At 37.6% G+C, this 72,089-nt stretch overlaps 3 protein-coding genes across 4 annotated transcripts; 2 read left to right on the top strand and 1 right to left on the bottom strand.

Moving 5' to 3' along the window:
• The first annotated feature begins 9,654 nt into the window (after window positions 1–9,654).
• Window positions 9,655–10,008, top strand: LOC149018846 (uncharacterized). The gene has a single exon (XM_089153989.1). It carries the CDS (start codon window positions 9,655–9,657, stop codon window positions 10,006–10,008), a length of 354 nt encoding a protein of 117 aa, XP_089010115.1.
• A 4,854-nt stretch (window positions 10,009–14,862) lies between these two features.
• On the top strand, window positions 14,863–17,107 carry LOC149018845 (uncharacterized). The gene has a single exon (XM_089154438.1). It carries the CDS (start codon window positions 14,917–14,919, stop codon window positions 16,930–16,932), a length of 2,016 nt encoding a protein of 671 aa, XP_089010564.1. The 5' UTR covers window positions 14,863–14,916; the 3' UTR covers window positions 16,933–17,107.
• Window positions 17,108–28,761: 11,654 nt separating this feature from the next.
• On the bottom strand, window positions 28,762–43,681 carry LOC149018844 (uncharacterized). Of its 2 annotated transcripts, none has more exons than XM_089152973.1 (4): window positions 43,477–43,681; window positions 42,156–43,141; window positions 31,645–32,971; window positions 28,762–31,316 (listed from the first exon to the last, which is right to left on the bottom strand). In XM_089152973.1, exons 2-4 carry the CDS (start codon window positions 42,231–42,233, stop codon window positions 30,835–30,837), a joined length of 1,887 nt encoding a protein of 628 aa, XP_089009099.1. In that variant the 5' UTR covers window positions 42,234–43,141; window positions 43,477–43,681; the 3' UTR covers window positions 28,762–30,834. The 2 variants fall into 2 exon arrangements, with proteins under 2 accessions (XP_089009099.1, XP_089009100.1); XM_089152974.1 differs by having other exon boundaries at window positions 42,156–43,095.
• Window positions 43,682–72,089: the final 28,408 nt, after the last annotated feature.

Raw genomic sequence — 72,089 nt, 5'->3', positions numbered from 1 at the left:
CACAAATATTGTTAAATGCACCTGGTTGCAAGATTTGAAAGCGTAAATGAATACGGTTCTCTGAGTGCACATGAAGTTGCAAGATTTGAACTGTAACAAGTCGGTTAATGCACTTGAAGTTGCAAGATTTGAATCGTAAATAAATCAGATTTGAGATGTGTTGTTTGTTTATGATTAAGTTGTTTATAAATAAATACGATTCTGAGATGCACATGAAGTTGCAAGATTTGAAATGTTTGTTGTTGCAAGATTTGAAGCTTTGTAAATAAATACTATTAGTTTTTGAAATTAATTCTTTTTTGAAATTTTAAGGAGAAATTTATTCATGAAAATATCTCGCAAATTTTCAAGTTTCAGTTTGTTGTTATAATAGTAATATTGTAAAAGGAGTTTTAAGAAATACTCTGAATGATATCATGCCTATTTGTGGTGAATAAAATAATGGACTATTAATGAAAAGTCATGAAGTCGTCTTATTGGTTTTGTTCCATTCATGAGTGATGCAACAATTCATGATATGTCTGAAAGAAGGAAAATTAAAATTATGGTCATGATGTGGAGAGATGAGGAAAAGACGGAATAATTACCGTCATTATTATGTAAATAAATAAGAGAATAATAAGGATTCTCAATATAACAATTCAAGGAGTGAAGATAATATTTGTTACCAATGTGGTATGAAAGCCATTAGACATGTATCTGTCATACTCACAATATTTAATTAAGCTTTGTCAAGCCTTAATTAAAGAAATAAAAATAATGTGGAGATAAATTAGATTTTCCAAAATCATGATACTTGAGCAATTTTTGCCTATAAAGGAATGATTTTGATGGCCTCAGGATACTACACATCTAGATGCTGAAACTTCTTTGAGTAATAGTTGAAGATTTGATTATGTAATTCTTTTCTCTTCAAATCTCATCTCATAAGTTAGTTTATCATAAATTTAATCTTTTTCCTCTATTATTTTTTTTATTGACTTTCTATATATCTTTTAATATATTTTGTTTCATTTTTTATGAAGAATGTGAATATTCTCTTATATCTTTGTGCGATATTATCTGGAGAAAAATATATATATTTCTTTTATTTAATGATGTGGAAGCCAATGTTCATATAAAATCGGTAGTACAATATTGATTGGAAGCTCTGGAAGAGCTAATCTATTATTATTTGGGAGATAAAATTGGCTATGAAAAAATTGGCTATGAATAATTCATTATTTTGTAGTAAATTTGAAACTTATTAAGTTTCAAAGCTATTTGTCAAAATGATTATCAAATTGAGACTACAAATAATGGTATAAGTAAATATCTATACAAAGGTATTAGATATTTCTCCCAATTTGTACTACACGAATATCGCATGGTTGAAACACATGCTTGGGTAAATCAAATGAACATTGATTCCAATAATTTTATTATTTGGCATGACCGGTTGGACCGGTTGGACCATCCCGGATCAAATATGATGCGAAAAATTATTGAAAATTCAATTGTCATCCATTGAAGAACCAGAAGATTCTTCAAATAAGTGAATTTTCTTGTATTGCTTGTTCTCAATAAAAAATTATTATTAAATATTCATCAGCTAAAGTTGAGATTGAACATTCTACGTTTTTGAAACGTATAGAGGGTGAAATATATGGGCCCATTCACCCATCATGTGGACCATTCAGATAATATATGATTTTAATAGATGCATCTATAAAGTGGTTACATGTATGTTCATTATGAACTCGCAATTTGGTGTTTGCGAGATTGTTTGCTCAAATAATGAGATTAAGAGCATAATTTATGAATTATAAGATAAAGACCGTTTGTCTTGATAATGTTGGTGAATTTACATCTCAGGCTTTATGATTATTGTATAACAACTGAGATCACAGTTGAATAGCCTGTTGTTTATGTTTATATCCAAAATGGTTTAGCAAAATCATTTATTAAATGTCTCTAATTAATAGCTAAACCATTGGTTATGAGAACAAAGCATCATTTGTACGCATCAGGCCAAAAGGTTGTCATAAATTCTCCCTATTACAATTGGCTTATGGTCAGAAGCCAAATATTTATCATCTTAAAATTTTTGGATGTGTGGCTTACGTTCCAATTGCTCCACCACATGACAAAGATGAGTCCCAAAATAAAGTTGGGAATATATGTTGGATATAAATCTCCTTATATAATTCAATATATTGCTAAGGATAGGAGATTTATTTAATACAATACTTGCTGAGTATTATTTTGATAAATTAGTTTTTCCAACATGAGGGGGAGAGAATAAACAGTTGGAAAAAGAGATTGATTGTATGCATTATCATTATCTCATTAGATCCTGCATTGAGACCTGTGAACTTGAAGTTCAAAGGATAATGCAATAAATATTATAAATCAACTGCCAGATTTGCTGACCTGCTAAGAGTTACTAAATCTCATATTCCCGCTGTAAATGCTCCAATTAGAATTGATGTCCCAGCAGGACAATCTATCAGTGCAAATGAAACTAAATCACGTTTAAAACGTGGAAGATCAATCAGTTCCAAGGATAGAATCCTAGAAAAGGAAAGGAGCAAATGATCAAGATGGTCATAATATGGAGACAATTGATTATGAAGATCCTGAAGACATAACTTTCTATAAAACCCCAGAAGAGGTTCAGGTACCTGAAAAATAATGAAAAGATCTCGATTAATTATGTCATTGCAGGAAAAAGATGGAACCGAAAAGATAAAGTTGTCGACAACATTTTTGCATATTATGTTATTGTTGAAATAATACATCAAGACGAGGATCTTGAACATAAATTTGTTGATGAATATAAATCAAGAAATGATTGGCCAAAATGTAGAGACGCAATTCAAGCAGAATTGAATTCGCTTGAAAATTAAAGTTTTTGGACCTGTAGTCCAATATCTGAAGGTATAAAGCCAGTGGGGTACAATTGAGTTTTCTGCGAAAAATGAAATGAGAAAAATAATGAAATCGTGATATATAAAGCATGAATTAAGGCACAAGAATTTTCGCAGATGCCGGCATTGATTACATGGAAACATGTTCTCTTGTGGTGGGTGCGATCACCTTCGATATCTTATTAATCGCGGTATATGAAAATTTGACATGCGTCTAATGGATATTATTACAGCCTATTTATATGGCTCACTCGAGTGTGAAATATATATGAAAATCCCTGAAGGATTCAAAATGCCTGAAACACATAAAAATTCCTAGGAAGTTTGTTCAATAATGCTTCAAAGATTATCAAGGCATATATGGTAATCTCTTTAGTGGATATTTACTAAATGAAAAGCATAAAAATGATCCAATTTATTATTGTGCCTTTATTAAAGGATATGGATCTAATTTTAGTAAGTATATATGATGATGATTTAAATATCATCGAAACTCTGAAGAGTTTCCAAAAGCAGAGGGATTATTTTAAGAAAGTTGAAATGAAAATCTTGAAAAGACAATGTTTTGTCTTGATTTGTAAATTGAGCATTTGACGAATGAAATATTCGTTCATCAATCAACTTATATAAAGAATATTTTAAAGAGATTTTATCTGGATAAAATACATCCATTGAGTACCCCAATGGTTGTGAGATCGCTTAATATAAAGAAATATTCATTTCGACCCCAAGAAAACAGTGGAGAATTTATTGGTCCTGAAGTACCATATCTTAGTGCAATTGGGGCATTAATGTATCTTGCTGATAATACACAATCGGATGTAGCATTTTCTATAAGTGTATTAACAAGATTTATTTATTCTCCAATACAAAGACACTGAAATGTTACAAAACATATATTTCAGTATATTCGAGAAATTATTGACATGATATTATTTTATGAATGTGGATATCAACTCACTAGTTTTGCAGATGCAGGATATTTATCTGATCTACATAAAACTATATCTTAAACATGCTATTTATTTTCAAGTGAATGTTTGCTATTTTATATTTGGTTAAGATCAATGATACAACACATTCATGAAGCATGCAGTCTTCTACTAGAATAAGGAATTTCAACAATATTATATGAAAATTATGCTGCATGCAAAGCTCAATTGAAGGGATGATACATCAAAGAAGATAGAACGAAGCATATTTCACCGAAATTCTTCTTCACTCTTGATCTTCAATGAAATGGTGAAATATATGTTCATTGAATTCGTTCAAGTGATAACTTGACGGGGTTTATTTATTGAGGCGTTGCCTACTTCAAATGTTGAGAAGTTGGTATATGATAATGGAATGTACGTATTCAAAGATACTCAATGATGTTATCATCGGGGGAGTAAAATACGTGCTTGCACTCTTTTTCCCTTAACCAAGGTTTTGTCCCACTGGTTTTCCCGGTAAGGTTTTTAATGAGGCAGCTACCAATACGTATTATTTAGATATGTATACTCTTTTTCCTTCACTAAGATTTTTTTCCCACAGGGTTTTTCTTAGTAAGGTTTTAACGAGGTACATTATCTATTGATGGACATCCAAGGGGGAGTGTTATAAATAATATTTATTATGGATGTCCATTACCCCAAAGAGATTGTACTTCCAATTGAAGATCTCAATTACCTCATGATGCAATATTGGTGAAGATCACAACCATCTCATTACACAATATTGGCAGTCAATATTTCCATTCTATGCACCTTCTATCTTGGGCGGCAATCTATGTTTCCATATCAAGAATATCTTATTGTGTGCAAGAATCATATATTGTATTTCCATATCAGAGTAGATGCTCCTTCTACTATAAATATGTAATGCACTCAACTGAATGAATTAGTTATGATTGAACTCATCTTGTCTTTCTTCTTTATATCTAATATATTTTCTCTTTATTTTATAACAAAAATAAATTTGTTGGATAAGAAAATTGGAATGTGATCAGAAAGTCCTAGGAAACTAAGGACCCGCTTGTTAATCCACCGAAAAAGAGTTCTTAGTGTTTCTTGCTTTCAGAAGTAGACAAATGGACTCAAAATTATTGGATAAAATCGTTTAGTTTTGCATGCTTTTTGCAACATAAATTAAAATTTTTAAAAATATTTACTTCTAAAAATACTTTCCCTTTTGTTTTGTTTTTGAAGCAAAAGTTGGGTGCAGGCTAAATTTAATAGAAAGAATTTAGAGAAGGGTTTCATCATTTCTTGGAATTTGATATTCTAAGAACTCTGCTAAAAGCCTATTGATAATGTTTTTGCTTTCAAAAGTAAGTTTTGTTAAATGCCTATTAAGGTATTTCTACTTCTAGAAACAATCATGAATTGTATTTGGTGTTTTGCGAAGCAAAAATACTTTGTGGGTTATCAAAGGGGTCCTCAAGGTGTGGTTGGTAACCTTTTTGGAATACTATTTTTTAGTGTTCTGTTCTCAAAGAACAAAAGAATGTGTTACAACTTACAAGTGTTTATTGAAATGGTTTATTTATTTTTATTTTTTTATTTTTTATATATTCTCGAAAAATGAACTAATGAGAAAAGTGGTATGAAGAATGGCTTCTATAGAACATGTAAGATTTGTTCTTTAGGGGGAATAGGAATTTGACAAAATGATCTTGATAGTGAATATCTCTGGAGACCATCCCACCCCCACTTCTGCTCATAAAACCCCTCCAACTTACTCTCTTGACCCACTCATTTGCTCGAAAATAGGATTATCCATAGTGTGGGCTCAATTAAGAAATATTTCTAGAATAAATTTATCACTCGTACATTTCCAAATATAGAATGATATTTAGTAGAGAAATATGTAAAAATGGTTTTATACAAGAGTTGGTCTCCTAGAATAAAATGTTTTTTTTTTTTTTTGTAAGAAGTTGAAACTCTTCATTCATGAACTCAAAAGGAAATACAGACACACCAAAGAAGAAAAAGAAATACAAAAGATAGATGCATGAAAACTCAAGGTTTCGATCCAAACCAAGGAGTGAAAATTGACAAAATGTTGTATATGCAATAGACAAGGTCATCCAAGCTACGGAATGGGTCAAGCCTAGACCTGTAAATAGATAGCCGAAATCCGCCTCCAAATTCGCATTCATATTCTTTTAAGGATATTCTTATCTTGAATTTCTCTTACCGAAAAATATCCGTATCCATCCGCTAAGCAACCGGATTAGGATTCGGATAATTGCTTATTGGATCGGATAATATCCGGATAGAGCAAAGTATTTAACATTTTTTCTTTAAAAGTGGATGATAATCGGGTTCGGATACCAGTAATCAAATTCGAATAGTGGTAATCGAAAATTATAAATTTATAATAAAAAAAAATAAAAAAGTGACAATTATCAATCAATAATCGGATAGTTTATCGGATCGGATTATTATCGGATATCCGATAAAGTTTTGGACTCGAATTCGGATGCCTTCTCTAAATTTTTGCCGGATTCGGATAGCGGATTTGTTAATCGGATTCGGATTCGGATATTGGTGTATCCGAGCCGAATCCGATCCTTTTACAGGTCTAGTCTAGCCCAATAAATCCTTAGAATAAAGGTTGAAACAACCACAATCACAAATAAGCACAAGGATACGACATACGTATCCTCCATCATAAACGCCCAAAGAAGCGACATGCCACAAAGGCGGAGATAGACACTTCACAAGGACGGAAATACATGCCACAAGGGCAGAAACAAAAGCCACAACGGTGGAGAAACATCGACACTGACCAGCAATAAGAGACATCCGCAACAACCATGGTTACAGATCAGCGGGAGGTGCTTCCATATCTACGGGAGGCACTTCCAGCTCTGGCATAAACCATTCAGACTTGCAAGATGCATGACTGGATCTCACATCTACCTGAGTCTTTTTTTTTTTTTTTTTCCTTCCGGATAACTGGAGACTTCCACGATTAAGGACAAACATAAACAGAGAGCAGAGACAAAAATAACTTGCGAAAAGAGGAATGGAGAGAAATGTGAAGAAATGGAGAGAAAAACAAAGAGGGGAAAGAACCAAAGAGGGGAATAAGAGAGAGAGACGATGTGAAACGGAACAGCAAAGAATAGAGGTGGAGGAAGAGAAAACCGAAAAGAAAACTAGAAGAGAAAAGAAGGTGAGGAAGAAGAAGCAGAGGTGAAGTTCCACCTCAAAGTACGGCAGCGGTAGGTTTTTTCAAAGCGTGAGAACAAATTGGAAATCTTGTGTCGTAATAGAGATCAATCCAACAACCAAAGAAGCTGAATCCCAACGCATAAGAAATCCATGAGAAAAATTGAGGTGGAGGTGGAGAGACAGAGGCTCTCCACTTCAAAGCACGGCGGCGATTAGGGTTTCCTCAGAGCGGCGTTAGTTCTTACGAGACCCTCTCTCCTATATTACTAGATAATGGTAATAGGGTGGGTCACCCACACAAAACCCTTATTGACGCACATATCGTGTATATCATCACAACAAAGATAACACACACATACTCACATCTATTAGTTGAAGCATTTTTAGATAGAAGGTTATATGTATGTACGAGTGAACACAAACATTGCTCTTTTGAATCACTTCTTTGCTTCTTTGCTTCTTTGAGGCAAAATTAATTTTACATTTTAGTTGCTCTGTTCTCAAACCGGTCTTCATACTAGATTGAATCAAACCACTTTTAAATTTGAGAACATGTGAAAGTTGAATGATATTACTATATCATGGTACTAGTGTGGGTCGCCTAGACAAAATCCTTATTGAGCTATGTATCGTGTATATCATCACGATAAAAATAACACGTATGCTTACATCGATTAGTCTAAGCATTTTTAGATAGAATATATTATATGCATATACGGACCTAGTTACAAGGTTTAAAAATAGGAGTGATTCAACCATGAACTTCACAATGTAGCTCTAGGTTTCCCATGAAGAAAGAGAATACTAGACCACAATGAAAGAATAGGATTTAAATTTGGTATTCAACTTTCATTTTACAAATAGGGTGACTCTCTAATTATATCAATTCTACATATCAGAATAGTGTCAAGGGAGCACAATCCTCTATCATGTAGAAAATTTTGAAGAAGGGGAGCCAGCGAGAAAAAAGTTTTATGAAACACTCCCCTAAATGGGGTGTCTTGTCCTCTCTCCTTGACAAGCCAGCGGGAAGCAAGACCTAGAGGGACTTTAGTAGGTTGGCTTATCTTATCTTCTAATAAGTGCCTATGTACAGATAAGGTGCATTAAATGCTTAGCGTGTGTATAGCTGTGTAATGATAACATCTTATCTGAATGCGGTCTTGCCGACAAGTGGTGGCAGGGAGATTCTCAAGTGATGTGTTCGGAAAATATCTATCGCCAAATAGCTGGGCCATAAACCCTTTGCCGAGGAGTGTTGAAAGGTTAGTTCAAAACCAAGTGGCTAGCCCGAATACTGGTTTTCGAGGAAAACTTGGGGGCTAGTCCGAGACTGAATTCCAAGGAGAGCCAATTGGCCGATCAGAGGACTATGATGAACCCGGTTGACCCTAGTGGTTCGCTCCAATTTGGAAGTCCCAAAGATGGTTTGACATAACAAGTTTTGACTCCACAACTCCTCTTTCTCGCAGGTTCCAAATTTCCAATAATCAACTTCAGACTACCCATTATCGGTCAAAAAGAAGCTCTAAAAAAGTAGAGAAGAGTTAAAGAGAAGAAGCGAGTATATGAGAAACATGAGCAGATGCCTATGAAGCATAAGAGTAGGGTTTCGAGCCTAAACGAATCCACAAGTTCTAATCAAGTATTCCACCATGACTTCCTCCATCTTCACTCTAATAATGGGAAAAGAAGATCCATGAGTTTTAGGAAACTACATCAATTTTAACAAACCCTTCCTTGGCGAAACAAAAAACCTAAAACTTAAAAACCAATGGAGAATATCCATAACTGCTTAGATTCATGAATCTCCGGTTGATTTCTTATAAAAGGCCACCACCGTATTTCAATTCAAGTTTCTTTGTTTCTTCCTCACAATCAAACCACACTAAAAATAGATAGAGACGAGGAAAAGAGCAAGAAGGTGAGTTTGGTTTCTAACTTGTGAAATGGAAAGCAAAAAAGGAAAAAAATTTCTGGTGTCGGGAATAAATTGATGATTACAGCTATGGGTTTTATGATTTATATTTCAAAACAAGTTCTTGATTTTTTTTTTCTTCCAATTTATCCAAAACAATATTGTTGCTTCAATGAATCTATCCTCAAGTGCCTCTATGTCACTTTGAGTCTATTTCAAACCTGCTTCCAGCGGTGGTCTTGCACTATTTTTCTCCTCTTCCTCATGTCTTCCTTTCTGCTTTTGGTTCATCTAACATCGTAATTTGATTTTACTAAAACCCACTTGAGAGTTTCCAGATTAGATTATTGACAAGTTTCCCAGCAACTTGCATTCCAGAAGCTGGGCACCAATGGCTTCGAAGGTCTCATTTTTTTCTCCAAACAACCCCTTCCTCGGCAAAAGAAAAAACCTAAAAACCAATGGAGAATGTCCGTAACTACAATTAGAACTCTTAAGATGAACTTGGAGATGATTCAAAGTCAACCCTCTTCGGACGTGAACCATCAGCTAGAAGAAGAAATCATTCAAGTTTCTTTCACAGCACACAATCCAACATAGACACTATAACAAAATTACTGAGGTGAAAAATGAGGAAGGCGAGTGGGTGAAGGAGGAGGAGGAAATGGAAAAAATTTTGTTGAATCATTTCAGTCAAGTGGTGCAAACTCAAGGGTTTGATGACAATGCCTTCATGCAGGCCATGCAGTGTGTAAAAAATAGCATAACTGATGATATCAACAAAGATCTTTGTGAAATACCATCTATGGAAAAAGTGCACAAGGCTGTAAATAGTTTGGGCCCACTTAAGGCCCCCGGGCCTGAAGGTTTTCCTCCTATTTTCTTTCAGAAGTGTTGGGAGACTACTAAAGTGGAAGTGTTTGCAGCTGTTAGGGAGTTTTTTGTGAATGGGAAGATGGATACCAACCTCAACCGAACCTACATCTGTTTGATCCCCAAGGGTGCAGCTCCGAGTTAGCCAGAACAATACAGGCCTATTAGCTTATGCGGCATGGTGGCGAAAGTCATTAGCAAAATCTTAGCAGAGAGGATGAAAGCTCTTCTTGGAGGTATCATTTCACAATCCCAATATGCTTTTGTTCCAGATAGAACTATTTCGGATAATGTTTTTATAGCACATGAAATGTTTCATTTTATCAAAGGCCAGAAAAAAGGAAAAAAAAAACTTGTGGCGATCAAACTAGACATGAAAAAAGCTTATGACCGAATGGAGTGGCAATTCATTAAGGCCACCTTGGAAAAAATGGGGTTCTGTAACAAATGGGTGCAAATGATAATGGAATCAGTTTCCTCAGTATCGTACACTATGCTCCTTAATGGCGTGGAGAAGGGGTCTTTCTCCCCTTCAAGGGGCATCCGCCAGGGTGACCCTCTTTTCCCTTTTCTATTTATAATGTGCTCACAAGTGATAAGTGCAGCTATTGAAGAAGCAGAGAACAATAGCCTTATTAGAGGCATCAATGTCAGAAGTAGAACGCCGAGGATATCTCACCTTCTCTTTGCAAATGATTGCCTTTTGTTCTCTGAGTTAAAGCTAGAGGAGGTGACCAGTTTAAAGCATTGTCTTGACATTTATTGTAAGGCAAGTGGACAGGAAATAAATCTGAAGAAATCCACCCTCAGCTTTAGCCCTAACACACATCAGAGATTTAAAAGGTGGTTCTCGAAGCTCTTAAAAATCCCTTGTAGCTCCTGCCCTTCCAAGTATCTTGGTCTTCCTACTGAGATCGGTGTTTCCAAGACTGAAGTCTTCAGAGAAGTAGGGGAAAGAGTTGGGAAGAAGCTTAGTGGCTGGAAGAGTAAAATGATATCTCATGCAGGCAAGGAGGTGCTAATTAAGTCTGTTGCTTCTTCAATGGCAAATTATACGGCTTCACATTTTATCCTTCCAAAGGCAACACATGATGATATCAAGAAAGGAATCACTAAATTTTATTGGGGGCAATCAGAGAATGAGAGCAAAATGCACTAGGTTTCATGGTCAAGACTATGTAGATCCAAAGAGAATGGAGGACTCTGTTTTCGTGATCCAATCCTTCAAAATAGGGCATTGCTTGCTAAGGTGGCGTGGAGGTTGTTTGAGAACCCAAATTCACTGTGGGCTAGGTTCATTAAGGCTATTTATTTTCCAAAAACTGATTTTCTTCATGCTCTAGTGGGAAATAGGTCATCATGGGCTTGGAGGAGTGCTATTGTGGGCCGAGATGTTCTTAAAGAGGGGTTGATATGGGATATTGGCTCTGGTGAGAATGTGGAGGTGTGGAATAGCAGGTGGGTGAATTCAAAGGAGAACTTCAAAGTGACAACAGAGAAACCTAGCAATTGCCCAATACAAAAGTGGGGTGATCTCATTGACCCCATCACTAGAACTTGGAGAGGTGAGTTGTTAGAGCAATGGTTCAATATGGAGGACAGGAAAGCTATCAAGGCTGTGAAAATCAGTGCTTTCTCTCGACCTGATAAATTGGTATCGGGTGCAAATAGAATTGGAAGGTTTTCAACTAAGTCTACTTATCATCTTCTCATCAACCACAGGGATAGAGAGTACAGGTCAGCTGCTTCGTCCTCTAGAATCCATAAATGGGACAACGTTCAGCCGAAGGTGTGGAAACTTATTTGGAACTACAAGACAATGACTAAAATCAAAACATTTATGTGGAGGTGCTGTGCACAAGCTCTGGCCACTGGAGAAAATTTGAAGTCTAGGCAGATCAAAACAGACTATAGTTGTGGACGGTGTGGTTGTATGACGGAGTCCATTGACCATATTTTGTTGGGATGCGGGTTTGCAAAGTTGGTGTGGTTTGGTAGTCAACTTAACTTCATTGCACCAATTGAATAAACCCCTGGCTTTCATGTGTGGTTGGAGAAGTGGGATGCAATTGACTTTATGAATAAGCTGCAAAGCAAAGAGGTCCTGAGTAGATGTGCATTTATATGTTGGTATCTTTGGATTGCCAGAAACGAGTTAGCTTTCAAAAAAATTGTCTGGAACCCGGAAGAAGTGATAAGAAGAGCCTAGGCTGCTTTTGAGGAGTTCTGGTTGATACAAGGAGCTAAAGGGGGTGATGGAGGTACAGCGGGACCTTCTAACTTAGATCTTCTGCACGTGCAGGAACCTTAGTGTGGATGCATAATCCAGTGTGATGCAGCTTTTTAGGAGGAGACTCTTGCAGGAGGGTTGGGAATTGCCTATAGGAACGAACATAATGAGGTTACTAATCTGTTCTCTATCCCATCTTTCTTATCCTCTGCACTTCAAGGGGAAACCGAAGCTGTAAGAGAAGCATTGTTAGTGGCAAAGGACCTAGGATGGTCAAAGATACGGATTGAGTCGGACTGTGAAGGCCTGGTTTTGTTGCTCAATAGTCAGGAGCCAGGAGGAGGTCCTCAGATTGCAGCCATAGTGGAGGATATCTTGTGGCTTAAGAACGACCTTTTTTCGTGTCAGTTTGCCTGTATTTCTAGGTAGTTTAATGGGCTCGCCCACTCCTTAGCTCGGAGGGCCCTCACTGTGTCGAGTAAAGTGGAGTGGCCCATTTCCAGTCCATGGGTCCAGGAGGTGTTGTCTTTTGAGCCCGTGTGTTCTTCTCGTCCTTCCTCTTAGTGTTGTTTCCTACCAAAAAAAAATATGTTCGTAACTGCTGAGAGTTTTCAATGCCTTCACCCACTTAAGGGTATTTGGTAATTTTGCATTTAAATAATTAAAATTTTAAATTTTAAATGACTTAAATAAATATAAAGATATTTAGATAAATTTTTATTTACCATTTAACAACAAAACTTAATTGTAGTTGATTTGTAATTATCCATATAGATGCCATGTAATTTTGAAGATAATAATAAATTGTCACTAGTTTTACCCTTACAATAGTGGGTGTCATATAAAAAACTCTAAATTTTTTATAGAAAAAAATACCATCATTTTAAGTGGTCAACTCCAATAGGATGACCAGTAGGAGGAAAAATATAAGAAACTACAAGCTTTGTAGAGAATTTGATGCCCTAAACAAGGAAGCATTGCCACTTGCCATCATCACCAATGACCTTAGAGGACACAATCACATAAAAAATGAGCAAGTAGTAAAAAAATTAATTGTTGAGTTTCCCAATTTCCTTCTAAGATATGATTTTAGTTTTTTGCTAGACCTTCTGGAATAAGTTTTTTATTTCTTTTTTATTTTTGATTTGTGGTAAATTGAAGAAAATATTTCATTCCTCAAAGCATAGCAAATATTGGAAACTTGAGTACACAAATCAAGGATCCAAAAAGTGGATGAAGGCCACACTGTTCAGCTACCGACGGACAAGACTACCTTTTGAGATAAGTTGAGATACCCACTTATAGGAAGATGGGCGGTATGGTCTTATTGGAATGCTACTATTGGTTATGGTTTGAAGCCAAAGATCGTTCCAGAAGCATGCTATCTTTCCGGTCTCTATTTGATAATAATGTTCTAAGATAGAGTTGAAAAAGAGGGGGGAGGGGTAGAAAATATGCATGTCATATCAGTGGACATGAATTAAGCGTGCATTTGGTAACCGATCAAGGAATAGTTTTTAACGTTCTTTTGTTCTTAGAACACCAAAAAATGCTTGGTAAAATGGGTCGTTTTTTCGTTATTAAGAAATGAATCGGCCCATGTCCATCTTGTCAAAGAAGGCTTTTTACAAAACAATTTTTTATTTGTTTCGTCATTCTCAAGAACAAAAAGCACGTCAAAATTATGCTAAAGAGGGACACTAAACCCAAACTTCATTCACATGTACATTATAACTCATTTCCACCTTCGTAAGAATTTATATTTATTTTTTTCAGATCTCCATTGCCTCAAGTGTTTTGAGCAAAAATTTTATTAAACGGTCAAAATTATGCTCAGACCACCGGTTTTTGATAAAAACACTAGAAAATTATTCTTGCAAAGAATGTCATTCTAAAAAAAAAAACCGTTACCAAAGGTGCACTAAGTGAAAGTTTTCTTTCAAAGGCAATCAAACAGCTTTCTATTTAGAGATTTTTTAGTTTTCCTCATCACCGGATTGGATTGGGGTGAATATTTAAGAGTATAATAACCCTCTCACATTAGGGCGGTCAAACACTTTTTTTTTTAGTAGAAAACTTTATTAAGTTTGGGCAAAAGCCAAGGTTCAGGAATACAACCAGGAGGGAAGAGGCCATGTCGGCCCTTATGCTGCCTCGGCGGGTCATGAGCATGATAGCCCCCTGGAATTACAACAAACTTATAATCCAAAATATAGGACTTTAAAGTGTTGATATCCTTGATGATAGGGACCAACTCCAAATGAGCCGGATGGACTGGTTGTTGAAGAAGTTTGATCAACTCAGCACAATCAGAGGTAAAGAGGACTTTATCAAAGCATTCTCCTAGTGTATCTCTGGTGTTCGTGGCCGGGCGGTCAAACACTCTTATAGAAAACATCCATAATCTATTACCATTCTACTCTCGTTTCTGAACCAGCATTTCCAGTCAAACAGACACAAAAATCAAAGATCCCTTTCACATTGCAATCTAACAAGATTGGTAGCGTGCGAAGGAACATAATGATAAGGTTTTTCTAGTTTTCTATATGAAAGATAAGATTATACCTATTTGATATCCCAGCAAATTGGACTTTACGTACCTCTATTGTAAATGTTATCACAAACCAAGCCTTCGTAAGCATCTTTACCTAAAAAACGAAATGCCTTAGTAACGGTAAGCATGGACGTCACCTGTACAGTTCAGTTTCAACTGCTCCAACCGGGTTGAGCCGATCGAGTTGGTTCAAATTCATGGTATAGATATCACCGCTTCACTATGCTCTACTCCCACTCAAAACCATCAACTTCACTCTCACACGTTTCATGCCAATTTCAGTCGACTTCAAACAACACTGCAAGTGCGACACAATGATGCCCGGAGGAACCATTGTCTTCTCCACCGTCGGCAGACCATTCTACGGCTTCGATGTCTTCTCCACCGCTTTACCTTCTAAACTAGACATGGTCACTCATTCGATAGAGAATCGTCTCACAGATGGTACCTCCATCAACTTCAATGGTCAGTTTGTCGACGAAGATCAAACCCTTGTTTACGTCTCTGAAAGAACTGGATCACCTAGAATATACCTCAACCGTCGAGAGAATCCCAAAGCAGAGCAACTATCTACTGTTTCTGAAAGCCTATTTCATGACCGGCCGGTATTACGAGACGGTCGATTGTACTATGCGTCTGCTCATGATCCTGTTGATAAACCACTCAATAGCTGGTCTGCGGTTTACATGACTCAGCTTGCTGACAGGAAAGTCGTTCGGTTAACTCCTAAAGGAGCAGTTGATTATAGCCCAGCAGTTTCTCCATCAGGGAAGTTCATCGCTGTAGCTTCTTACGGTTTCCGTCCATGGAAAGGAGAATTTCAGGAACTCGACACTGATATCGTCGTGTTCTCACCCTCCGATCCTGAAAAACGTACGGTGGTCTGTAAGCGCGGTGGATGGCCAGCATGGTTCGGCGATTCCACCATTTTCTTCCATCGAGTAGCAGATGATGGATGGTGGAGCATTTTCCGAGTCGATCTCCCTGAAAATTTCCAGCATTTGGACGCCTGCGACAGCAATCCTCGCCGGATAACCCCACCAGGACTCCACGCGTTTACTCCTTCAGCCTCAGAAGATCGCAATTGCGTCGCTTTCGCAACTCGACGGCGAGAATGTAACTACCGGCACATCGAGATTTTCGATCTAGAATCAGAATCATTTCTCAGAGTCACCGAGCCTCTGAACCCTACTTTCCACCATTACAATCCTTTCTTCTCCCCTAAAGGTGGTTTCCTCGGATACCACCGGTTCCGAGGTGAATCAGGACCAGGAGAGACGACGATTCCACAGCTGCAACCAGTAGCTTCGCCATTAAAGGAACTGAAGATGCATCGGCTGAATGGATTTTTCGCTTCGTTTTCTCTTAAAGGTGATTTTATAGCTTTCAACCATGACTTCGATGCGAATTCAGGTTTGAAGATAGTGAGAAGGGACGGCTCGAAGAGATGGGTCGTTCTGAAAGATAGAATCTCCTTCTCTACATCGTGGGACCCATCCCAGGATAACGTCATTTACACCTCCATCGGACCTCTTTTCGAGTCAGCAAAAGGAACGGTTCAGATTGCACGAATCAGTTTTGATCCAACGGATCTTACTGATGATAGAGAAGAGATTCCGGCGACGGTGAAGATCCTTTCAAGAGAAGGCACAGGCAATAATGCCTTCCCATCGTGTTCTCCTGATGGTAAGTTCGTAGTTTTCAGGTCTGGTAGATCTGGTCATAAGAACCTCTATATAATGGACGCCGTTGACGGAGAATTTAACGGTGGGATCCGTCAATTAACGGATGGGCGATGGATAGACACAATGCCCAGCTGGTCTCCTGACGGAAAACTCATAGCTTTCTCATCCAACCGTCATAACCCCGATAACGATGCTGCCTTCAGCATATACCTGGTCCGGCCGGATGGTTCAGACCTCAGGAGAGTATACATAGCTGGACCGGAAGGTTCGGCTGAGGCCGATAGAGAGAGGACCAATCACGTGTGCTTCAATTCAGATTCGTCGTGGCTGTTATTTACGGCAAATTTGGGCGGTGTGACGGCCGAGCCGGTTTCATGGCCGAACCAGTTTCAACCTTATGGAGACCTGCACATGGCGAGATTGGATGGGAGTGGATTGCAGAGGCTGACGTGGAATGGGTATGAGAATGGAACACCTACGTGGAATCCATCATCAACGGAATTGGGTTCGGTGTGTTTGGAGGGTAATAATGTGGTTGGTGACAAGCTAAAGTGTCAATTTGAGGAGCCTTTATGGATATCTTGCAACATATCAACTTAGATACTTTACGGAGGATGGCTGAGTTTCCTTTATAATTTGTAATAGTTTTTACTTTTCTTCATCTTTTCTAAAAGGAAAAAAAATCTAAAGTCTATCTAGCCTTTCTTATCCAATAAAAATAAATAATACTCTAATTTAAGTTTCAATATTTTTACATTAATAAAGTTAGTTTTCATGTCAATGATGGGTTAGTCAAACGGTTGAAGACCCTCCCACAGGAGGTCCTAGGTTTGCACCCACTTGACGGCATATATAGATATAACTAATTTAGTTCCCACTCTATAGTAAAAATGGTTTTTGTTACTCAATTATTCCACTAAAATTAATTAAGGTAAATTTACCTTCTCCTCTTAGTTGGCAAATAAGCACTTTGAACCCCTCTTAATTAGATAAAATTCCTCCCATCTATTAACATTTTTTAGTTAAATTAAAATTTACAGTTAAATAATTTTCCAAACCCCAAATTATCTTCAACTAAAAACATGTCGTTTAAATCCTAAATTACCCTTAATTAAACCCAAATCACCTTCAATTAATTTTATTATTAAAACTCCAACATACCCCTAAATTATTTGATTTAAACATTTTTTTGAAAAAAAAATAATAGAGAAACGACTCCTCCTTTTGTTCAACCTTCATTCTTCCTCAACATCTATGTCTGCAACTATTTTGCTTGCAAGTAATTGGATAGCACCAAGAGGCTTCCGTTCCATCTGAGCTTTCCCAAGTTCGTTTCTCACTGAAAAGCTCGTGAATTCATCGTGGAAGATCTAACTCTCTTGTCTCTTAGAATGCAACGGATTTCTTATTTTCTTGAGCCTTTTATGTCCCTCAATCGTTGATTTATTTTTATTGTAACTTTTGCGGGATCTTGGTCTATGATCTCTTTTGTAAGGTTTCCTAGTCGAGTAAAAATGTCCTGGATTCGATAATATACCTGACTTTTATAAACTGTTTTTTAGATAAATAATTAAAATTTCATTATGTGTTTTACTATAATTATTATGCCAAACCATATTTGAGACTTCTGAACCCATGTGAACCGTATGGACAAGAACCAACTGGAGTCAACTTAGTCACTCTTTGGACTTTGATTTCTAGAAGAATGGTATTCAGAATTAAGTACTAGGCAAATAGTCACATTCTGAGCCTGTCATAAAAAAATTTGGTTTCAATTCCTAACCAAAGAACAAAGATGAAAGACCCACAAGATTCATAGATGATACAACGTCTTAAATTAAAGGCCTCTTATTTTTCTAAGGGAAGTCCCATCTTAAGATACATAAAAGTTATCTTCCTCGCAATAAGGTTTTATGTGTTCTTGATGGATATCAAAATCACTCTCATTTGTTTTTTCAATACATCATAGCAATAAAAATGATATATATACTCATAAAAAGTCAAAATCAAAATCTACAAATAAACTTAAGTCCCCCCCCCAAGTTAATTAATGCATGCATGAAAAAAATGATAAGACAAGGCAAAGCAAGGCATACTTTTGACTATCTCAATCATTAGTGTAAAAAGGCTCATAGAGATCAATGACCTCGACACTATCAACATTTGGCATTTCAAGGAAAGGCCTTAAACATTCACCATTCACTTTGAAAACTTGGTTAGAATGAGGATCAATTATTTCCACATCACCATAATCAAAAAACACGGTGAACAATAAACTGACCTTCCCATCTAGTATACAATTTTCCTGGGAATAAATGCAACCGAGTATTGTACAACAAAACCTTGGCACCAACAAAAAATGATTTTCTAACAATATTCTTATCATGAAATGTTTTAGTTTTAGCCTTATAAATCTTTGAGTTTTCATAGGCTTCATTTCTAAGTTCCTCCAAGTCATATAGTTGGAGGTGATGGTGGATACATGTATCGGCAAGATCAAAATTCAACTTCTTGATTGCCCAAAAAACCCGATGTTTTAATTCCACCGGTAGGTGACAAGCCTTACCATACACTAAACGGTATCGAGATTGACCCAAATCCGTCTTATATGTAGTTCTATGGGCCCATAAAGCATCAGTCAAATAGTTTGACCAATCCTTATTAGTTGGGTTAACTGTTTTTTCTAAATTTTGTTTAATCTGCCTATTGTAAACCTCTAACCTGACCACTCATTTGCGGGTGATATGTAGTAGCAAGCTTATGGGTGATTCCATATTTTTTCATCAAGTCCAATTACAAAAATGTTTGCCCCTATCACTAATCAATGCAAGAGTGGTGTCAAAACGTGAGAAGATATTTTTTCTCAAGAACTTGACCACCACTTTGTGGTCATTTGATTTACAAGCTATGGCCTATATCCATTTGCTCACATAATCTACAGCCAATAGAATGTATAGATTTCTGCAGGAATTAGGGAATGATCTTATAAAATCAATACTCCAAACTTCAAAATTTTCAATAATTAAAATTGGATTCAAGGGCATCATATTCCTTTTGATCACTCAATCAAGGGATTGACAAGCCTTGCAAGCTTAACAAAAATAGAAGGAATCCTTATATAGGGTAGGCCAATAGAACCCACATAGGAGCACTTTTTCTACAATTTCCCAAAATGACCCCCACAAACATGATCATGGAAAAATAAAAGAACTAAGATTTGTTCATGCTCAAGTATGCAATGCCTAATGATTTGATCGGCACCCATTTTGAACAACTATGGATCATCCTAGAAAAAATATTTCACTTGTGAATGGAACCAATATTTATCTTGGGTAGACTAATGGGAGGGTGTTTCACCAGTCACAAGATAATTGACAATATTTGAATACCAAGGTTCTATGTTCGTTGACATCAATTGTTCATCTAAGAATGTCTTTAGAATTGGACTCTCTTCCTTTCTAAAATTAGGAAGGCGAGACAGATGGTCTGCAACCAAGTTCTTAGTTCTCTTTTTGTCCCTAGTTTCTAAGTCAAACTCTTGTAGTAGCAAGACTCAATGAATCAGTCGGGATTTCACATCCTTCTTATCTAACAAATATTTGATAGTTGAATGATCAGTGTAAACAATGATATGACTACCTATCAAATATGAGTGGAACTTCTCTAATGCAAACACAACAGCCAAAAGTTCTTTTTTAGTTGTCGTATAGTTAATTGTGCATCATTGAGGGTTTAATTTGCATAAGAAATCACATTAGGCATCTTATTTAACCTTTGACCTAAAATTACCCCTAAAGCATAGTCATAAGTATCATACATTAATTCAAAGAGTTCTAACTAATTTGGTGCTTGTATTATAGGAGCAATGGATAGCTTTTCTTTCAACTGTTCAAAACTTAATAAGCACTCAGACGTGAAATTAAAGGGGACATCTTAGCAAGCAGTGAAGTTAATGGTCTAGCTATCTTACTAAAGTCTTTAATAAAATGACGATAAAAACCCATATGGCCTAGAAATTATCTAATATCCTTGACACTTTTAGGTGGAGATAAAATAGAAATATGATCAACGTTAGTTTTATCAACCATAATTCCCTCCTTAAAAACAACATGACCTAAGACTATTCCACTTTTCACAATGAAGTGACATTTTTCCCCATTAAGAACCAAATTTTTGTTCTACTACATTCAAGAACTAAGTGGAGATGGTGAAAGCAATAAAAAAATGTAGACCCATGACCAGAGAAATCATCCATAAATACTTCCAAATACTCATCTACAACATCTGAGAATATACTCATCATGCATCGTTGGAATCTAGCAGGAAGCATTACATAACCCAAGGGCATGCGTCGATAGGCATATGTTCCATACGGGCATGTGAATGTGATTTTCTCTTAATTTTTTTGTGCTATAGGTGTGAAATCCCTTATGATCCTAACCCTAGAATCCATATTGTAAGTCTGAGAACCTGGAGCACAAGTAGAAGGCAATTGTGGGCCATCCAGGTAGAGACCATTAGGTTAGAACCTAAACCAATAGAAGTGGATGGTGAAGGTGATGAAGCTGGAGAGTTGTTGATGTTCAGAAGAAGATCTCACTTTAACACTAACGGATATAAAAGGTGGATCAAGAGTTCAATAGCAACACGTTTGGAAGGTCCCAAAGATCAGGTAAGAGCTTCCTTAAGTGTAGATTAAGTGTTGGAGTAGAACTAAGGGAAGAACCACCCTCAAAACTGCTCCTGGAGCAATTCCGAGGGTCAGGGTCTCCCAAGGTGACCCTACCCAGGCGACCCATATTATGACGTTCACAGTGAGGAATGTTAGTGTCTCGATTGCGCGTACTTGAATTAGCTCGACTCCTGACCTAATCTATTTTCTTTTGTGATACGAAGATTTTTAAATTTAAGAACTACATTTTACTTAAAGAAACATACCTAATGTAACACTTAGGATAGTTTTGATATTTCTTTATTCCTTTTTAGTTGTATACATTAGGTTTGATATTTCTTCCGCACGCTGATTGTTTGACATCACTTCTGCACTCTGATTTTGGTTTTGAGATCCTTGTGAGATCCTTAACACTTGATTTTATTCTTTATTAATATTAATACATTGATTTGTTCTTGCTCATGATTGGACTATTGTGTGGAATGGTTGGATAATTGTCTGAGACTTGATCTTGGCTATGGGTCACACCTCTGGGTATTGGGTACCGACTAGAGGGATGTGACACTAAGGTTATCCAACTTGGGGGGCTTCCCCCACCACATCTCCTCAGGAGTCTTGGAACCAATGGTCCCAGAAGGGCATTTATTTATTAGGTAGACAACTATAACCATAGCCTCACTTCAAAACCCCTTGGGAACCCTAGAACAAATAAGCATGCATCTTGTTTTATTTAGGATATTCATATACATTCATTCAGCAATGCCATTTTGTTGAGGGGTGCCTTTAACTGTTCTATGCCTTTGAATACATTTGTCTTTACAATACCCACTGAATATTTTATTTACAAATTTCAACTCATTATCAATTCTTAATGTTTTGACTTTCTTCCCACTCAGTTTTCAACCAAAGCAACCTATTCCTTAAACTTAGCAAAAGTCTCATTCTTGAACTTTAATAAGAGAATCCAAGTCTTTTTAGAGTAGTCATCAACTAGGGATAAGAAGTAGGAGTTACCTCCATAAGACATGACTGATTCTAGTCCCCACAAATCAACATGTAAATATTCTAATATGGCACTAGATAAGTGGGACCCGCTCCAAAACCCAACCTGTGTTGCTTGCCTAGAACACAAAACTCCAAATTTTGAACTTTGTCATTGCCAAAGAGGCCCTATTTCTTTGGAGTTTGCATTCCCCTATTACTAATGTGCCCCAACCTAGAGTGCCACACACTAGTGTAGGTAGACTCACTAGACAAGCAACAAGTACTAGAGACATCATCAAAGTAAGTACTATCATCTAACACATATAAACTAGACTGAGATTTACCTTTCAAACATGCATGTGAACCTTTAGAAATTGTAAGAATGCCCCTAAATATACTTGTATCAAAACCAGCATTATCAAAGCTACTTATGGAAATCAAATTCCTCTTTAAATCATGAAGGTATCTAACATCATGCAATGTGAAAACAGAATTAGTGAGTGAGCAACTTAACTATACCAATGCCAACCATGACACACACATCATTATTACCCATCATAACTTTAACATTATCTATCTCAGTCAAGTATGTAAACCAATGTAAATGAGGGCACATATAGTAAGTACAGCCAAAATCAATGATCCAATCATCATGCCTATCACTATCATAAATGGTCAACACCTCATAGATTATCTCCGTACACATTTGCTTAGCCATTATTAGTAATAGGGCATACCGGAATTTGATGTCTCATTTTCTTTCAATTTCCTTTTATATGTATAGCAATTTCTTTTAAAATGATCCACTTTCTTGCAAAATAAACATCTCTTGGTGCTAGAGTCAGATTTATTATTCTCATAGTTATTCTTGTTGTTATTGGTGTGATTGTCATTCCCCTTACCTTTCCCTTTGGGATTACCTTGTTTGTTAGGGCCATTGCCCTTAGCAAATAGGTTCTCCCCACTTCTCTTGGCCTTCCTAAAAGCCAACAACTCTCACTGCCTATTCTTGAGAGCCTATACATTGGTCAAGGGTCATATTTTGACAAACATATTTTATAGAATTCTTAACAACAAGATAATTATTGTGAAGGAAATTCATTAATACAATAGACAAGTCTTAGTCATTTAATTTACTTTCTCCCCAGTGTTGGCCAAATCTTGAACCAACTTCTTAAACATGTCTAGATTTTGGTTTAGGTTGATAGCAAGGTCCATTTTGAAGCCATATAATATTTCCTTTCAAATAGATCTTGTTACCTAAATTCTTTTTCTGTTAAAATTTGTTCAATTTTTGTCCATACTTTTAATAGGGGTATTATTTTCCTCATCAATGCACCTAATAACACTATCAGTGATGTTCCAAAGCATGCAACCAATTGTATTCTCCATCACCTTAGTCCTTAATGGAGGGATTATGCTTTCAAAGAAAGCATCAGGATCATCTATAGCCCTCAACAATCTATGTTGGGCCATTAGGGCTCTTATCTTTCTCTTCCATCTCCCAAAATCCCCCGGTGCCATCAAATTTCTCAATGTCTACCTTTGAGTTCCTCATTGGAACTCTCAAATCTAGGTACCTGAGGTTTTCTCCCTGACCTACAGCCCAATTAGAGCATGTGGTAACCACACTGGGAGGTGTTTCCTCCCTAGGCAGACCAAACCCCTTCTTAGTCTCCAATTTTAAGTTCTTTAAGCAATATTCTGACAAATCAGAGTATACAAAATGAATACAAGTGTAATCTCAACCAAAATATAATTTGAAACTATCACACAAATGATTGGAAACAACACACTATTGGCCAAACCTTGCAAAGTTAACAAACATCAGGTAATTATGCACAATTGTTAACAATTAACAACAAGAACATTCCAATTAATCAAAAATAGATAATGTCAGATATGATAGACCTCATAATCAAGGCATAAACCATCAAAACATATGATTGATGCACACAAACCCTAGCCGAACCTGATTAACCAAGGTAGTTAACCCTAATCGGAAAATAGTGAACAAGATTGACTAAAACATATGCCAAGAACATCCACAGAGATCCTAAACCTCTAATTAGAGCAATTAGAACAAAAAACCCCAATTCGATTTCATCACAGATTGAACTGAAACTAGCTCTAATGCCACATGTTGTGACCAGTGATGATTAAACTATGAATATGCAAGAAATTAAGAGAGGGAGACACGAGTCCAATCCACTATATCAAAGATCATCAAATCCTTACAAATCATCTAAAAAGTACAGCCGAAGGAAGCTCTCAAGAGGCGACCTAAATGACACAAACCACTCCTGAAATCATGCATGTACACCGGAAAATCTTCACAGAGAAGCAGCAGCGACACCGGCGATCTTGGAGCCCTAACTCATGGGAGAAAAGAGCAGAGCATGAACTGAACCAATAGTAGAATGAAATCTATAAACCAACTAATGAATATATGGCCTAGCCTGAACCAGTAGTATTGGCGCCGGTTTACGATGGTTCAAGCTAAGCCCAACCCAATGGTCCAAGAAGAAAGCAAATTACAAATTAGACCCTAATAATAAAGGATAGTGAAGTCACTCCCACATTGTCCAGTTTATTTTCTGTCACATCCACCCAGCCGTACCCTATCTAGCATACCCAAGCGTGTGATCCACAACCCCAAAGATCAATATCAAGGAAATCAACCTCCCACATTTACAATAATATAATCAATAACAAGACTAAATCAATGTTTAACTATATTAACTAATAGATCAAGATAAGATTCAAGAGAATATACAATATAATCAAAGTGTGGAAAAATGATACCAATAGAATAACTCAAATGTATAGTGTAGCGGAAAATCACTTGACAATAACAGCAGAAATGTAGATCAAGACTAGAAAGCAGATTACAACCGATTCCCAAAATAAACGGGAAAGAAAAGAAGTAACCAAAATCTAAATTAATGTTTCTTCAAATCTATAAATAGTTTGTCCATAAGTAAAAAAGATGATTGTCCCATCGCCGACACACAAGCACTAGAGTCGGACTAATCCTGATAAGGTCTAGCTTCGTACTAGTAGTCTTCACAGACATAGTCACAATAGCCAGTACTTTGGGTACCATATGAGTCATCTGCTTGGGCTTCACAAAATTGGCTCTCATAGTCATCAACACCTGTAGATAGATCTAACAAAGTTGTTGCAAAAAGGAGTGAGTTCAAAAGAACTCAACAAGGTAGTTCATTCCACAATAACACAATATAGCATGATAACAAAACATAAAGGATGCAATATGATATGAAACAGACATGCAAGTATAATTCTAATTCTATGTATGTTGGTCTCTATTGGCAGACATGCTTTAAGTCATAGCACCATACTCCTCTAGGTAGGTCTCAAATCACTCTCCCTTAACCATCTTGGTATCTTGGGTTCTCCAGTGGTAATTAGGTCCTGCATCCCTCTCAGACATTCCATGGTTAGGGTTTAGCTCACCGCTCTCTCACATCACCATTGGTCTGAGTATTGGCGCATGTCAAGGTTAAACTTAGCCCAATGCAAATCTTCTACTTAGTTATATCAAGTCAGAGTTAGATACTTCCATTCCTTGCCTCTCGTAATCCTTTTCGATATCTTTCTCACTAGAGTCAACGTATTCTATGGCTACAACCAACTCGGACTACGAACCCTATTGATCATCCACAAATAGTAAACGAAAAACTCTCATGTCCTCTCACGGATTGGTTACTGGTCTTGAGTGCCCATGAGCCCAAGCCTACTACTGCAACCCTACCAATGAATGGCCCCCACAATGTGATCCATGTCCTCTCACGGTTGGTTACCGTTCTTGAGTGCCCACAAATCCCCATTGTTGCCACGGGTTACTCGGTCTCAATACCCTTCCGAATCGGGTTTGATATAACAAGGTGATCCTAGCCAAACATTGCTAGACAAGCCCTAGTTATGTTAACCAATAATCAGGGAAAGAGTCAAGGGGCATCATCAGAAAGCATCCCATACCACCTCCACTGATGTCCAAAGACAGAAATGTCAAAAGGACATTTCCCATTCCCCAATTATACTTAAGCAATCACATTCTCAATCAAACATTCACAAGTACAACTGATAAATCAATACATAGGGAAATACCCATTCATACATGATCAAAATGATAATTGAATTACATGAACAAGTCCTACTGTAGTTATAGTACTTACAACAGTAATATAATTATAAGAAAATATAAGAACAATAGCATGACCATGCAATCCAAATCAAATACAAGTAAATATGCATTTTAGGTTATTAAGAATCAACCGTCCTTACCTTAATTAATTTTGAAGAATTCCGGAGAAAAAAATGAGGATAGGTCCAAGGTTAGCAAATAAACCCTAAACAAACATAGTTCAAGCATTAGGAACAAACCCTTGAAGATCGGAAGTCAAACGGATCAAAACATATCAAAATTCAGCTACTGTCACTGTGGGTAGATTGGCTAGGCAGCTTGGGGCAATCAACCCCAGTGTACAATACGGACTGAAACTCCAAATTTGATCCGAAACTCAACTTTCGGGATTCGAAACACCTCTGAAATTTTAAGGGAAACTCTAGAATAGTAGTCTAAGACTATCTAGCATAGATTAGGCATCAATAATGATCAAAAGGATAGAATTCTAAATTAATCAAAAATTAGGTTTTTACCGAAAATCAATCCGTGAATTCTACGGAGAGGTTAGAGAGAATGAGAATTTACTCTAGAAAGAAAAGAACAGTAGATCTTAGATAGAAATAATCATAAGAATGAATCTAGCATGCTTTAGAAATCAAAAACATTGCATGAGCACACATCCATGAAAATCTCACAAGATCTCATCATAAAATCAAGTTGTGTAGATCATAGAAACATTGGAGTGAATGGAGATATTTGAGGAAGAGGTATTTGCAATGATACAAAACCTTCCTTATAATCACAGAGATGAGAAGAACCAATAATAGAATAGATCAATGAAAGAATAGTAAGAGTGATCACCAACCTTAATGAAGAAGATACGCCGAAAAGCTTAAGGATTCGAAGAGGATCTTCCACAACTCCAATGAGAAGGCTTAAGAGAGGCTTCACACGTTCTCCAGAGGCTTTAGAAACAAGTGGGGCTGAAAACCACGTAGTTCTATTAAATAGAGCATCAAAACCCTAAAATCAAAGATTTTACAATTAAGCCCTTGTCACTGTGGGCAGCTTGGCTGGGTCACTTGGCCCAGTCGACCCAGGCAATCTCCCTAGGCTGACAACAAGCCCAAAACAAGGAATTGAAGCTCCAAATCTCAAAATTTTCAATGGGACTTCTCCTAACTCAACAAGCAACTTACCTAGCATTGAGGGACCTTCCAAAACATATCCAACTAGGCCTCAAGACCATCAACCAAGCTCTTCAACACCAAGGTGCAACTTCTTCTCCAAATCAGACAAGGTTCCAAGTAGGGAACTCCATCATCAATCTTCGTGGGTTTTGGATCAAACACCATGTCTTCCATTGAGATGACCCACAATTGCCTTCTTCCTTCACTTCAGGTCTTTGGACCTACAAACAAATGGGTTTCCGGGTTAGGGTTTGGGCTGGATTTCACATTTTCAGTTCTAAAGGAGTTGCAATGGAGACCAGATTCCCAATGTATACTTAAGTCAGACCTTGTAGGGACTGCAGTGGGTAAGAAAGGGGATAAATTTTTCAAGAAAATGTGAATCCTGAGGTTGCTACCGGATGTTGCATATCCGAGCTTTTGTTTGATGTACACTTATTTGAATTAGTCAACAAAGGAAGTTGCTGCAGCAAAGGCGCTGTCAACAACTATGATCAATCTCTTTCCATTTCAGATGGTTAACATTTGGTTAACAAAGGATGATATGCTTCAGTGAACCAGCCTTAATAAGCTAATGTATTAGAGATGTCAATTCCTCTTCATCTTTAATATCATATTTTCATTTGAGTTGCAGTTCTCAAGCCTAGATTACCATAAATATACTTGCCTTGCTGTAGCTCATTTCTTAGAAGCATCTATTCTTTAGCAAGTTTAGGAACCTTAATCTCCTTCCAAGTTACCAGAAAGGGTTATGACAAATGGGTATTTGTACAACATTAACTTATTATGGGAAGCTTAATCCTTGTGAACAGCAGGATTTAACCTTACATTCTGAATCTATACTGTTACGAGAGAAATTGGTCGGATCATTTTTGGTGTGGTTATGGATGAAACTGCCCTTAAAACATATTTTGGTGAAAATGGCCTCTCATTTATTCACACGCTAGATGAGTGTGACCCTTTATTTCTTATGTTTAGTCATTGTGTTGAAAGCTAGTTTCCTACTACCTAAGTTCTTTAGACTTTTCTTACCGGGGAAAAAAAATCTACTGTGAAATATGTTTTAGAGATAGACATGAATTATGGTAAAATATTCTTGAAGTTGCTGAAGAATTCTAGATTTTTAGGCAACCCAAATGCTCCACGAACACCTTTAATCCAAAATAAAATGTCGAACACCCTCTCCTTCAAGATACACAAAAGCATTCCATGATTCTAGGATGCCTTGAAACCATTCAGTTTCAGGTTTTAAGGTGAAATCAAGATACATTGCTAGTGTCCTGGTGAATACTTGAGACTTAACACCCATGGTTTCTCCTGCCATGATTCCATGATGTCTTGATGTCTTCCTTCACCATATATTGGTATTCTAGGCTCAATAGATATGGAATTACCACTATCCGATCCAGATCCAATCTGTTTACATTTTTACTTTCAACTTCTCATGATAGAGAATATAAGAGAAGTATAAAACTCTAAATCTTAGATCTTATTTAGAATTTACCACCCACTTTTTGTCCATTGTCATTCCGACTAAAAATGAGAATTAGAGAATAAAGGAATTTTCAAAAATAATTTAAAAATGACGCACCATTATATCAAAAGATGTCTTTGTAAGAATCATTACGTACCATTAAGTTAAGAGGATTCACTCAGCCTAATGCACATAACCATTAAGTTAAGAGGATTAACTCAACCTAATTCACAATGGCAAGGGTACTGAACCGACGATTATTAAGGCTACTTCCTTACTAGATCGGGAAGAAAAGTGTTACAACCGTGCAGTTAAACTCATAGTCAGCAGCAAGGTGGGTAATGGAGTTTCAACAAATTTGATCTATGGGTAAGCTCTATACCCAACTTTGCCCAATACCTGAACAATTTTCTTTTTTTTTATTTTCTTCCCCCTTTTTTCCTTTTAGTCAACATACAAGATTTATGTTAGTCTCTTCTTTCATATTCCGAAGTCACAGATAGAACTTGGAGCAAAGATAAACCAAGCAATTCTAAGAGATGCTTCGACTCATGTAAAATATTATATCGAACTGGCCAATATATTTTAGCACAATCTAATATCATATAGTATCGCAGGGTATCGTGGAATACTTTACATCATGATCTAACGACACTCGCTCAATCGACTCCAACCATCTTAACAGCAGCAATAGAAGAAATACCAGTATCTACAGCTGAGGACAAATAGGAGTACAAGTCTGATTTGAATTGGTTAAACCATCAAACTTGCTTAAACAAAGGCATTTACACATGATATGATATGATATGCTCTCCATAGGGAAAACTGGAAGTATGAATTAGAGCTTCAAGAGGAGGAACCATCCTTTTCCTGGAAGCAGCTTTTTAGAATACTGGCAATTTTTTGGGAAGCAGAGATCCACACTCTTCTTCAGGGGTGGCAAGAAGGCTGGCAGATGCATGAAATACAGAGTCTCGGTCTGAGCCATTATGGATATGTGGAGCAATTCTATGCTAATTGTTCTCTCCCTAGAAATTACCACTACAGTTGATTCAGCACTCTCAACCAAGAGGGATCAGTAATCCATAAAGACTCAGATGTGGTTCCAACTCACTGAATGTGAAATGCATCAAGAATGCTTAAGAAACAACACTTTCCAACACACCATGAATGACCTTGACCCAGGTTTTGCACCAACAGTCCCAAGTACAAGTACAGACAGTCGAAAACAAGTAAAACAGAAAATGCCTCAGAAGCCCCCAGCAAACCTGGAGTGAGAAATCATGGGCAATTCAAAGCAATCAAAAGATCTGCATGCAAAATGGGAACAGCAAGAGGAATACTATAAAGGATACCCAAATGGAAATGCCTCTTTTTCTTTTTTCTCGCTACTGTACATTTCTTATAAATAAGATTTATATATGGTACAAATCAAAATTGTGGTGATGCAAGAAAAACCACCCCAAGCTTCTCTTCCCACTGTCAATTAGAAGAGCCTTCTAGCTTGAGGAAACAAAAAATACGATTGCACCAATTTAGCATCTTTTTAACCCCCATTTTTTCCCCCTTCAATCAACTTGGGGGCATTTAGGATCTCCCAGTATGTGAAATTATCTGCTGGTGATACCTAAGCTTCTGATGGATTAGTACTTACAGGTGAGGTAAAACCAAACCACCTATCCCCCCCCCCCTTCTTTTTTCTCACTCTCTCGTTCCTCAGGCCAAGCCTGCAGAGATGCACTGACTTAATGGGGCAAGCAATGAAAGGTGTGCGACAGATTTGATTCCATATAAAACATTTCCAGCACAACGTAGTCACACACAATCAATACTTACTGCAATGGGATGTTGGTGAAACCCATACCTGATAGGACAGGAAGTATATTAAAAGGATAAAGCAGCACAAGAAACCAACAACCCATCTTTAGACACCACTGATGCTTTGCCACGCTGAAGGTACTTGCAGGGACTGCTGTTATGGGGAAATTGTCGGAAGGCATCAGATCCAAGCTTAAGACCAACTAATGTTCAATCAGTATGGAATGACATATGGCAGAGCACAAACATCAGCTGACTCTATCTGCAGAGCTTTTGCCCACACCTGTGGGGTCTCATCAACCACAGAAGATCCCACCTTGGGCTTCTTCGATTGAAGACCGTCATTGCTGAACAGCCATTCCTGGTCATCAAACTGGGAGCATTCCTCCATATTGGGCACCGAAAGTATCTGGCTTAGATACTTCAAATCAGGATGTGGTGGCTTTGTCAAAGCCTCACCATTCTCATTTGCTTGTGCTGCAGGGATCTCCTTTGTTGAGCAAAAGGATGCTGGTTGAACTTCTACTACACCATTGACTTTGTGTTCCTTAATCTCTGCCTTAAAGTTATTGGGTACCCCCTGCCTATGAGAAGTAAATTCAATAGCAGGTTGGCTTGGATCAATTTTTTTCCCATTCACCGTTGACTGATGAGAGAAGGCAGGTCTTGGTAATTTATTAGGCCGACTGTCACTCCCTGTAAAAAAGATTTAAAAAGGAGGACGATAAAACTGCTCATTAGCCTAAGCAGATGATAACAAGAAAGCTAGGAAATATGAACATATCATTTTATACCTCAAAAAGAAAAGTACAAATCAAATGACAGGAACATTGGGCTTCAGAAATATAAAGCCCACTAGTCAAGAACTGAAAGGATTGGTATTGTATTGAGTAGCAAGCAAGAGATACTGCAATGTGTCTAACACCAACTGTGGATGGGTTTGCACAGCCTAATATGTGCTTCCAACCACTAGATGGAAACCAAGGTACACTAGTACTGTGCTGCAGGACATAAATCAACTCACCATGTAAAAACCCATTTGTGTCTCTGTCTTTCCTTTTCCTGAGATTTCCATCGGCATCAAAGCTCTGTTCATTCTCCTCGGAAAGGTCTAAGGCTGATGTTTTAATGTTGACGGTGCTTGTAGGGTCCTTGCTGCTATTTTTTAATTTATCCTGCTCCCCATTCTTTTTTTCGCTTTTCTCCTTCGCTTTCTCCTTCTCCCTCTCCTTCTTCTCTTTACTCCTGTCTTTATCTTTTCTTTTGCCTTTTTTCTCTCGATCTCTGCCCTTGTGCTTATCCCCTTGTTTATCACTACCTTCCTTGCTTTTTTTCTTCTCTTTCCCTTCCAGTCTCTTCTCAGCATCCTTCTCCGTTGGTCTGCCCATTCCTTCAACTCTTTGTTGATCCATCCTGGTGAGGTTCTGGAATTTTGTATTCCGTGAACTTCTTTCATCATCTCTATTTCTTTGTAGATCAGCCTTTTTATCATCACTTTTCTCCTTACTTTTTTCTTTTCGTTCAGCCAAATTGACAGCATTCTCCGCATCATCTCTATTTCTTTGTAGATCAGCCTTTTTATCATCACTTTTCTCCTTACTTTTTTCTTTAAGTTCAGCCAAATTGACAGCATTCTCCGCAAATCTAGCAATCCCCTCAGATCTTTCTTGAAAGATGCCACCCTTATTCTTTTGTTTCCCTTCATCCCTATTGCTAAAATCCTTCTCCACCACTCTGGCCATTCCCACGGTTCCTTTTTGATCTGTGCTGGTCGTATTCTTTTGTTTCCCTTCAGCCCAGCTGACAGCATTCTCCACCAATCTAGCCATCCCCTCATCTCTTTGTAGAAAATTAGAATCCTTAATCTTTTCTTTCCCAACAACCCTGTTGCTAAAAGCCTTCTCCTCCACTCTGGGCATCCCCAAATCATCTCTTTTTTTATCTGTACCAACCTTTTTCTTTTCTTTAGCTTCCGAGCTAGCCAAACCCTCTGCTTTTCTTTGATCTGTAACAGTGAAGGTCTCAACTGTTTGGACCCCTGACCCTTTTTCTGCACCTGAGATACCCCAGCCCAACTCCGGGGCAAGTTTATAACCCTTGATTTCCTCAGCCTGCTGTCCGTTCTTATCAAACTTCTCCCCATTGTTGACCTCATGTCGCCCTTCATTATGCTTCTCATCTGAGGGTCTGTTTTTATCTTTATCCTTGTCCTTCTTGTCCTTCTTGTCTTTGTGTTTTTCCTTTCGATCTTTCTTTTCTTTGTGTTTATCCTTGCTTCTCTCCTTGTCCTTCTTCTCTTTCTTATCCTTGTCCTTCTTCTCCTTCTTATGTTTCTTCTCTTTCTGCTTCTCCTGGAAAACATGTTTCAGTCAGATGCAATGAATTTCCACCTAAAGATCTTAAGCACTAATACATGCCAAAAAATAAAGAATGAATAGGATGCCCAACACTGACTAAATTTCTGTGACAAGAAAAAGAGATTCACAAGTTTCATATCTCAAAATACTGTATCAAAAACCTACTCATGTCATAGAATAATCAAGATTATGGCTAATTACACAACACAAAAAGTAGTTTTCCATTTAACACTATTTATAATCTAAAAAAGATGTAAGATTGTGAAGTACCCTTTGGGGAAAAAAATAAATAAATATAGTGGTTACTTAGAAATTTGATATGATATTCCAGAGAATAGCTCTACGCATATTTGTGGATTATCCATTGATATACCTCATAAAATGCCCCATCAGCAATTGAATGTAAACCCTACCACCAACAAAAGTTTTCAAATGGATCACTAAAATTTGCAAGATAGAAGACATAATACAAGCAAACACTGTGTTTAGCAGATTTCACACAATAAGGGCACAATGGAACTCAAAAATCTGACTTATTATTCCACACTACCATTTATAACACAATGAGTGTATGCTTTGCACAGTTTTAAATAAACACCTCATCAGCAACAACAATAAGCCTTGTCCCAACTAAATGGGATCGCTACATGGATTCTTGCTCTCCAATCAGTTCTTTGCGGCCATGCTAGATACAAAGCCTAAGCCATGCATATCCTTTCACACCACTTCTCTTAAGGTTATCTTAGGTTTGTACCTAGCTCTTCTAGTTCCTTCAATTTGAATTATATCACTTCTCCATAAATGGTCATTTATAGGCCTCCGTTGAACATGGCCATGCCACCTCAAACGACTTTCTCATAGCTTATCACTTAAGAGAGCAACTCCTAGACCAACTCTAAATGCCTCAGCCAACCATTAAATTCCATAGTCGACTTATAAACTTTTTGTCCGCAGATGAAATTCATTTTGTCGAACATTATTATGACTGTCAAATGTAAATCAGCCAAAGACTTAAGACTTTTTGACTCATAACCATCCATCTAAGATATAGCAGCAAATTAGTCATCCTGAAATGCTCAGTTCTATAATACAACTAATAGCAACCTTTTCTCCTCTCTCCATTTTTGATTTAGTACTAAATCATTCTGTACGTCTGAGCAGAATCAACTAGATAATATGATCCAATTATCCAGGGCCCAACTATGGTTGCAAGATAAAGTGATGCAGATAAAAAATAGACTTAAATCTTATTTTACAGGAGGCAAACCAAAACTCAGATTCACAGTTTACATTCTCCACTAAATATCACCCACAATTTTTGGAAATTTTGAAACTGGTAGAATGAGATATATGTTTACATAGAAGATGAGCACAGTTTTAGAAAGATGTTGGTATCATAACAGCAGAATGATACAAAGATCACATGTGTCATGAGTTCTCGTTGAATTCACCAGCTGTGTTTGTTTTAACTTGGAGAAGAAGAAAACACTGCATACAGCTTGAATTTTGCCACATCATTGCCTCAACTTCATGGGGATAGGGCTTTGAGCCACAGTGATGAGGCAGCCTGTAGTCCCCTAAGGAGATTACCAAGCAGTAGGCAGTTCCACTTTTACCTCCAATGGTACCACAATGTTGGGACTGAATACTAGAGCAAGATCTCAGGATCTATATTGGAAAAAAAAAGGAGGGAAAAAAAATAGATCGACAAACAATGTAAACTGAAGCAGATGTGGGGTACTGTGAGGTGTATGTTTGTGGAGGTAAGTGGTCGTTATTTGACAATATCCCAACAAATGTTGCTACATTGCCCTATTATCAGATGTTGCTAGATACAGATGCTGAGATTGGTAAAGGACTAATGTGCCCACAGCATAGCCAGATACCTCGATGGGGAACCTTGTGAAACTTTGGATTGAATGTAGATCGAGTTTAAGCTGTCAATTCAGCAAGCAAGAATTTAGGCTTGACTTCAACATAGACCTCAGTTGTTCTTTAATCTTGGACCTTCTAATTTTAACAAACACAAAAGAATACTAGAACTGAGACGCTTTATCAATCAAATCAAAGTTGGGTGCCTTCCCATCGAGTGGAGGGACTTAATTTATACATATTATGGTGAAGTCCTAATCTACCAGGACTCTAAGCTGGACTATAAAGCAGAATAAGAAACTAGCTCAAAATAGAAACTAATCTACTTAGAATAGGACACTTAAACCTAAAATAAAAAACATAAGAAAAAAGACTATTCTGCCATAGCTGAAGTCAAGATAATTTACATTAATTAAAGCAATTAATAAAAAAATATTTTCATACTTATCCTAGACACTGAACTTTTGAGCCCATTACCATATAAACCTATTAAACAAAGGCCCAACACCCAACCCTAGGTTGACTTCAAACGAAAAGAGAGGCCAATTAGTGTTGGATCTGCATCATTCAGATTATGAATGAATCTACATGAGCTTTAATTGGCTGTTCAGAAGCTTCAAATAAAGGGAAGAGTCCAATACACTTGGCAGCAACTTCCAACTCCAACTAACCCACCACTATATGCAATATGATGCAGGAGTTACAAAAATAGCAAAAAATAAAAAATAAATCACTGATTCTTATCGGGGCCACAGCCTGGAAAAACATCTTGACTGCATTCATAGCTTAAAGATTTTCTTCAGATGGTGTAGCCCTCCAAAAGCCAGGTACTGACATTTGCAAAAAGAAAATTGAAAGATGCTACTTGTGTTTGGTGGACCAAATACCAACAGGAAAACCATACTCAAGGCCTTGGGCAAGTTACATGGACTGAGGGTGAACAGTGATGGACTCAAAATCCAACTAACTGATTAAAAGCAGAGTGTACACCTGAAGTTTGTTCAGCTGAGCCAAGATAGATTGTCAGTTGACGAATATGTGGTCGAATTATATTTTTTTTCTGTGGATGAATTTGCAGGATGCCGCTGGTTGAAGGGGCAGAGTAGCAAGGCTTCGGGTTTCACACAAGCTCGAAGAACGAGGCTTTGTTTTGGTAATAAGACTACCTAAGGTTTGGGTTTCACCAAGTTTGAAGAACGAAGCTTTCCCAGTGACATAATTTTGCAATGGTTTTATCCACAAATAAGTGCCACTTGCAGCCACTTGACTATCTAACATGGAGGAAGCACCCCAACAAGATATCAAATCTAAGGAAATTTAGAGGAAATTGTATCATCAATGAATTTTCCAGACACATTTTCTATGGGCAATTAACTTCCACACAACAGTCCCCTTCACAAGAGAGGTCAATTTTGACTAGGAAACCACAAGAGTAGTTTCCCCATCCTAACCAACCATCTCCACCTCGGCTTAATTCTAACATATCACTTGCACGGCCAAACCAACCACCTTGGTGTGGTCTGATTGGCTTTCAGCTTCTATGATTCCAAAGACAACCATCCAGTGTTTCACACATAAAGATTACAGACATATCATTGCTCAATGTCCCAACCGTGGTAGCTTATATTCTAGTAGAGCCCTTTAAATTTGAGACAGTTAACATACCACCGAGCAACCACTAAATGATGGAACCAATGATGATGATGCGGAACAATACCCTAGCTATATTCTTCATTCTATACTGATCAGCCAAGGATGACGATTGGCACCATGGTGATGCAAACCTACAAGGCTACCAGCCAAAATCAAATCTAGTTTAATGAAGTATATAGAGAAACAAAAGTTACCCTCGTATTAAGTAGAGAAGTAAAGAAGGTTATATTAAAGTGGGATAAGGAGAACAATAATGCTTGCTGATTTTCTTGGCAAACTTGATGATGATAGACAAGCAGATCAAGGATGTGAAGAGATAAAGAGGATAGATGGCAACCTAGAGTCCCACCAGTTGCCTCACCATAGGAACCTCACCAATGCATACTTGACAGACTCACAAGTAGTCTCAAAAGCTAAGATTTTGATAATTCTTGAATTGTTTCGCTTCTTGAAAAAAGCCCATCTTATTTATAGGCCAACCCACTAGACAACTATTACAAAATTGACAGCATACACTCAACTACAACTTTACCTTGCAATGAGTCTTCCCCTTGGAAATGAGGCCTCTTTTATTTACGAAGACCCACCAACTAATCAACTACCATTCATAACACATGCTTAATAATAAAAACATGCAAGTCCAGCTTAGACAAATTCTAACTTTTGGGCTATGAATGGATCTTAGTCAAACATGTAGACCATCTATTAGGCTGCGTTTGTTTGCAAAGGTGGGGTGGGAAAAAAAAAACATGTGGGCCCCATGTGTAGTGGGGTGAGGGAGAAGGAAAGGAAAGGAAGGGAAAGAAAAGTGTGAAAGTGTTAATTGTGGGTCCCACATTTTACTTTTCCACATTTTTTTACAAAGTCTCACATATTTTGTGAGGTTTTGAAAAGGCTTGGGGTGGGAAAGTTGGGTTGCTACCTCACCATACAAGTTTCCTTAATTTAAGGAAACTTGTCTCTAACTTTCCCACCCCAAACCAACCAAACAATACACACTTTTAGGATTTAAAGGAAAAGTATAAAAAGTTTGCTTTTTTCAAGAATTTTTCCCACCCCACCATTATTCCAGCAAACAAACGCAGCCTTACTTGGGTTGGAAAAATTACTTGGAACAAGCCTTGAGCTTGAGTAGGGTTGTGGGATTGAACTTGGGCTGGGTCTTCATTCGCGAATACTTATTGGAAAAGTTCTGATCCAGCCCTTTTTATGGTGGGCTGTAAATTGACCAGCTAGATGCTTGCTTCATATAGCAGCATTTTCTAGACCCATGCGAAGTGTGATGCAGTTCAGTAGTCTAAAACAGTCTCAGGTGTAAGGATTCTCCCAAAGCCGGCACCATTAGGTGTAGGTCAGGTTTAGGAGATAGCAGCTAAAAGCATGGGTTTAGGTTATTTTGAATTTTATTTCACCTATAAATTATTTTAGTTAGGTATTATTTGACGTTATAATTCCAATAAGAAAATTGAAGTTAGACATGCAGAGTAACTCAAATTTCAATTTTAGATCTAGGTTTCATTATAGTTGTAGATCTAGTTCTAGTCTGTCTTATGTTTACACACACACACATCACGCAATTGTTCATATATGATGTGACTGTTCAGTTAAACCCACAATTCGATTAATAAAAATTTATTGAGCATTGATGAGTCAGTGTTGTTAACTGCCAATCTCTCTCCAACGATTTCCCTAAGCTGTCTCATCTCTATTGAAGAAGCCTCAAGATTGTTTAAAATTCTGCAAGTTCAAGGATTAATTAAAGCACTCCAAGGCAGTTATTCCAGAACAGTGAGTTCTTCTTCTAGTCCCCTAAATCTCAATCCCCAGTTCAGTTAAGCCCACAATTCAATTAATAAAGATATATTGAACATTGTTGCTTTATGAGTCAGTGTTGTTAACTGCCAATCTCTCTCCTACGATTTCCCTAAGCTTTCTCATCTCTATTGAAGAAGCCTCAAGATTGTTTAAAATTCTGTAAGTTCAAGGATTAATTAAAGCACTCCAAGGCAGTTCTTCCAGAACAGTAAGTTCTTCTTCTAGTCCCCTAAATCTCAATCCCCAATTACCCTTTTTCCTTTCTATTTTTGTGGTCCTTATAACCTAGCCATTAAAACCTATAATCTGTGTTCTTCTAGTCCCCAAAATCTCAATCCCCAATTACCCTTTTTCCTTTATATTTTTATGTTCCTTAAAACCTAGCCATTAAAACACTCCAATATATGCAACAAAAAAAATAATAAACCAAAGACACAAGACGCCAAATTTATGTGGTTCAACCAAACTGCCTATGTCCATGGAGAGATGCCCTAATAGGGCTTCGTATTTAGTCAATACTCTTCTACTAAAAAGTTGATCAATACAATTATCAGAGAGCACCCACTCTCATTACATTCAATACATGGAGCACCCATTCCAACAAGTAACTACTTGAAAGGTAAAACAATTCAAACAAGGGAGCTTACAATAGGAAACTCACCCACTTTCTTCAATGTTTTCATCAAAATATCCTCCAAGCTTCTTCTCCACACACAGCTTGCTTCTAGGCTTCTTCTCCTAGTTTTTCTAGGTCACCACACACCAAAATTACCCCCCCCAAAAAAAAACCACTTATGTTTCGCCCTAAATTGAATTTAACAAGAGAAAGAACAAGAATGTAAAGGAAACGTCCGATTAAGCCTTCTAGATGAGTCTCATATGGAATCTAACTATTAAGACTGGTGGATTATCTCTTCAAAGTGGCGATCAAATCTAGGCTGTTGGATCTTTTAAGTCATGTAAGCTTGAAGTGCACTTCACCGGATTATTTTAAATGGAACCTTGCCTGATTATACCATAACTTTAAGATTCACTGAATTATTTTAATCATAATACTTTGCAATGCTTCATATATACATGCTCCCAACCAACCACAAGCCAAGTGATGGAATCTTTTCCGTTTTGAGTACTAAAATTCTAAGCGCATCAATCTCAACCCTTAAAATCAAATCCTTATACTTAGCCTTCTGATAGCCACTGGATTTGCATCATTCAAACCTTATAATTACACATTCCTCCCTAAGACTCAATTCTTCTTTCAAAAAAACACCAGAACACTTCAAAATCATACTTTAACCCCTGTTGCAAAACAGCATCACAAAGAGAAATTTCTCTTTTATCTCCAAACTGTCCAGATTTGCTTCCATATCACGCACCCTCATGAGAAACACCATAAATCCTTTATTTGATGCCTGAATCACAATCTGAAAAGTGCACGGGAAAGAAGACTTCAAGAAACTATATTTTTCCAGTTGACATTGAACCCAAAAAGCAACTGCATGACCATCCAAAAATTTGTTCTAGATGACCCTTGCATATAGTGACCTATGAAATTCACCACACTAGGGAACCTTCGCTTCACCCAGAACTCTCAAATCTTTTCATAAGCACTCAAAACCATTGTGGTAGTGCTAACCACCCTCTAAAAATAGAGTGAACACCCAAAATTTTCTACAGGACCTTCACTTCAGCACAAGCTACACACTCTTAGTACACATTGCATTTTGGTTGCCAACAATGACAACACATCCAATCTCAGCCAATGGATCAACACTATACATAAGAAAAATCCATCCCCTTCTTTGATCAAGAGTATACATCAAAATACCATCCAAAATCCAAGGTTTTAAACCCCCTTCCTTGAGTTTTCAGTCTCCCAAAAAACAAAAATTTCCAATTTATATCCATGCCAATCTAACCATTAGAACGGTCCTAAACTTTAGGTATCATCTCGATATATCATTAGCGAAGGTCTCTCCAAGTTTCACCCCATTCCAATAACTTTTCATCCCAGGTCTCAAGAACTTGTCTATCCATCCATACACCCCATTACTCTAATCCCTCCAAAACCATCCAGCCAACATAACCTGAGTTCTTATGTATCCCAATCAACTACTCAAAATCGTAAAACCCTAAACCCCTGCTTTTTGAGTTAAGATCCCAGAAAGCTAACCCCTAGTTGAACCTCTTCAATTTTGGACTAAATCAAAGTGCAATGCCCAGTTATGCAATATGGTGATCAAATAGTGGTAGTTGCACTAATGCTGTCTCCTAATGAGTTGTTTTCAAGTTGGGATTGCAAACAAAGCCACATCTAAATCCTACAAAGTTGCATACGTGAAGAACACTTCAGTGATATATGTTTGGTCACCTATTCTATTGGTGAACTCAAAGAAACAATTCAGTGTGACATCATCCTTCTAAAGGTCTGTATATCCTTCTTGGTGGACCATGGGTATTCAATAAAAAGGTCTAACATTGTGAAAATGCAAATACCTATTCTTTCAAACACAGCAACAGACCAGAGCCACATGTTTTGATCCTGTAAGCCCAAGGTGGCTGATGGTACTGATATCAATCACTGCAAACCAATACCAGGAATTTGATTAGAGGACTAACATAAAAAAATTCAACCCAAGTCTTATTTGCAGTAGATAAGCCCAGTCGTGCATTTCATTTGCATCACCTCTACATTACTAACATTGCAAGAATAACTAAAGTTACTAAACATCGTTGTACCAAAACACTATTGACCTAAGACATCAACAGCATGTGAAGGTATGCTAGATAAAAGCATTCTCTGGGCCTCAAAGAGATTGTAAATAGAACTTGATAGGTGAAAAGGCAGCTTGATACTAGATACAACTCCTGAAATCTGTAGGGAGTATTATCAAATGTCTCACCAAGAACCCTATATTACGTCACAAAACCCTATTTACCCCCTAAGCAATGTACTCCAGCACCACTCCACCACACAAGTACAACAAGAACACTCCCACAGATCTCTTGCGTGTCTACTGAGAAGTAAATCCTAAACTAAATCAAAGATTCTAGCTTAAGATGAGGTCCTGGGACTTTGTCAGAATGCACAAGGGGAAGTAGCAAAGTTGTTAAACACTGAAGAAGCACCATAAACTAAGAAATTTCCTCAAAATCCAGGCAACCAGTTTTGACATTAAAGATATATTATACATAAGAAAGGGGCTCCCAGAACATTGAAACATAAAACGATCTAGAAGACCCTCATATAACAGCCAGTTCTGAAGCATCATTAGACCAATAAGATGTCTCTGAAGCTACCCGTGCTATATTCAGCATATATCGCAGAAAATGATCCTGCCAAACTTGTATTTACCGGACTAAGCTTATGGCCATCTTGACTTTCCAGCACTTGACTTGGCTGATACTCTACATGAGTTACGAGTACATTTGATGCCAGAACTTTCTCCCGAAAGCAGTTATGCCCCAATTAAGGCACCAGTGTCAGATAACTTGATCTTAAATCAGAGAGTACAGCACCTCAATACTACAGACCCACAAGGCAAAAGCTGTTATTCTTGTCATGAACTCAGAAAAAAAAATCAGTGTGTTTGTCGGCGAGGCCAAAAAAAATTGAATCCCATTACAATAGTTTCATAATATCCAATTCTTAATGAAGCACGGGGAGACGACCAGCATATAGAATAAAAGATTCTAGTCATCTAATCTAAGATTTTTTCCATAGCTCGAAAGAAGAGGAGTAGTGGAGTAATCAGAATAGGAAGTTCGATGTGAAGCAAGAAATTAGCAATGATGAAATAAGCAACAGCCATCAAGATTTAGGCCTAAAAGTAAGAACCTTTGCTAGAATATCTGCTTCGTCAGTCCTGGCCTTCTTTTCATATCCTGGTGGTGGAAATGGAAAGCAGCGAGACATTGCACGAAATCTTCAAATCAGGAACTCGCGCTCCTTTCACCAGCACAAATGCTTCACCTAGTATACAATAGAACTGTTCCAAGGGAACGGACCAGCAACTGTTATCCCGTCCATGCACCATGTCCCCACAATCATTTCCAAATTCAATTGTGTCTCATGTTCTTCTTCGAGCCTAACAACAAAACTTGTTAATAACTCAAAAAGCTCAAATCACTTATCCGAGAAGAAACACAGTCCTCTTGAGTTTTATCACCCAATCCGCACCAACACTGCACTAGCTTGATTGATGCTCAGATAACGATCAGATCTGCCGTATCAAAAAATACTGCATTAGCTAGCTTGACCGTTGCCACAGACAGGAGACAGAAAAAGTAATACTTTTAAAGCGGCTGCAGATTATTGTTGGGAAGCTATGTTAGACCGAAGGGTTTCTTGAGAAACGAAGACAGTCGACTATAATCTGATCTTCTTCCGTCTCCCCTGATGGAACAATAACAAATCATCAGCTGCTCCTTATCAGCAAATATAGATATCAAGAGCATCTCTCGAAGCAAGAAGATCAACGAAAACGTTGAAACAAAGAAATTGTCAATCCAATGGCCCAGGTTACACAAGTTTTAAAGTGCAATCCTCTTCCATATCCAAAAATGCAAAACTTCACCATCTCCCAATGCGAACTCAGTGAATCAAAAGGGGTCCAGGTTCAGAAACTCAAAGGCAGAGCTACATAATCCACAAACCCGATCAAGGAAAGACCCAATCTTACAAAAGCCTCTTCCGATCTATATTTCTACTTCTGGTAACATCCGAACGATCCAAAAATAAAACCGTCTTTATTCTGCAACCTCTCCTGGTCGTAACCCTAACAGTCCACACCACAAAATTAGCGCTGTTGATCCGACCAAACCCTAGAAAAATCCAGCAACAGGAAAATCCTAAGTACATCCCCAAGTAAAAATGAACCCTAACTACAATCATCCAATACATAATCTTCCAAGAAATTCTTTTCACCCTTATTGAAAAAACAAAAACGAAAACAGAAACAAAACCACAAATTTTTACCAGACAAAAGAAGAACAGACAAACAAATTCCCTGCTTCTCTCTCTGCTTCTATTACATGAGTACCAGAAGCTCGATTTGTAGCTTTAATGCCACAATCATTTGCAGAGAACGAGAGAGAAGATAGAGATAAAATCTATAAAAATTTATCAAAATTTTATTTCTTGTTAATGTTTTATTTACCTTGTCCACTACAAAGTAGCCAATGTAGACGGACAAGATCTCAGAGATAGATACGAATTGGGAAAAGGGTTTTTCTCATTCTCTTCTGTGTGAGTATGGGTTTTCTTCCTCTCCTCTCCTCTCCGCTCTTCAGATCATGAAATGAAGTTTCGTTCGGAAGTTACACGCAACGAAAAGAGATGCGGCTTCTCTCCGCAAATATAAAACACCCCGTTAAGGGTAGAGAAAATTGTGAGCGAACAAGGTAGCCTTATTTATAATGGGTTAGGAGAGAGAAAATGGAAGGGTGTTTGGCTAGGAAACGTGTTAAAGTGAAATAAAATTGTCAAATTGAGGCCTAAAATGAAAGAAGAGATAAGGTAGGGATTTAGAAGGTTGAAACGAAAATTTCATGAAGAAACATCTAACCACGGAAGCTGGAGTTGGATCCCACACTTGGCTTCCCCCACTAAGCTCTCCACGTGGCTTTTACCATCGAATGTTCTATTTCATAGGATTTTACATGGAATTTTATAAGGTCTATTTTTTATAGGGAAATGGACCATATTAGATAAATAACACATGTCCATCAAGTGACATCCAATGGATTAGGTAGGATTTATAAAGAAGAAAAAAAAAGATTTATCTTAATTTAATCTTAGCATTTGGATGTAATTTAATGACAGATGTCCTTCATCTAAAAGAAAATAGATTATTTCCTAGTCAAAAATAAACCTGATAAAATTTCGATTTTAGATCTATCTTTGCACGTGTCTTTATTTTTGAGTTTCTCTAGTGGAGAGTGGACAACAAGTTTGACATCGTTTATTGCTGAATTTGAAGTGTAATGGGAAAATATGGGTAGGAAAAAGCAAAGTTTTCCATAGAATTTCAGAACATGGTTTGTTTAGTTCAATAAGTAGAAAAGTGGGCAAACATGCTTCTTTAATTTAAAGAAAATCAATATGTTGACATGGCATTTCACTTTTCTCATCCCATCCCTTTTAAAAAACGTGGGACTTTGTGAAAAAAATGAGGAATATAAGGAAAATATGATTCACATTTGTAATTTTTTTACAAAATCATTTTCTTTTCTACTCTCCCCCTACTCGGCACTACATGTGGGCTTGACATATTTATTTTTTGCACCCTTTTTATTTAGCAAACAAATGATACCTCTATCCAGACACTAGAAGATTGTGTGCATTTTATATTTTCTCCCCACATATTTAGGAGGCAGATCCACCTCTGAGTACCAATAAGGTGGACTAGAGGTGGGTCTTCCTACGAAATATGTGATTGAAAAGTTTGCGGGAATTGACAACAAACATGAACACTTTTGGAAGTGTTATGCAGAGATTCATGAGAGAATTCAATGTTAGCTTTTTATCAAGCAAGTTGTTGAAGTTGAGCCAAAATTATTTGATTAACAATCATTTAGACTAGTTCGGATTAAAAATAGTGAGGTAAGGTCATCAAGTTAAATAAGCTCACTATTTTTACCCAACTATGAACTAGATAAGTTTAACTACAGAAACATTTACATTTGAGCCACTTATTTTGGACTGAAACTCGTGCTTCCTGTCTAATGTGACTAAATTACGATTGGGTCACAACCATTAACTTGAAGTTAAAAACCATTTGTACAATTCAATTTTTGAATTTAATAGGACAAATTATCCCTTGAACCATGTGATGACCAAAATAACCCCCAAAACCAAAATACCTCCAAAGTGTTTAATAAATGCAATTTGACTAAAATACCCTTACCTATCCCAACCTTTCATGTAGGTGGGTGAAAGGATTCACCCTGCCAGAAAGCACTCGCTACCAATAAAAAAATAATAAATTAAAAAAACCCGAACGCCACCATTTGACCTAGTCTTGGCATGGCAGATGCCATTGTTGTTGGTGAGGATAACATAGGACCTATCATGCCCTAGTGTCTTGGTGGTACAGCCTTCTGAGGGCTACTATGGAGCAATGACTAACAGAATTCATCCTTGTGATTATCTAGAAATGTGATCTTGTAAGTCCCAGTACCATCAATCATAGCATCAACTTAGAGTGTGACCTTAAGTGTTTTTCTGTCCTTGAATTCCACCCTAACCTTTGCACCAACAAAATTTCAATCGAAATTAAGTAGCACATGTCATTAGTGATCTAGATCTAAGCCTACAAGCAACAAAGCAAATGCTTTGGAAACCCTAATAACTTAAAGTAGTGAAGAAAGATGAAGAAAACAAAGGGAAGGGAAAGAGGAAGAAGAAAGGGAAAATATATTGGAATTTAGAAGTGTTGAATTACCAAGGAATGTAATTGGTGGCAGAGGTTTCGAAACTACAATTGTAGGTATCACAAAAGACATTGCCAGTGACAATGAAGGGTTTCTTGATAGGGTGAGTGGCCCGAGTCGGGATCAGCTCCCCCGACGGGGAGCACAAAGTGCTCCCCTACGCCATCCCGACCACAAAAATAGTGGGGCCCATGGTGAAAAACACTTTTTGGAAGAAAAAAATAATAATAAAAACTCAAAATTTCACCTGTGAGCCCCACTGTATTTTTGTGGTTGGGAAGGTGTCAGGGAGCACTTTGTGCTCTCCCGACGGGGAGATGATCCCGATCCGAGTGACCCTTACAAAGCTGGCAACACACAAAGAGTGAACAACATCCACAGTCTTGCCATGGTCTCTTGTTTTTGCAGTTGGAGTGTGAGAATGAGTGGCTAGATTTGGAAGCTAAAAAAGAAGAGGAAAAAAAATCCCAAACGCCACTATTTGCACTCCTCAATAGTGGTGGTTTTTATTTATTTATTTTAAGATTGGGTGACTTTCGGCAAGGTGAAGGAAGAAGATTGGCAAAGGTCCTATCCCTTCACCCTCCTACATGAAGGCTTGCAATAGGTAAGGATAGTTTAGTCAAACAAGGGTATGTTAGTAACTCTTAACTCATTTGATTTTACATGACGGTATTTTTGTCATTCAACCAATGAAGTTAATTGCGATTAATGGTGTTAGTTTCCCTTATGACCCAAAGGTAATTTTGGGCACGTAGGAGGGAACCCATAATTTTAGTCCAAAATAGGTGACTCAAATGTAAATTTTTTTAATCAAAATTTTCAAACATTACAAAATTAAATTTAGATCTTCTTTTTCAAATGGAAAAGAAAATTCTACGTCTGGATCTCTTTAGTGAAACCTAAAACCTTGTTGGATCCATTTCGTGGGAAAAATGACATCTAGGTCTAGAGTCAACTAACACCCATTTAAGAGGTGTTAAGTTTGTTCGTGAAATGACCACAACACCCCCCTCCACCCACACCCAGCCTCCCTATTAGAAATCATCCACCATTGCCCCACCTTGTTGGAAATCACTCACTACCAAAATTTTAAAAAAGAAAAAAAAAAAAAAAAAAGAAAGAACATCCACCACTACCCCACCTTATCCCTACTGGAAATCACCCCACCATCAGTCCTAGAGCTTCCAACCCCCACCCTTTGAGACCCCTTTTTTCACTGGGTAAGAAATCAAAACTTGAAAAAAATATTTTCATTTATGGTTTTAGGCATTAAGAATGGATAAAACTGGAAGGGTATCTTGGTTTTGGGTTTAGAAGAAGTAGATGAAGCAAAGGCTAACCGTATTTAGCCTATGAGAATTGAACTCTGATTTGTTTGAATTTGAATTTACAACATACTCTAAAATTCAATGTAGAGATGGAGTCATTTGAATTCAAAAGTTAAAATTCAAACGTAGATGTTGCTAGATAATTTGAATTTGAAAATTGAAATTCAAATGCTACTGCTGGATAATCTTTATCCTTAACAGGCCCCCTTAAGATGGAGCGGGCAGTTTAGAGAGCTTCATCTTGTCACATAGAAATAGGAATCTGGTGGTGGAAAATGGCTTGGTCATGATGTCTATGATCTAGTCCTTTGTGGAGATGAACTTGATTTCCAATTTCCCTTGAGCCACAAGCTGATGGACGAAATGGAAATCAATCTCAATATGTTTGGTAAGGCATGAAACGATGGATTGATTGTTAAATACGTAGCCCCTAAATTGTCACACCATAGGACTGGTGGTTGATCCCTTTCAATTCCCAATTTGCTGAGTAGAGAAGAAATCCAAAGCAGTTCTATGGTTGTGCAGCCAGCGCCCTATACTAAGATTCTATAGAGAAACGGGCGATGGTATGTTTCTTTTTGGTAGACTAGGATATGAGATTACAACCCATATAAATTGCAACCCTCTAGTAGATTGATGATCATCCACACAACCTGCTCAATTGGCATCTAGTATGCCATTAATCTAGTAGTAGAGTCCTTTGAGATGGTTGGAGAGTGGAGGAATTGACAATAGCCTTCAAATAGTGTATAATGCGCTTAATAGCTTGCCAATGTAAGTTGGTTGGAGAGTGGAGGAATTGACAAACTTATTCACTGCAAAAGCAATGTCTAGCCGTGTCAAAGTATCATACTACAACCCACCTATATTACTCCTATATGAGGTGGCATCTTACAAAGGATCACCATCATTTTGGGAGAGTTTTGTTAAGCTATCCATCGGGGTTTGGATGGGTTTGGCTCCATCCAAATCGGTTCACTATAACAAACCCATGATGTACTTCTCTTGGGATAGAATAATACCTTATGAATGGCATACCACCTCAACACCCAAAAAATAGTGCGAATCTCCCAAATCACGAAGTGAAAATCACCATGTGGAGAACTAATAACTTGTGTAATGGGTGCCTTCATTGAACTTGTGATGATGATGTCATCGACATAAACCAAAATATAGATGCAATAAGTAGCACTTTTCAAGATAAATAATGAGGTATCCATTTTCGAACCTTGAGAACCCAGTACTGTAAGTAAATAGGTACTCAAGCATTGGAGTGGAGCTTGTTTTAGACCATATAGTGAATGTTGCAACTTGCACATATAATCTGGATGATCTGGGTCAATAAATCTAATAGGATGAGATATATAAACCTCTTCAATTAACTCACCATTTAGGAAAGCATTTATTGATGTCAATTGATGCAGTGGCTAGTGAAAACACAATTCTAATTGTTGTGGATTTGACAATGGGACTGAGCATCTTCGTGTTATCAATACTAGGTTGTTGATTGTAACTTTTGGCCACCAATTTGACCTTATACCTGTCAAGAGATCCATCTGCCTTGGCTTTAATCTTGTACATTCATTTACAACTCACAATATTCTAGGTAGGTTTTGGAGGAACCAAGATCCCTTGAGCAAAGCATTAACATCTTGTAGCATAACATCCTTCTAGTGAGGATATTTAGCTACCTCAGTGTAGCAAATCGGCTCTATTATGGTCACCTTTTAGGTTAGGGATGTAGATGGGAAAGGATATCGGGTAGAGGGTTTTTGGGTTGGACCAGAGCTGCATGTGATGGGTTTGGCCAGATGACTTAAGGGTGCGGTTTGTAGGTAAAGTTGGGCTAGATAAATTGGTTAAATTATGGTTAGGGGAGACATGGTTGTCATCTTCTTAAGGGGCATCTAGAGGTTGGTTGAGGCTAGTTCTAAAATTTGCAATGGCATAGAGATTTTTTTTCCAGATTCAGTAACATTTGTTCATCGCCTTGGTTGTTGGGCAAGGGTTGGGGGTAGGAATTGGACTAGTGGGCAAGGGTAAGATAGGTGAGATACTCGTCGTAGGTGTTCTTTGAGTCAGATTTGCCAATACCATCGTCCATGGAGTGAAATCCGGCCTATACATGCTCAATAGGGGATTTGAAGAGTTAGTTGCAAGGGAACTAATTTTAAATAAACTAAACATGACGGGCTAAGTACATCCTTATTTGTTGATGGATGAAGGTAGTGACAGCCTAAATGATTTGGAGTATAGCCCAAAAATATAAAGGGGGTGGATCTAAAAGAGAACTTGTGATTGTTACATTGTCTAAATATAGGAAATCCTACACAAAGAAAATAAAATTTATAATTTAATCTCCGGGACTTGAATAATTTGTAATTTAGTTCTCTGCCCTCGCGCGGAAGTTGCGCCTCAGTTCTATGAAAGCGGAGGGCATTCAAAAGGGGACTTGACTTGTTGTGCTAAAGTGGTGTTGGAAGCTTATTGATTAAGTAACCAATAGTTTCAACGACATATGACAAAAATTTTATTGGAAGAGATGTATAAGCTAGTATGGTTATTCCATTATCCATCACATGACAAATTTTTTGTTTGGCAGTCCCATTCTACTCATGTGTATGAGCACAAGCAAAACAATGTATAATTCTTGATTTTACTTGATCATGGTGAAGCTTGCGATACTCCCGTCCCCAATCAGATTGAAGAGCTTTGATTTGTTTTGAAAACTGTCACTACTATGGTTTTGAATTAAGAAAAAATTGAGAAAACCTCAAAACGCTTAATAAGAGGATAAAACCATGTGTACTTGGTAAAATCATCAATGAACATTAGAAAATATTAATGTCCAACAGTGGAAGTGATTGGAGCATGACCACATACAAAAAAATTAACTCCGAAAGGTCATTACTAATGTTTCAACTGCACTGAGATTTGCCAATAAAACAAGAACATAAAAGTGAACTATGAGATGAAGATAGCAGTGCATGTTTGCTAATAACAGAATGAACAATCTGACAATGAGGATGACCTAATCGAGCATGCCAGTCATGAGTAGAACAAAAATCGGCTTCCCTGGGACGAGCCTTACTGGAGAAATGGAGATCTGATAGTCGATACAATCCATCTTTAAGTAACCCTTGGAGCAATGGTACCTTCATCACCTGAGGTGAAATTCATAGAAGCATGAGTTATCTTTGGTAAATGATGAACAAGGTGCAGAAATTTAAAGCATGGTCAAATCAAGAGTGATGCGGTTGGTGGCTGAAGTGTCTGGGAACAATCTTTCAAAGCTGGATTTTGAAAGAGGCCAGCAATGTTGGCTACAGCTTGGGAGTGGTTTTGATCATTGGAGTTGCTTGGAGTGTATCGAAAATAGCATCGAGCTGCAGTGTGGTTAAATTTACTGCAAATTTGACAACGATCCTTCCTCCTGTTACAGGGTCCTTGATTTCAAGAGCATTGATTTGGATGATTGGAAAGAGTTGGAAGAATGCATGCATTGTTAGTTGGCACCAAAAAATTCATCTTACCAGAATTCGATGGGACATGGGAGATTTTCTTCCACAACTATGGTTGCTGATTTTAAGCAACGTCCATGAATGATAAGAAGACGATGCAAGTCATGGAATGAAGTCGGTTCATTCTCTGTAGCAAGAGCAGCAACAATATTATCGAAATCAGGGCCCAAAATTTTGAAGATGATAGCATTGAGTTCTGCCAAGGAGACAGGTTTATTGGTGACCGACTGATTTGTTTAAACTTCACTTCTCTGAGATGAGTAGCCACTGATTTGTCTCCTTTGTTAATGATCAGGGTTTAAGCATAAGGTTGCTTTAAACATTACACCTTGAGTATCTAGTTTGAGATACCTAGACCGTTGCTTCCATCTAGTATTTATAGAATAACACTAGGTTCTACAATTAATTTTGAACTCTTCCACAATGGCCCATTACATCGTTGGATCCTAACTAATATAATGGTCTATATTAGAACATACGTTGGGTATAACTCAAATACCTCAACCATATTTGAGTATGACTCAGATACCTCAACATTCTCTTCCTATGTTCTATATATGGCGCTAGCATTAATCTAAAAAATATAGTGCTCAAATTCAATATAGAGTCATTCATAACTTTCCAAAAGAGAATAATATCCAATTAAATCCAAATGAACACTTTAAATCAAAACATGAGTTTTTAGAACAAATCTAAACCCAATTTAATTAGAAGTTCTTCTTGGAAGTGAATCACTTATTCTCACAAAGAACAATATTATTGTTCCTTGCATCCTTAAACCATTTACTCATGAGGTGAATCACCCTCATCGAGATCCATCATGACAGCTTTGAGTGATTTTATTTGTCAAGTAAATCTTTCCACGAAGCCATAGGATTGGATTCACTCCTCTATTTGCGTCATTCATGGCAAATTTACAAATATGAATTTCATAATACATGAATTCAATAATTTGCATAAGTATAGAGTTCAACCAAAAGAACTTAATAAAACTCACATGATGGCTGAAAAATCATTCACATTCTCATCAAGTTTCTATACAAGAATAATATCTAAATGGTTTTTTTACAAAGAACCATTCTATATTTCTATTTGCAATGTTATAATCATCATGTCCAACATAGTAATCAATTGTATCATCAAATTTGGAATGACAAACCTTTTTATGGAAGACATATCATCCAATGTGAAATAACATAAAGATATATAATAATATCATCAGATGTGGAATGATATAAAAATAACAATAACATCCGTTTCATTTTTAATGGTATGATTGAACAATAAGCCACCATTTTTACGAGCTTTCTTCACAAGGCCACTATTTCACCATTATAACAAATTTGAAAGATGTTTTTTCTTTCCTCATCCACATTCAATTTGAGCAACCCATCTTCAACCCTTTTTTCCGTCACAAGATGAATCCAATGGATTTCTAAAAAGAATATTGCTATTCAATTCCACAACCATCTCAAGAATTGGGTTGAATCATGGTTCAAATTTCATAAGTGAAATAGTGGATGCTTTTCCACTCTCCACTGAGAGGGGGTTTTTTTTTTTCAGCCATGGGAATTACAGCCAAGTCAGTACTTGCCAAAAATTCACCAGTGAAATTGAAGATACGATGGAGTGGTAAGTTATCTTCGACGCCTACTCTGATGAAATTCCTTTTTCTTTTCTAGCTACTAGTCGCTAGTCCAAACGCTGCACGTTTTCACTTGCGATTTGAAAGCATATTTCTCCATGATTCCACCAAGAAGTGAAAGAAGATTTGTCAAAACCGAAGCAAGTCATCTTTGCTCTGCTTTTCAATAGTGCCATTGCTTGACTAGAACATATTTGATTGAACTTTGCCATTAGGGCTTGGAATCGCCTTTCAAACAATTGGAGTTCCAATCTACTCCTTGATTTTGGGTGCCAAAAACACGTCCAATTCAGTGTACAATTCACAAGTAGGAGGATAAAATTTGATGTTTCCTTCATTCATCTCAACGAATAAAAGATGAACTTCTTTGATTCTACCGAAACCAAATTCTAAAAATTAAACCTATGATGCTTTAAGATTGTTAATGTTCAGGGTTTAAGCATGAGGTTGCTTAAAGCATTACATCCTGAGTATTTAGTTTGGAATACCCAGACCGTTGCTTCCAGATAGTATGTATAAGAACAACACTAGGTTCTACGGTTAATTAGATTCTCCCACAAAGGCCCATTACACCATTGGATCATAACTAATCTGATGACCTATATTAGAACATACGTTGGGTATAACTCAAATACTTTAACCATATTTGAATATGACTCAAATACCTCAACATCCTTTACTTGTGTTCTACAATGGTAAAATATTGGCGTAGAGAGAGTTTCAAAATCTGTCTGCAAAGCTTGCCAAACCGCATATGCTGTGTCAAGACCGACCAACCATATAAGGGAGAACCTCAGGTGTAAGAGAAGCAATTGACCAACCCATCATTAATTGATCCTTTTGGATCCATTCATCATAGGCAGGATTAAAAAAAGGAGTAGAGATGGTTGAATTGATTGTTGCGGCAGTAGGAAAAGTCGTAGAAAGGCACTTGGATGTGCCATCAATAAAGCAAACTAGTTTGTGAGATCGGAGTATGGGAACCAATTGTGTTCTCCACAACAAAAAATTATCAGGGGAGAGTTTCAAAGTGATATTTTTGCTGCAAGTTGGAAGTGGGCAATGGAGAGACAAGAGAGGAAGGAGAAGACATTTGAATTGAAAAATTACAATTCAAACGTAGATGTTGCTGTATAATTTGAATTTAAAATTTGAAATTCAAATGCTACTGCTGGATAATCCTTATCCTTAACATAACAAATATTAGAAATCTCCATATAACAAAGACATGAAACCTTGGTCTTAAGCTTGATTATACTACTTAAAAATTCTTTTCATCACAAGATCACCAACACCAATTATAGATTCAACGAAACTCTATGCTAATTTTGATTGAGAAGAACAAAAGCGAAGCAATAAATGAGTATTGCTGCTCAGCCTTTATTTTAAGAGGCTTTAGTCCTATGGATCTATTTATGAGAAATAGAAAGCCGAACAAGAAACAAAGTTCTTGCAATGAATATGAGGGTTGAACTAATTGGACTTGAATGGACCTATGGACAGAGGAAACAAGGGCTAAACAAGGGATCAAGGAACTGCTTCCCAACATCTAAGTCAGATTCAATAGCAGACACAATGAAGAACCCAATTGCAGGTTCATCTTAGAGAAAATGCGGAAAGAGCTTAAGCTTGAAGAAAAAGTTACATGATTTATGCATAAGTGGGGTCTTTAACCCCATGGACTTTTCTAGAGGCAGTTCCTTGCATGTCCCTAGTCAGCATTAGATATCTTTAGAAACCAAGTCGATGTTGGACAAAATCTAATAACATGTATAAGTTGGATGCTGATGGTTATACACGCGTGTGGCTGGCACGTTCTTGTTCCCCATACTCAAGTTACTCGACCATTCCATGTGCGGCTATACATGTGTGGACTTGTAGGCTATGCTCAAGCCGATCAAGGGGTGATTGGGAGAGTCTTATGCTGGTCAGCTGGTTGACCCGATCGAGGGACTAAACATGACCTAGACTAGAGTTGAACCAAGGTTCAATCTGTCGGCGATATATCCCCGACACAGGGCTATATATCACAATGTTGCTAGGGGGTGACATGACTCCCCCTAGCGAAACGACTTATTTCAAAAATCACCAATATATCGCCGAAAAATCAGCAATATATCGTGAAAAGTAGGCTTTTTGACGACATATCGCCAAATTCACCATATTTAATAGAATTTCATTCGGTTTTTCACCGATTTTTCATTCAAGCAGGACCCCATGTCCATCGGCAACAGAATGTAAAGCATGAGCCATATTCAACAAAATTGTATAATGAATTGTAGACTTTAGTACTTCTCTTCACTAGTTATGTATTTGTGTTCTCTTTGCATGTTCACATTAGTTTATATGAGTTTTCTAAACTTCCAGTTTTACCCGCATATACCCAGGCACGAGCCAATCAGAAACTTTAGATTAAGTGATGTTTTAGGGCAAAATAATGCTCCATGTGTGTTTATTGGGCTCAAATTAGGTTACACAACAAAATTCAAGCCAAAGCGACCCTAAATACCCCCTGACGAATTTTCATTGACACCCTGCCAAAAGTCAAAATGTTGCCAGCCACCGACAAGGTGACATAGTCCAACGTTTCGGACCTTAAGTTGAACTAGGTCATGCACAATTTGGCATATCAAGAACAAACCCATTTCATTCATGCTCTATTTCTAGTAGGTTTTAATGGATCTTTCTATTGAATAGAGAAACTATTTACCTATTCACCATAGGCAAAATCAATGAGGTCTCCATGACTTTCTTAGATTTGGTAACTACATTAATCAAAAGTTCACTAAAATTCATGACAATCACCAAATGATGGTGGACACAATCATTGCTTTAACAAGGTCCTTAAGTTTGTACAACAACAACAATAAGCCTTATCCCAATTAAATGGGGTCAGCTACATGGATTCTTGCCCTCCAATCAATTCTGTTTGAGGCCATGCTAGATACAAGGCCTAAGCTATACATAACCTTTCTCACCACTTCTCCTAAGGTTATCTTAGGTCTAACCCTAGTTCTTCTAGTTCCTTCAATATGGATTATATCACTTCTCTGAACAAGAGCATTTATAGGTCTCCGTTGAATGTGCCCGTGCCACCTCAAACGACTTTCTCTAAGCTTATCACTTATGGGAGCAACTCCCAGACCAACTCTAATATGATCGTTTCTTATCTTATCCATCCTAGTCTTGCCACTCATCCATCTTAGCATCCTCATTTCTGCTACACTGAGTTTATCTATATGATTCTTTTTAACAGCCCAACACTCTGCACCATACATCATAGCTGGTCGAACAACGGTCCTATAAAATTTTCCTTTAAGCTTTAATGGAATACGCTGATCACATAAGACCCCGGACGCACCTCTCCACTTCATCCACCCTATTTTAATTCTTTGGGAAACCTCATCCTCTAAATCACCTCTTTTACTTATGATTGAACCTAGGTACCTAAAACAATCACTCTGTGGAATCTCTTTATCGTCAAGTATCACCACTTCATCATCTGCTCGATCATGACTAAAGTTACAAACTAGATATTCTATCTTCGATCTACTAAGTTTAAAGCCTTTTGATTCCAAAGCTACTCTCCATGATTCTAATTTGGTATTAATTCCCATTTGGGTTTCATCAACCATCACAATATCATCCGCAAAAAGCATACACCAAGGGACCTCATCTTGAATGTCTTTGGTTAATTCATCCATTACCAGTGCAAATAGATTTTGGGCTTAAAGTTGACCCTTGATGTAGCCCAACTGTTATCGGGAATTCATTACTTTGTCCCCCCACTGTTCTAACACTAGTCACCGAACCATCATACATATCCTTAACTATATCTACATATTTACTTGCAACACTTCTTTTCTCTAGTACTTGCCAAATTAACACTCTAGGGACTCTATCATAAGCTTTTTATAGGTCAATAAATACCATATGAAGGTCTTTCCTACATTCTCTATACCTTTCCATAAGTCTCATAATTAAGTAAATAGCCTCCGTTGTAGATCTTCTGGCATAAACCCAAATTGGTTCTCCGTAACTGTAGTTACGTGTCTCAAACGGGTTTCAATTATTCTCTCCCATAATTTCATCGTATGGCTCATCAATTTAATGCCTCTATAGTTATTACAACTTTGAATATCTCATTTATTTTTGTAAATTGGAACCACAACACTTCTCCTCCAATCATCTGGCATTTTCCCTGTGCTCATAATCTTATTAAACAACTTACTCAACCAAACTAGTCCATGGGTTCCTAAGCTCTTCCATACTTCAATTGGGATTTCATCAGGACCTTGTGTCTTGCCGAGTTTTATCCTCCTTAAAGCTTCTTTTACTTCGGACATCGAAATTCTACGTATATAAGTTCGGACACTGGTGCCTTGGTGAAAAGTATAATCGTCCGAAACATCAGTGCTTGAAGAATGCTCATTTAGTAAACTCGAGAAATAGGTTTCCCATCTTTTCTTAATATCCTCCTCACAAACTAATACTTTACCATCTCCATTTTTAATACATCTAACATGGTCAAGATCTCTACTCTTCCTATCCCTCATCTTAGCTATCTTATAAATACATTTCCCCCCTTCCTTTGTGCCTAACTTATTGTATAACTCTTCATACTTCCTTTCCCTTGCTTTTCCCGCAATTTTCTTAGCTTCATTTCTATCTAACCTATACCTTTGAAGATCCTCAACATCCTTAGTTCTTTGCCATGTCTTAAAACTAGCTTTTTTATTCCTAATGGTAGCTTGAACCTCACTATCCCACCACCACGTCTCTCTATAAAAATGGATCTTTCCTTTTGATTCACCTAGAACATCTTTAGCCACCTTCTTAATACACATAGCCATCTCATTCCACATTACATTGGTATCCCCTTTAAAATCCCATTTTCCTTGTTTGACTACTTCATTAACGAAGGATTTAGAGTACTCTCCTTTCAAATTCCACCATCTTATTCTGGGATAGTTTACCTTGGACCTTTTATGTGTTCTTGAGACTAAGCACATATCCAAGACCACAAGTCTATGTTGTGCAGTTAAGCTTTCCCCCGGTATCACCTTGCAATCCTTGCACAACAAGAGAATTGTTAGAGTTCATTCCATCTATAATTTTTAGAGATTGATGGGTTTGCATTTGTTGCTAATGAATTAGAGCAAAATTAGGACTTGGAAGCAAAAAAATAAAATAAAAGGATAAAAATGGCGAGATTGGAGGTAAGGAAGAAAGGATATGAGCATGGTAAGGGCAAGAAGGCATGGCATTATTGGAAAGCTCATTGATTTAGTGTTAATGATGCATTGGGTGGTGTTGGATGATGAAGTTGGAATGGAGACATCATTATCTATCTACTCAGTTGAGGCGATTTCATAATAGTAGGCGATTTTAGCAGCAGCGCTGAAAGCTTCCCTGAAAAACCTCTTCCCCACGTTTCACTCTCGCCTCTCTTTGGCTTTGACACCCAAGTGCAGGCCCTATTTTGAGGCGGAGGGCACAGGCAGTCCTAAGCTTTCTCCTTTTCCTGTCTCTTTCTTCTCTTCTTCTCTTCTCCTCTCATGTTTTATTCTCTATTTTCCCTCTTTCTTTGGTTTTGCTTTTCTTGCCCTAACTGCTTCACGATTTGTTGTTTGTGTTGTTCAAGTTGCTTTGATTTGTTGGGTAGGTTCTAGCATAGGAGCCACTGTTGTGCATCAATCTAGGTGTGATCGAGATGGCCATGTTGTGGCACAAAAGGAAAATCGCAAGTTCTGCTTCTACTTGTGGTCACAGATCTTGCTGTTAACTCTTGGATCTAGGCGTTTTTCTGCCATGAGCCTCTCCCGCAACATCATCTGGCCACAGATCTGGCATTGCCAAAGTCACTGCTGCTGAAGCACTTGCCCATCCACCCTTCCAACTAAATCCAGTAGGCGTCTCCGCTAAAGTTTCTCTGCCACTGTGGTGTGTTATCTCTCCACCTTTGTGGCATGTCTGTTTCCGCCTTTGTAGCGTGTCCGGAGAAGCCTTTGTGGTTTATTATAAGGTTTTACTGGGCCTGACCCATACCTTAGCCTGGAAGACCCTGTTTATTGCATGTATAATATTTCGTAAACTCCTCTCCTTGGTTTAGGATGTTCTGTTTGAACCTTGTGTTTGCATGCATCTATGTTTCTGTATTTTCTTTTGGATGTATTTCTGTATTTTTCTTCTTTTGTGTGTTTTTGTATCTTTTTTTTTAGTTTCTTTGAATGAAGATTTTTTCTTCTAACCGAAAAAAAAAAAAAAAAAAAAAAAAGATGCATTGGGTGGGCTGGGGATTTGGGTTTACTTTGCAATGCTACATGAATGTATCAGTAAGAATGACGTTGCAGAAATGGCTTCTTTTGTTCCATTTTCTTCCTCTTCATAGTAGTATTACAATCAACGAGAGCTCAAACCTTTTTTGGGGGTGGTGGTGGGTGATTTCTAGTAGGATGACGCCGGTTGGTGGTTTTCGACAGAGTGGGGCCGGTGGGTGATTTATGGTAGGGTGGCTAGGTGCAGAGGGTGCAGAATGTGGGTGGAAGGGGTATCTTGGCAAAAAAATATCATTTACATACAAAGAGACTTGATAGGATCCTTTTGGATTTCAATACCAAGAAGCAATGGAAAGAATTTTGTGGATTGTTTCCTTGGAGGGGCTCTCCCAATGGGTGTCCAATGAGTTCTAGGATTCAGCCACATTTAATATTCTAATCTGATGGCTTGGATAGATCCAATGAATGCCATTGTATTAGAATATTACATATGGCATAATCCTATAACTTATCAGGTGATTCTCTCCAAAGAGAGGAGCCAAATACATTTTATTAGTGTCATAGCATCTGGGTACATGGACCACACTTCATTGATTACAATACTCATCCAAAGCCAAATGAAACCTATCAAGTATATTGCTATATAACATTTGAGGCTAGTAGAATATAGAATACTTGCTTTGAAAAACAAAATGCCAAAGCTCTTACATACTCAATTTATGGTAGTACAGGAGGGAATATCAAAATTAGGTCAGCACTTTATCTGTGATTAAACACCAATGGTAGTGGGGAAAATAGGGCATTTGAGAAAACATGAATGAAGCTAGTTTAGGAGATCACTAGGATCAACTTTTTTCGAAGCCATGCAAAAAAGGATTATGCTTCTTTCCAAATAAGGTAACAATAAAGAAAATAGAAGAAAAAAAATAATGCTAGAGTTCTTAGGGGAGTCTAGATCACCTCCTTTGTCACATTTACTTAGTATCCATCAACCTGAATACCCGAGGGAGTGATCCACAACCCAATGATCAGGTTTTAGGCAAATCAAAACACCATTCCACACAACAGTACAATTATGAACGAGAAGCCGGTTGAATGGCTGGGTCGACTGCCCCTACCCAGCCATTCAACCATATTTCGGACCAAAAACCGTATTTTAAGCTCCAACTCCTCATAATCGTATTTCTTTTTGCAAGTGTCACATCCCTCCAGCCGGTACCCTATCTGGAATACCCGAAGGTGTGATCCATAGCCCTGAAGATCAAGTTTAGGAATGATCATATCCATTTAGCACAATAACATAATCAAAAGCAAGAACAAATTAATCATAATATTCAAGTAATTTATTAATAAAAGTCAAGAAAGGATCTCAGAAGGATCACAAAAGAATATCAGAGTGCGGAACAATAAGATACCAATCAAAGACAACTATAGAGTATAGTGGAAATATACCCTACAAACATATGTGGAAGGTAGATCGAAATCTAAAGCAAAGCTTTAAGCTAATACAAGTAAAAGGAAAAGTCTAGAAGAAAAGAGAAAACTAATCAACATCTTCCATGGGCTCTTCTTCTTCTTCAATATTCATCTTCTTCGCTTTTGGGTTATGCTCTTGAAGCTTCAGATCAACATCTAGCTCACGATCCCATTGACAAACTACATGATGTCGGCTACCGTCAATAGGAGCCATCAAAGCAGTCCAAACATGTGTGTTGGCTGCCCCGCTTGTCATGACCTTCTCTAGAGACTTCCGGAGTTGCATCATATATGGAAGGGTCCTCCGTACTGTGGCATGGGTTTGCTTCCGGACTTGCAATGTCATCTAAAAACAAGTCCCCCGAAGGGTAAAAAGAACTTAGCAAGTATATTCAGTCACAATAAGCATCTTCACACACAAGCAAGAGCAAATATAATGCAATGATATCAAACAATATATGCAAGTATGCTTCTTACTCTATATATATATGCTGGTCTCTATTGGCAGACATGCTTTAAGCTATAGCACCATACTCCTATGGGTCTGGTCCAAATCACTCTCCCTCAACCATTTTAGATATCTTGGGTTCTCCGGTTGGTAATGGGTCCTGCATCCCTCGGGACATTCGATGGCTGGGGTTTAGGTCACCACTTTCTCACGCCACCGTTTGGTCTGAGTATTGGTGCATGTTAGGGTTAAGCCTAGCCCAATGCAAGTCTTCTACTTAGTTATATCAACTTAGATCCAGATACGTCCATTCCTCACCCTGGGTGATCCTTTCCGATTTCCTTCTCACTAGAGTCAGCGTATCCTATGGCTACAACCAACTCGGACTACAGACTCATTAACCCTATTGGTTATCCACAAATAGAAATTGGAACCCAAAAGCCCCCCTCTCTTCCCCCCCCCAGGGTTACCGATCTTGAGCGCCAATAAGCCCAAGTCTACTAAATGCAACCCTACCAATGAATGGCCCCCACAATGTGATTCATGTTCTCTCACGGGTCATTTCACCGGTCTTGAGCGTCCACAAATCCCCATTGCTACCACGGGTCACCTTTCGAATCGGGTCTGATATAACCACGGTCCGACAGGTCGCCTGGTGTCGCCGTGTCAGTGCCTGGAGACACAGGCGACACCGGCGAAACTTCGGACGACTTTTAGTCTTTGGTTTCGATGATATCGATGCTCCACGACCTCCACCTTCTCAGTTCAGTTCTCAATTTCTCACCAGTTATTCTCAAATCAGGTAACGTCGAAGACATCGTTGGGCACTCCTGGATCTTCTCGGCCAAAATCAGGTAACGTCGGAGACATCGTTGGGCTCGTTGGGCACTCCTGGATCTTTTCGGTCAAAATCAGGTAACGTCGGAGGGAGAGGCAGAGTGTGCGGGTGTGGGTGTGATGGGGTTTACTGTTTACAACTGAAAGCCAATTTAGGGATTTGATTGTGAAAACCAGAAGAAACAAGTTCCTTTCAGATTTTTTGGGTCTATAGGAGTCGGAGATCTGCATCGCTCACCATTTGGAGTTATGAATGAGTCGCCATCGCCAACCTGGTAGCAAACCCTTCTCACCCTTCAATTTCCCTTTTGAAACATTCAACTCCACCCGTTTCCAGAATACTTGAACAAACCGTAATGAGAATCTCTGCACACAGTCCAAACAAGCAAGCAATACGATTTCAATTGTTCCATTTTCATTTTCTTGATCGATTTCATCTCTTAACAAGAGGAACTGTTTGTCGTCGCCGGTGGTGGTGGTGGTAGGTGTTTCATAAAACCCTAAAAGTGTGGCAAGTCTCCGATTCGAACTTCGAAGTGCTTGGAATCGATTAACTCCATCATTGCAGGTTTTGACAGTTTGGTCTTCACAGGCTCCACAGACTTTTCGATCGTCGCCAGTGGTGGTTGCAGTGTTTCCATGACTTTTCGATCGACTTTTCAATCGGGGGCGATATATCGCCGACATATGGTAAAATCAGTGTCGCTGGGGGGTGTCGTGTCGCCCCCGAGCGACATGCCGATTTATCGCGACATTTCGGCGATAAATCGGCAACATAATATACTATGGATATAACAGGGTATTCTTAGCCAAACACTGCTAGACCATTCCTAGGTATGTCAACCAGTAGTCAGGGAAAGAGTCAAGGGGCACCATAGGAAAGTGTCCCATACCACCTCCACTGGTGTCCAAAGACAGAAACGCCAAAAGGGCATTCCCCATTCCACAACCACAACCTAGGCATTCACATCACATCGTGATTTCATATATATATCACATTCACACTCACATTCACATCATAGTTCAATCATATTCTCATAATTCAATAATTAATTCTAATATGTAAATCACAATATGAATATGCTACTGTAGTTGTAGAAGTATCATGTAAAGAAAATAAAACATCAGTAGCTAGATCATGCATTCATGTCATAATACATAAAAGCATATAAGTAGGCATATTGTGAGTCGGAATACTCACCTCGTAATCCGAATATATAATCTTCAATTGAGAGATCAGAGATCAAGACCAAGTTAACAAATAAATCCTAGACAAACATAGATACATCATTAGGAAAAAGCCCTAGAAGATTGGAGGTCAAACGGATCAAATTGGACGAAGAAATCAATGCTGTTCATGCCTGGCAGCCTGGCTGGTCTAGTCAACCAGGTGAACACTACGCAACAACAAACACACAATCAGTCATAACTTCTTCGTTTGAAGTCCGATTGCTCTGAAATTCAAAGGGGAACTCCACATAAACATACTAAGACTCTTTAGCATGGATTAAACACCATCCATGATAAAAAATAAAAAAAATAAAAAAAAATAAAAAAATTTAAAAATAATGATAAATCATGACTTTCTAATTTGGTCAAAAACATGGTTTTCAAAGAAAACAACCATGGATGCAAAGGAGAGTTAAGGATTCACTCAAGAGGATTATTAGCAATAGATCAAAGGTGAATACTAACATGAAATCAGATCTAATATGCTACAAAAATCAGATTAGAGGAATGATCATGGGTTCATGAAAATATCATATGATCATTGCTATGAATTAAGCATGAAGATCATAGCATCAATGGAATGAATAGAGATTCATTCAAAGACATTGAATATGGTAGATCAACAATAGAAACTAAGAGTAAACATGTCTAACACTTATAAGAAAGGAAAACTAATGTAAGAAAGAATCATGCTATCAAAATCAAGTTAGAAACAAGGAGAGTCACCATATGGCTTCAAAGAATGCATAGAGTGAACTCCATTCACTCTAAGACACAAGGAGATCAAAGGAGTGCAATGCCTTCCTCACAATCAAAACAATAAGAAACAAGGGTGGGGAGAAGAGATTATAGCAGTAGGAGATAGATTACTAACCTTGAAGATGAACAAGAGAGGAGGAACTTTAAATCTTGCAAGAGTTCTTCAAAAATACCAAGGAGAGGCTTTGAGAGAAGCTTCCTAGGACCTTCCCAGGACCTGGGATCTTCGGATCTACATTGAGGGAGAGGTCTGACTTCACTTCCTAGGACCTTCCAAGGATAACAACACTACACTCAAGGTCCAACTTCAAGGTCAAACACTTACAGATCACTTCTTCATTCAAAGCAGATAAGGTGTCCAGGTTAGGTTTAGGGTTGGATTTCACAGCTAGGTGGGGCAGAGGGCTTGGGATGAGATAAACCCAAGAGATTTTTGTGATTCCTTCTCGTGTGGTGACTCATCGAAGCTCAGATTGTTGCAATAATGCTTAGAAAGGTGAGTGTTCTTGAAAACCCTCTTCTCTAACATAGTTTTGATGGTATTTATTATCAATGAATGGTAGGTTTCGGTTCTTGAAGTTTTTATGTTGTATTGAATGCTCCCCCTTATTTTTCTTTGTGTTTCCCTACGTTTTTTTAGAGTTTGTTGTGCAAATCTTTGCATTCAAAACCGAATCAAACCTCTCTGAGGCGCTCACAGGCAGACACAAAGAGCCATATTTGGGGCTTTTCATTTGAAACCTAATTGGGATGTTTGGATGGTACTTTGGGAACCCTAATACTGTTAATTTGAAGACCCCAGAGTCCCATTTCGAATTGATTTCAAATCGGAGCCAAAAATGGAGTTTTTGCTCATGACCATTCTTGCGGGGGGGGTTGATTGGCTGGTCAACCAGCCCTATAAGCCTATGCAACCGGCCCTGTCAACCTATCCAACCACCCATATTCGTGATGTGTGTTTTAGCCCTTTTTTGACCCTTGATTGATTCTAATTGTTACTCACTCACTTTCTTGTGTAACTAGGGTTATTTTAGGTCTAGTTGCACACTCTTTGGTGAACTTTTTGGGACTTTGAAGAGCTTCGTTAAATTGAAAAGGCGAGGAAAATACTTAACCGTATCTTGTGTACTTATTGGTATTATTTGAATTTTCATTCATATTGTTATCTTGTATTCTATTATAAATTGTGTGTGACTTTGCACGAACGGAAGGAAATGATATTCTATATTTGTTTCTACTCTCAAATTTCATGAATTGTGATATACGAATGATGTGAATGTGTTAATGTGATTGAGGGACCTTGTCCTCTTGTACTTATATGCCAATTAGGGCTGTGGGTTCGCCCATTACCTTGGTGACTCTATATATGTATGCCCTTAGACCTAAGTACATGGATACTAGGTGTCTAGTTGTGTTGGCTAGGTAACCCATGAGTGCTACTACCCTTTCGGTAGGGGCATTGAAGCCGATTAACCAGTGATGTCAATGGTTGGATCCTATGACCATCAAGCAGGCCCACTGCCATCATGAGATGGTAGGGTTGCATATGTATAAAGTTTGGGCTTGTGTCACTTTCAACGCGATGTGCGATTTTTATGAGGAAGCCACTAGAGCGTTCGCCTATACATATGTGGATGACCATACGGTTGAGAAAAATTGAATCCAACAGATGCCTCCCATTGAGGATCCCATTTCTAGGTGGATAAGGATATCAAACTAATAGATGCCTCCTATTGAGGAATGATATCTGGACCATATGTAGTACGAGACCGTATGACGATGCACTGGGCCTAGAGTTATCCTTGACATGCGTTAGTTCTCAAGCCAAATGGTGATGTGAGAGAGTGGTGACCTATATCCCCAACCACAGATTGATGTGACTTGACCCCACAATCACGGAGAACCCAACAGATGTCTCTTGTTGAGGGAGAGTGATTGAGACAACCCATAGGAGGCTGGTGTATAGCTTAATGTGTGTCTACCATAGAGACCTCATGATTAGAGTTAGATGTAGGATTGCATATTCATTTAACTATTCATCTTATTATTATAATTCATATATGTTTGATGCGGAAAATTGTGAATGGATGCTTGATATGTAGTTGAGTTGACCTCACTGAGTTCTATTGAATTCACTCCTTATATACATATGTTTTTAGATCTTGTTATAGGTTATGAGGACTCCATTCAAATGGAGGATCCGTCGTCGGCATAATATTTTAAGGGAGCGACTTGCTAGGAGGTGGACTCCCATGGAGCTTTAAGCCCGTGCTTGGATTGCTCCTATGGAGTTGAGTACTAGTGAAGGTTCGGCGATGTCTTTGGAGATGATAGTATCCCTCATAACCTTATGTTATGTCATTCCCTTTAAAACTTTAGAGAGAGATGATGCTGTCTTCCATCGAAGAACCTAGAATTCCGCTGCAAACAATTATTTCTTCTAAACTCTGATGATTCGGTTTGATCAACCTTGGATAATGATTTTTAACTTTAAGTTGATGGATGATTATAACCATATTTGCTAACTTGATTATTATAACTTTGAATATTGATCTTTGGTTTATTCCTGCCCTTTGATTATGCTATGTTGTATGGTAGTATGGGTTTGGCCGTGAACCTTGGTCTTGTAGTGTATCACCCCTAAGGGTATTCGGATATGACCGGATCCTGTTGGGTGGGGTGTGACACTCTGTGTCGCGAAAGATTTCAATCTTCTCATGTGTCAGACTAATTCTAGTATGCACAGCCGTGACATGCATACTCGTCACAGTGTAAGTTGTTATCCCTGTAATCCTGTACATCGTACTGATTGGCTACTGTGCTTCATAACCTTGATACACAACATCAAAATCTGCAACAAAATCTAAAGAAAAACAACATCCATGACGAATGATTTCGTAAGAACTCAACAAGTAGTTCGCATACATTTTTCCGTCATTCAAATCACGATCCATATATAGTTAACATGTTATAGTATGAAATGCAATGTAGGAATGCTCCTATACTCTAACTAATGCAAGTCTCTATAGGGTGGACACACATTAAGAAAATACACTGGCCTCCTCTTGGTTGGTCCTATCACTCGAATCTCTTATTGGTTGAGTATCGGTCTTGAGATCTCAGGTAAGGGGTAAGGTCATCCCTCTCATCATCACCATGGTCGAGGTTTAGGTTAGCACTCTCTCACCACACCATTAGTCTGAGTATTGGCGCGTGTTAGGGTATTACCTAACCCAATGCATAGTAATTTACTTTTAACATATTACTCAAGGTCCATATACTTCCCCTCGTGCGTCTTGCAATCTTGGTTCAGTATCCTCCCAAGTCTAGACAGTCATATCCTATATATGGCACCAACCAACTTGAACTACGCTCCCGTAACCCTATTGGGCATCCACATATAATGGGCGGGAAGCTTTCGTGTCCCCTCATGCCTCTCGCAATCTTGGGTCCCACGAGCTCAAGCCTATTATACGCAACCCTACCAATGAATGGCCCCCACGGCAATGTTGTGTGTTCTCTTATGCCTCTTGCAATCTTGGGTGCCCACCAACCATATACCACTGCCATAGGTCACACGGCCTCAATTCCCATACCGTTTAGGGTCATAACATGTTGGGGGTAATCCTAACCATGCAAATAGACATCGTACCAGGAAAATAAAGTTATGTTCAATATTAAGGTTCCTAGGGTAATAGCAGAGCCACAACCCTAGTTCAAGTCCAAATTCACATAAGACTATCCAATTCACAAGTATCATATTCAAACAATAATATTCTGTAATTTCTAAGCATTATGATAAAGGTAAAGTCCTTAAACAACAGCATACAAATCCATATGCAAGTTCTACATTATTTAAGAATTTAATGACGATTAAATGCATGTGAACATCCTTACCTTATAATTAAGTTCACACCTTCCAAAGAGAGTCGAAGGATGATTTCACACTTCCTAAAATACTATTTACATGTTGGAAAAAGTTAGAAATAACCCTAAAAGTCCCATGTTGGATTTAGGAAAAAAAATTAACACTGTCGAAGATGGGTGGATTGAACAATAAGTAGGTGGGTCGGCTGGGGAGACCAGTCCAATTGACCAAGGGGTGGTCGGTTGAACAGTACAAAGCATGGGTCGCCCCGGGAGACTAGGCCAATCAGCCCATGCTCAAGTATGGACAAAATCACTTCCGATCATCAGACTGCTACGAGATTGGGTTCTAAACTACTTCCAAAGCATATGAAAATTTCTAAAAACAACAGAGAACATGACCTAACATTAATAGGTGTTTAAAAGCTCAAGAGAAACAATAAACCTAATAAATTGATAATAGGTCTTTTTAGAAATCGATCGGGAAAGAATATGGATGGAACAGAGTGAGTGAGGATTCACTCAAAATTCAAGGAACAATGGAATAAGGTTTTCCAGTACTAGGAACCCCTACAAGGTCTAATAGTAGCAAAGAAAACATGCATGGGGAATGGTTAAGTCAACAGAGAAGAGTACTAACCTTAGAATAATGCAAACGTTGTACGAAAAGCCTCATGGATGATCTCCACGTTGTCCTTCACCTTCGCAAATCACTCACTAACTTGTACTGACATCCTCTAACAGCTACAAAGCATAATAATACATTTAGGGTTGAAATACATATTTAGAGGAGTCTGAGAATCAATATACCAAAAATGCCCTTTTTTCACGGTGCCTGGTGGGTCGCCTGGGTTGGTTAACTGGGGCGACTAGGCCAATTGACCCACCCCTAGAAACTTCATTCCAGGAGCAATTTCGAGGGGGTTTAGCCCCTTGTCTTGCTCTATCTCCTAATCCTCATTCCAGTGGAGTCTTACCTTGTCAAATTCACCTAGCCGGTATCCATTCACCCGAATACCCGTAGAAGTGATCCACAACCCCACAGATCAGGTCTCATACATTCACCAACCATTCCACACAATAGTTCAATCATGAGCAAGAATAAATCAATGTCATAAATATTAATAAAGAAATATGTCAATTAGTAGGGACTCAGAAGGATCTCAAAACCAAATCAGAGTGCGAAAGTGATAACAAAACTAAAGTAAACAACTGGAAATGGAAAAAAGTATAGTCAAAACTCCTAAGTGTTACATCAAGTACACGTCCTTAAGTAAAATATAATTTCAAAACTTGAAAATCTTCATATCACGAAATGTATAAATCAATTTGTGAGTCGAACTAATTCTGGTATGCACAGTCAAGACACGAACATTCTTTACTGTGAAAGTTATAATCCCCAAAATCTTGTACACCGTTCGAATCGATCACCGTTGTTTCATATTCTTTAATTTCTGTAACATTTGGATCTGCAACAAACTCTAAAACAACAATTTCCCTGAAGGGTGAGCTCAAAAGAACTCAACGAGTAGTTCACAAACAAATAACCAATATCATAGTCCAAATCATTACATCACATAGTGCAACATGACATGAAGTGAAATGCAACAATGCAACTATACTCTAATGGATGCTAGTCTCTAATGGTAGACACGCATTAAGACAACACTAGCCTCCTCTAGGTAGGTCTCGTCACTTTAATCTCTCACGGTTTGGTTACTTATCTTGAGATATCGGGTAAGGGGTCAAGGCATCCCTCTCGGACTATCACCATGGCTGGGGTTTATGTCACTACTCTCACCACACCATTGGTATGAGTACCGGCGTGTGTCAGGGTAACACCTAGCCCAATGCGAGTCAACTACTCAGTTACATCAACATAGGTTCAGATACCTCCCCTCATGCATCTCACACTTTTGGTTCAGTATCCTCCCCTACTAAAGTCAATGTATCCTATGGCACCAAACAACTCGGATTACGCCTTCTCTTAACCCTATTGGTCATTCGCATATAATTGATGGGAAGCTCTCATGTCCTCTCACCGGTTGGTTCTACTGGTCTTAAGCATCCATGGACTCAAGTCTATTATATGCAACCTTACCAATGAATGGCCCCCACAATGTGGTTGTGTCCTCTCACTGGTTGGTTACCTGTTTTGAGCACCTACCACTCCACATTGTTGCCACGGGTCACTCATCATCAATACCCATGCCAATAAGGTGTGATATGACAGGATACCTACCAAACTCCACTAGACTTCTTAGTCATGGCATCCAGAAATCTTGAAAAGTGCCGAGGGCACTAGAGGATAACGTCTCATACCACCTTTGTTAATGTCCTAAGCAGAAACACCCAAAAAGGTATTACCTAATTCACAATCACAACACATTCACTTTCCATAAGTAGCAAGAAGGTTCAATCACATTCCCAATTCATGAATCAATTTAAGTCCATAGAGTCACATGAAAAACCATTAGTACTCCATCGATGGGTAGGTGATTCACATGGCTAGAAAAGTAGGGAAATTATAAATAAGACAATTTACCTTGCTTCTTCTTCTTCTTCCCTCTTTTCTCTTTTTTTTTTTTGTTTTTTTTTGTTTTTTGTTTTTTGTTTTTTGTTTTGATCCATATATATTAATACATCACTTGCCAACCAAGCACGACCTTTGGGAGGTGGGGGGAGATATTTTGGTAGTAAAGTCATGGGACTGCTTAAACCCTAGTTTCTTTCATTTCTTTGTCTGATCTAAAACCCCATAAGCCCTCTCCCTTCTCCCATTCAACATTTCCAAGTTTCAGAGGTACAAGCACGTTGCTCTGCTTGTTTTACGAGTGAATTTCTCTCTAAAAACAAACATACAATCGATGCATTTTTTTTGTGTATTTTTCATTAATTATATCATTCTATTGTTCGTTAATAGTTTGACTTAGATTGCCTTGTTCTTGTTCCCAAAATTTGGTTCCTTGAGCTCCTTCTAGGGTTTGAATGGATGTTATCATTATGTTGCTATTGTGTTTTAATTTGATTTCCTTAGATTGCATTGTTCTTTCAAATAAAGATTCAACCACCTCAACGTGCAATTTTGTGATTCACATTTTCGTTAACTGAAGATCATAACAATCTAGCCTTCCATATCAAGAGTATCTTATTCTATGCAAGAATCAATATTATATTTTCTTGTAGACTATGATATTTCTATATTAGAACATATGCTTCTACTATAAATATGTATGCACACAACTCAATAAAAAAGTTGATTAATCTTGTCCTAATTTTCTTCCTTGTTTTTAATATATCTTCTCTACTTTATAATATAATTTTTTTTATATCCTTATATGTATTTATTAGTTCTTCTAATGTATTGGATTTTTCTATTCTTTTTTATTTTTCTGATAATTTATTAAATGCTAAATATTTTCTAGGAAGATCAATTGTTGATACTATTTTACTTGTTCCAAAAAAATTATTAATATTCATTTCTAAATTTTTTTTTTTTTTTTTTTTTATAGAAAGTATATTCTCTCAATGGTTTTATGTTATTTCTTGATCTTGGTCTGTTTATTCGTTGTTGGTTGTTTATATTTAATGTTTTAAATTGTTGGATTAAATTATCTATTTTTGAAGATGTTTTCTCCTATTTTTTAAAGTTTCTAATATTTTTACTAATAAACTTAAACTAGTGTTATTCTGCTTTATTATTACATGGTGGTTTGTTGCTAGTGGTTTGAAGTCTATTATCCCCAAATATTCTCCTTGGTAATAATTCCTTCATTCCTCAATGGCTTCTTTATAATAGGTGTTGTTTGTAGTCATTAATTTTCTATTCCTAGTCCTTGTTTAACTTGTTTTTTAATATGTATAAAATTTTATATTGTTCCTCTAAATATTTATGATGAATTTTTAATTTATTTGTTTCTTTTGATAATTGTATTATTAGACTATTGGTTTCTATTTCTATGGGTTTAGATTTGTAGTAGTCTAAGCTTGCTATTAAGTTTATAATATTTTGTTTTGATGGTAATTGTTCTAGGGGGTATTTTATTTGTTTTTCTATGTAAGTAATTAATATCTTCTTTGTTATATTCTAAAATTTGGTGCATTTCTTTCAAAATTTTGTTTTTATTTCGAATGTATTCAATAATTATCTCTTGTATTCTATTAAAACTTTCAAAGTTTCTATGTGAGGCTTCTCTTAAATTGACTCTATTAAGTGGTAATCACTAGAATGTAGGATATGATTATAATATTTATCAAATTTACAATGTAATTTACAATGTGGATGTGGAACCATTGTTAGGGACTGTCACGGTGATGTGGGTTTTGCTTGTATGGGAGGGTGGTATGGCATCAATATTTTACAAGCAGAGATGCATGCCATTCTCTGTGGATTAAAGAGGGCTCGAGCCTTTGGATGTAATATTTTGATTCAACCCAACTCCGAAGATGTCACTGGAGCTATCTTGGGTTCTTTTTAGGCTTTTTGGAAGATCCTTAAGATGTTGGAGGAGATTATGGAGCTAAGGAACCAGTTTGTGGATTATGTTTACCATAGTGTTTGCCAGACCACCTCGCAAATCTCATTCAAGAGGAGCGACAAGGGCGTAGGTTTTACCGAAAGTAATTTGTAATTTATTTTTGTATACTACTTATTACAAGTCTCCTTTTTCTCCCAAAAAAAAAAAAAAAAATATTAATTATTGGTTGATATAATAGATATTTTGAATACTTATCAATTATTGGTGTGAATTTTGCTATTAATTCTTGTTTTAATTTTGTGTCTTAAAGAGTTAACAAATTCTTTTATTATCTTTTCTAATATTAAATTTTGGGAATATTTCAGTACTTATTCAAATCATACAAAAATTTTCTATTGAGCTCCTTATTATCTTATTTTCTCTATCACTTGTATAACAATAATAGAAGGCAGTGGAGATGAACTTGCA

The sequence above is a fragment of the Hakea prostrata genome, chromosome 4, assembly GCF_041222555.1.
Source record: "Hakea prostrata isolate BN-2017 chromosome 4, UWA_Hpros_2, whole genome shotgun sequence".
Taxonomy (NCBI): domain Eukaryota; kingdom Viridiplantae; phylum Streptophyta; class Magnoliopsida; order Proteales; family Proteaceae; genus Hakea; species Hakea prostrata.
Note: the sequence above shows the minus strand (reverse complement) of the source record. Positions and strands in the feature narration are given on the sequence as shown.

Excerpts from the sequence above, each read along its gene's own strand:
- LOC149018846 (XM_089153989.1), top strand. The coding sequence starts at position 9,655 with ATGGAAAAAATTTTGTTGAATCATTTCAGTCAAGTGGTGCAAACTCAA.
- LOC149018845 (XM_089154438.1), top strand. The coding sequence starts at position 14,917 with ATGCCAATTTCAGTCGACTTCAAACAACACTGCAAGTGCGACACAATG.
- LOC149018844 (XM_089152973.1), bottom strand. The coding sequence starts at position 42,233 with ATGTCTCGCTGCTTTCCATTTCCACCACCAGGATATGAAAAGAAGGCC. Across the intron at positions 32,972-42,155 it reads AAGCAGATATTCTAGCAAAG|GAGAAGCAGAAAGAGAAGAA; the intron begins GTTCTTACTTTT and ends CATGTTTTCCAG. Across the intron at positions 31,317-31,644 it reads CACAAATGGGTTTTTACATG|GGAGTGACAGTCGGCCTAAT; the intron begins GTGAGTTGATTT and ends TCTTTTTTACAG.